Consider the following 72,089-nt stretch of genomic DNA (forward strand, 5'->3'; position numbering starts at 1 on the left):
CCTTTCGATCACCTCACGCTCGTCCATCAAAATGCTCCCTTCCTTATCCCTGCTCATCTTGGCTCGCGGCACGAAGCCGTTGCGGGATGCTTTGAGCTTCTGATAGAACTTGCGTATTTCTTGAGACCACCACAGCTGTTCGATCTCCTCACACTCGGTCTCTTCCATGAGGTGTTTTTTCTCCCGAAAGAGGCGGGTTGCCGTTTCAGTCTATAACGCTTCACGTTCTGCCGGGTCCCTTGCTGCAGCATGACCGCCCGCGCTGCGTTCTTCTCCTCCAGAATCTACCTACATTCCTCGTCGAACCAGTCGTTCCGTCGACTCCGTCGACTCCGTCGACTCCGTCCCACGTACCCGACGTTGCTCTCAGCTGCATTGTTGATGGCTGTCTTCACTGTTCTCCAGCAGTCCTCAAGAGGGGCTTTGTCCAGCTCATCCTCTCCCGGTAATGCAGCCTTAAGGTGCTGCGCGTATGCCGCTGCGACATCTGGTTGCTTGAGCCGCTCTTGGTCGTACCGGGGCGGCCGTCGGTACCGTACGTTGTTAACGACGAAGAGTTTTAGGCGCAGTTTAACCATCACCAGATAGTGGTCAGAGTCAATGTTAGCGCCACGATAGGTCCTGACGCCGATAATGTTGGAGAAGTGCCGTCCATCAATCAGAACGTGGTCGATTTGTGATTCTGTCTGCTGTGGTGATCTCCAGGTGTAAAAAAATAGTCGTAAGCCGTTTTCGTTCGTCAGCTGGTGGGCGCTGAACTTTCCAATCGTCGGTCTGAATTCCCCCTCCTGGCTAACCTGTGCGTTTAGATCTCCTATGATGATTTTGACGCCGTGGCTTGGGCAGCTGTCGTACTCGCGTTCGAGCTGTGCGTTAAAAGCGTCTTTATCATCATCAGTGCTTCCGGAGTGAGGGCTGTGCACGTTTATTATGCTGAAGTTGAAGAACCGGCGCCTTTGAGCCTCAACTTGCACATACTCTCATTATCGGCCACCACCCGATCACGCGCCTCTGCATATCACCCATCACTATAAAAGCTGTTCCCAGCTCATGTGTGTTGCCGCAGCTCTGGTAGATGGTATGGTTACCTCTAAACGTTCGCACCATGGATCCCTTCCAACACCCTTCCTGCAACGCTACGATGCCGAATCCACGGTCCTTCAGCACGTCGGCGAGTATACGTATGCTCCCGATGAACTTGAGAGATTTACAGTTACCCGTACCGAGTCACACTGGGGCAGATTGCTGTTTTTGATGATGATGATGCTGATTTGGTTCTACCATCTATTGTAGCAAGGCATCTGCCTATAGCACTGGAATAATCTGAAAAGCGATTTGATCAAGATTGTGCTGTTGTTCGTAAGCAGTCAGTCTCCTGTATGAAGGGCCAAAAACGGATGTGCGGACCCGCAAGCAGAGACACTTGCACGAAACCCGCGGCAGGGGAAAATAATCTCCTTCCAGAAGAAAGTTTTCACAAACAATTGTACAATCAAGCCCTCGATTGACAGAATACTCCCAATAGATGGGGTCGAAGAGCCCGCCCTCAATCCACGAAATGTTAACAACAGGGAAGAGGCAGTCCCAAGCTCCCTGTCCAAGTCGCTTCATTCGGGTGCCCTGGTGGTCCCTCCCAACCCAGTTATATATGATATAAAAAGATAAATAAATACAATATAAATTAGAACAATCTCACCAAGTTAGTTGGAACCCCATGCAGATTTGTAACATTTGATGAACTGGATGAACTCTCCGATGATCAATGATGGTTTCATTTTTCTTAAGGTTTCCAAGTTACACTATATGCTATACTGCACTCGCGGAACATTTCATTAATGATTGTGTTTACTTCACGCAAAATTTAATAAGATTGAGATTTCTTACGCGCCATACAATTTTTTTTTTTATTTTCATACAGAAAATGGTCTCAAAAATGTGTTACGTAAATAATGGACAGTCCCTTAATGGTTGGAAATGTAGATCTAAAACTGCAAAATATTAATGTTGCATTTATTTTCTTCCGGATATCCTGTGATGTAGTTACGACCCACGCGATTCAACAAGGCGTCACAATGTCACATATATGCTTATATGCAAATCGCACGATGAACGCCTCACGCCCCGCTTGACGCGCCGCGTTACTATGTCGTCGGCCTACAGCTTTAGGTTGCTCCACTTCTAACACCACATTTCGTCGTTGTCATGACAACATAATGCTTGATGCGCTAAGTTTCACGCACACACACACTTAGGGTTACCATATTTTCTCTTAGCGGAAAGAGTACATTTTTTTGAACTCTATAAAAGGGTACTAAGGAGTACATTACATCTTTTAACTAACGTATTTATCTGAATTTCCTTGTTTTGATTTCTTTTGTATTTATTTTTTAATCTCAAGTAGTTGCTCACATTAACTTTAAGGACATTGATTCTAAGTGAATAGGTTCGTTCAGTCATTTTTTCCGTTCGAATTTCGGCAATATTATAGCCTATCAATTATAATTGTATATATATATATATATATATATATATATATATATATATATATATATATATATATATATATATATATATATATATATATATATATATATATATATATATATATATATATATATATATATATATATATATATATATATATATATATATATATATATATATATATATATATATATATATATATATATATATATATATATATATATATATATATATATATATATATATATATATATATATATATATATATATATATATATATAAATATATATATGTATATATATAATTATAATTATATCTTTGGTTCCGTAATTCGGGGTGTAGTTGATCAATGGGGAGAAGTTGATCATTCACGTACCAACATGAAAAAAACTGGCAAGAAAGCTATAATTCGATTCTAATTTTCACAATTTTTTCGATGTCGCATTACCTGACGGCTTCTCTTGATGTTCCTGAAGTCGGTTTGACATTTAAGACAATTATACCATGGAAAAACCGATGTTTTAGAAAATGTTTGTAGAACTGTTCAAGAGTTCTTCACCAAACAATCGATTATTGTCAAGGCTATATAAAAACACCATTTAAAAAACCTGTTTCATACATTCCAGATATGTTCTGTGAATCCAGTATTAAATTTGCATTGTGGATAAACATTCATTTTCCGAGAAAAATATATATTTTTTGCGAGTGAGTTGCTAATTTCAAAGAAAATTGCATACCCTCAGCCGTTTATTCTGGTGTATTCTGTAATACATGCCTATTAAATTTAAAATTGACCGATATATCAACAAGTAGTATGATTTTTGATAAGTAATTCAGATTCAGTGACCCCAAATTAAGTTAATAGCATATCTCTTTATTTTAGGAAACCTATCACAATAATTGATCAACTTCACCCCGGAATCAAAAACTCTATTTTTTGATTTCTAAAAAATGTTTTTGTTATCACGATAACATTTCGTCAAAATTTCGTTTGTATAATTCGATAAACATTCAACCAGTACAGGTTTTAAAAACATTTGGATGATAATACATGCATCCTACTTGACGTTACAGAACAGAATCGTTCAAAAGTGATCAACTTCACCCCATTTGACGGTACTTAGCAAGAATGTTCTATATCAAATGTAGAACAATATTGGTTTGTACAGGAAACTAGAACGCTTTTTCAACCTTTTTTCAAACCTTGGATCTGAAAAGAATCTCGAGTATTGTCATTTAATTAAGTTTTTCTAGGGAATTGTTGAAGCAATATAAAAGACGCAAGCTTGATTATAGTTTATTTTTGCCTTTTAGGCACTATATTTTAAAGTTAAATCCTTCCATTCCCACAACTGTGTTCAACCATTGGACCATTGGAAAACGACGTTCTAATATAAGTGCCTGAGCAACAGTTCTTCCCAACAGTCCAACAGTAAATCAATAATCATTAATGAACCATGAACTAAAATCAATAGTTAGCTAAGTATTTAACAATAGTTTTACCGTTAGGTCACTTATATCTATATTTAGTGAGATATATGAGCTTATGAATACTTGCTGATCATTTATTGAGCTAATCGTATCAATTCGAATCAGCTATAATTTACGGAAAATCGTTGGATCCCTTTTTTCATGGGAAATATCTTATTTCTTCAAAATATTATTTGATTTGTTGGGCAATCGTCAGTAATAACTAGAAAAGAGTACAATTGAGCCCATTTAGCAAAAAGAATAGTACACAATTTGTTAAGGCAAAATAGAGTACATGTACTCTAAAAAGAGTACGTCTGGTAACCCTACACACACTTACTGATCCGAAGTACCCATTGCTTCCAGAAAATTCGATGCTCACTTCAACCACATGATTTTACATAAATTCTTGAATAAAACGACTATATTACGAAATATTTATGAAATGCTGTAAATGACAACTGACAGCAATTCATTCAACACCATTGAACCCTATTACAACAACATCATTCAAGCTTTAAATAAAGAAACCCCTCACTTCACTCCACCCACACGAAAACACCAATACATTGACTATGCCAGAATTTTTTTCACTTCACATCGGCCAAGCCATTACAAAATTGATTAAACACCTCGAAAATACCATAATTTTACAATTTTTCACTATACACTATGAAAATTCATTCTTATATCCAACGACACGCACTATCCGTTACTTTTTTACTCCTGATCCAATCAGACACAATAGGGGAACTGGGGGTAATATGCCCATAGGGGGCAAAACGCGCCACCCTCGATTTGGGCGAACGGTGTGGTTTAGAATACTTTTTTTCACCCTAGGTTATAGAAAATGGATAAAAATGCTTCTCCTAATATATTTTTATGTGTTTTACTCAAGAAAATCGTAAAAAACGTATAAAAACGTTTTTCGCTATTTTCGTTGCAATTTTGTGCGATCTTCAAAGTCAAATTCTAGGTCGATAAATAACCAAATTTCTGAAACTATCGCCGGGAGCCAACTTGTGCACTGTCATAGTTTGTATAACATGCAAAAAATATGTTGAATTTGTCCTTAAAAAGCTTATTGAAGGACCTAAACTTTAATCAACTCTGGGGGCAAAACGCCCACCCCTATTTCATAACACCAAAACAGCCGTTTGAATTCAAATTCTACCAAACGTAATGCCATATTGAAGTTACGCGTAATTTGGAACCTTACAAATGTACATTTTTCGCATCAGCATGTATACTATTATTGAACAATAACATCTGAACAAACGCCCGGATGTATGCAACCTATAAACAAGCATGATTGTGTGCGTTCGTTTACAGCATGGCTAACGCCGAACTGAAGCGGGGCGTTTTACCCCGCAAAACAATACATATGCAGTTAAGCAAGCATTTTTTAAAAAATGATTTATAAAACTCAGAAAAGCTAAAATGGATAGCTGTTTCTACTATTTGATAGAAAAAATGTTTGTTTATCCAACCATCATTAAAAAAAGAGCATAAAATAATGTTTTTACACATAAAATCGCTGTATTCCTTAACATGGGCAAACTACCCCCAGTCGCCCTACTGACAAAAACGTAGCTTGACTTAAGCATTGCCAAAAATGAAAATAAATCTATTAGCTGTCGAATGCCTCAAACAAAAAGGTATCAGAGGAGTCCGTAACGCTAGTAAAAAGCTAAGTGTTACCTCTTTAAAAGCGTTTTCAACAGAAATGAAGCCATCTCGTAATATCAAAGGGGCGAGCTTGATATAGCAGAAACTAGGAATCCCTTATATATGAGCTAAAGGATTCCTAAAAGAAACCGCGGTGAAGTCAATTGTGGAACCTGGGGCAGATTGCTGTTTTTGACGGCCAAAACCTCTAGTACTCTGGATATGCACCCTAGAGGTTTGGTGTCTTCGACTTGTACTACATTTTGACACATTCAGATTTGATCTAGATAACTAGAAACTGATCTAGATCAGTTTTATCTTTTGATAGGAGCGTCCTAGCAAAAAACATTCTTCTGCAAAGTTGTTCATTGAGGCGTTTTTGACATTTATTCGGAAGACACTTACTCTCACGGTGCTCCCCTGACCGTTATTATCAGAAAAAAATGTCCATCAAATCTGTGCTCACCAGTCGTTATCTATAGCTAAGGTGCATGTCTGGGCAAAATTTGAAAAAAAAATCTTAGGGCCTGTTTTGCAGTTACGCCCTTTTTATTGTATAAGTCTACTAATTCAAAGGAAATCTGAGATCTTTGAACGGATTTTCATCGGCCGTGATTACCAAAAGAAACATACTGTCAAAATTTGGTTCAAAGTAGGTTTGTTAAGTTATTTGTAACCTCTTGGTGGAGTTTTGAATGAGAAAATAGGCGAAATTTGAAGTTACGCCCTTTTTGAGGTGTAACCATTGAAAACACTAATTTCAAATAGATTAATTAGGCATTCTAATACCGATAAGCATTTTCAAATAATTTCAATGACATATTGCAACTACATGTCGCCAAAGTATTTCACAATTGATCAATTTTTCATAGGCTTAAGCGGTGTAAGGCATTACGGAGCAATTTTTGTGATATTATTATCAGTCAAAAAATATTGTTATAGCCCAACAAGCCACCCCTTTGGCTGTTCCGGCTAACATTATACTGCGCTAGAACTTGAACTTCAATCGCTTAGTAATGGACTATTGGGTAAACTATGGAACTCTAAACCACTGTCAATACTTTTGTGATCATTTGTAGCATACATTACTATATTTAGATTTTGCACGAATCTACAATATTTCCTTTGGGTTTTCCGGTCTTTTCGATTACACAAACCGATAAGAGCCCAGGATTAATATAATAGTGAAAGAAATGTATACATCAATTAACTCATTCTCAGGTTAACTCGCGAAGAGAAAGCATCAGTACTTTAAATACGCTTAAGAGAATTAAGAAACATGCGTTATTATTTGGTTTCATTGATTTCAAAATCATAACACTTGCAGAGCTTAATGTAACATATCTTCCTTATGTATAAAAACTCTCTTTAGAATATTCTAAACCTTAATCCCGAGTTTCATTTCCCGGAATTTATTTATCCCGAGTTTCATAACACTGAACGCACTGTTACGGTGAATGCTTTTGTCCCGAATATATTATTACCTTGAACGATATTATCCCGTGATAATGAAATTCGAAGTAATGATATTCTTGGAACTGGAACTCACGGTGATGGTCTTCAGGTATGCGGGCTAATGGATCTCAAAGTTAAGGGGTATGTTTAAAAAAAAATTAAATATGATAAACATATAGTTGTTCATGGATTCTACGTAAATTCCAGTTTTGGTTACCGGAAAATTGTAAATTGTTCTGTGGCCCTGTTGATTACCTGCCGGTCTACCTACCATAATATGGTTTGAATCCTATACAAACTATGTAAATTTTATTTTTTTTATTGCTAGCTGTGCTTGTGAAGTAATGACACACCAGCTGCTATGACCCTTTACTAACGAAAAAAAATCATATTTTGGGATCTACACAAAGTTTTTCAAACTGACAAAGAGAAACAGTAAATATTAAACTCTGTAAATGCTACGATTTTAAAAACAATTAAACAAAATAATAACGGATGTTCTAAACTTTGCATTACATTCTTCCATTTTGAATCACTGCTTTCTGCGTAGTTGATTTTATTCCATACACTGCTACCCATTACGAAAAACTTAACTCTTTAAGTACTTCTTGACGTAGGCTTCGAATTTGATGTACAACAGGTAGCAATCAGTAGCATTTAAAATAATCTGAATCGTGAGTACATTGGTTCACCAACCAATCCAGAATATTGTGCTACAAGAACTAATTTGGTTACATGATGAAATCAGCTCCGTAACGCCTTAAAGCACTTGAGCCTATGGAAAATCAGTTGATAGTGAAAGATTTTTGTGGCATGTGAGTGCAATATGTCATTGAAAACATTTGATGCTCAACAGTATTAGAATGCCTAATTATTCTTTTTATTCTTCTGGTAATCACGGCCAATGAAAATCCGTTCAAATATCTCAGATTTCCTTTAAATTAGCAGACTTATACAATAAAAAGGGCGTAACTGCAAAACGGGCCCTACGATTTTTTTTTCAAATTTTGCCCAGGCATGCAGCTTAGCTATAGAAATCGACTGGTGAGCACAGATTTGATGGAGATTTTATTCTGATAATAACGGTCAGGGGAGCACCGTGACTCACTGACGCGGATCACGATTTATGACAATTTAGTAAAAACAGTCAAAAAATCGATTTTAAAAATGGTCAACAATACTTCCACCAGTCAGTCATCTCTAAACTGGTATCGTATAATATGGCTTTTATTAAACACAATACTATTACTTTAATAAAAATCAAAGGATAGCTAGATAGGTAGATACACATATGGTAAAAATTATCTTGAATTCCGCTTAAATGTTTATTGAAACACCAGTTTAGAGATGTCTTCTTCAAAACACTTCGTCAACATGAAATATGTTACAGAAATACATTTAAAAAATATAAATTCATGAAAACTTTCTCGAAAATAAGCATTTTTAGACATATTTTCATCAAATTTTCAAACCATCACAACTAAAAAGCCCCACGTGGCTTCACTTTTCTATCTTCGCGACAAAGAAACTTATGTTCTTGACTAGTCGTATACAAAAAATTAGCTGTCACCATCTGCCGCTCCATGAGTTATCCTGGATTTTGTAAAACACTATTTTTAGACTGTTTTTACTGAAAATATAATTAACTCCGCAATTTTTGCTAGTAAGTAATGTAAATTTACTTTGCCTTAGTTACGCTTCTAAAACTTGATGACAAAATATTTTTAACAATTTTTTTGTATGAAAAAATGGTCAAAATCGATTTTTTGACTGTTTTTACTAAATTGTCATTAATCGTGATCCACGTCAGTAATAGAGTGTAAGTGTCTTGCGAAGAAATGTCAAAAATGCCTCAATGAACAACTTTGCAGAAGAATGTTTTTTGCTAGGATGCTCCTATCAAAAGATAAAACTGATCTAGATCAGTTTTCACTTATCTAGATCAAATCTGAATGTGTCAAAATATAGTACAAGTTATTCCGAAATACTTTGTCGAAGTTATTCCGAAATACTTTGTCCAAACTTCTAGGGTGCATATCCAGAGTACTAGAGGTTTTGGCCGCCGAAAATAGCGATCTGCCCCAGTGTGCGAGCTTCCAATCGCTAGTCCCTTTACGTCGCTGTGGTCTTCGCCGATTGTCCCGGTTCGTATTCTCTCGTTGATTATTCGTTGCTTGATTTTTTTTTACGGCTGGCTTGCAGAGCCTGACTCCAACCCTCTAGATTTCCGGAGGACCATTCCCTCTAAATGTTCGGAGGACCATAGTGCGCAGTTTAGCTTAGAGTTCTTCTCTGGCACTCTGACGATGATCAGCCGCTCTGACATGGGGAATGGACGCTCCTGGTTTGCTGGAGCAAAAGCTAAAGCAAACCCCTCCTTCCCTGTCAGCATACGACCAAAGTTCCCACTAGGGTTGGTTACCAGATCTTCCCTAAGGTTACTCGTACCCCGGCCAGTACCACGAAGAGGTAGGGATAGGAGTTACTGGGCAAGAGGCTAAGGACCACACAAAGGGGTCTATTTTATTCCTGCAGGTACGCGAGGTACCAATGGTACGCCATGCCCAGCCATTTACAGTATGGCCCATAAAAAAAATGCGAAAATTGTTCGAACGTGAATATAGCATCCACAGGCAGTTAGCCGTAGCGGTAAACGCGCAGCTAATCAGCAAGACCAAGCTGAGGGTCGTGGGTTCGAATCCCACCGGTCGAGGATCTTTTCGGGTTGGAAATTTTCTCGACTTCCCAGGGCATAGAGTATCTTCGTACCTGCCATACGATATACGCATGTAATAATGGTCATTGGCACAGCAAGCTCTCAGTTAATAACTGTGGAAGTGCTCTTAAGAACACTAAGCTGAGAAGCAGGCTCTGTTCCAGTGGGGACGTAATGCCAGAAAGAAGAAGGCATTATTTTCATTGTTTTGATAGTGAATGTAATTTCTGATTACACTGCGGAACACGGTTTTGTCTCAAGAACCAAAATACCGCTATTTACTAAATTAAGGGTTGCTGAGTCCATTGCCGTTTTCAGAAATATCATGGCACGTCTAGTTTTTGAGATATTGACGGTTGAAAATGCTAAATTTGACTGTTTCAGCCAACTTGCATGCAAGTTTTCCAACTTGTACGGCAATTTGTTTGCTCAATTTGTCGCAGAATTCAAACTTTATGTATAGAACAATAATTATCAACGAAGTTCATAATATTTTCGATGGTAACATGTTGTTTTTTGGTGGTTGACAAAAGTATTGTATTTTTCCATATAAGAGAAACGAAGAATTTTATATGAAGACTGCAAACATGTTGAAAAAAATTGATTTAACCCAAATCTTATCGTAAAATTTCAACTGATTTGTATCTAAATTGAAAGTTCAAGTCCTATTTAGCATGTTTGGTAGATTATATCACAAAAAAGTTTGATAAATCATACTTTAAATTTCATGTAAACATCAATAAAACCAGTGTTTTATACAACTTTGGCGACCTGTAGCTAAAAATTGTGACGTGCTGGAACATTTCTGAGAACGGCATCAGATTCAGCGACCCAAAATCTACTAGAAACACATAATTTGATTCTTGAGACACGCGAAAGTGGCATTTTTGTTACGCTGTGTTATTGTAGTATATTCTGACACAACTTCGCTATCCAGGACAATTTTTGTCATATTTTTATTACTGTCCTAAATAATGTAATAAAGCAAATAAGTTCAAAGGGTTTTTCCGCCCAAAGCTAGAAACAGCGTCTGATTGTCGTATACTCTGGTGATAAACTTTCCACCTTCAAAAATCACACTTTATTGTTGAAAATTTTAGTTTGTTTGGTATCAGAGGATGGAGGAGTTTTTAGAGAACGTGTTTTTCATGATTACAATAAAAATTTTTGCCAGTGTCATAGTTTTGAGCAGGGAGTGAAATTATCGGTCACGGCGATAATCATAAGCCTATCGCTCAAGCCGATTTTCCGTCCAGCCCTACAAGAGTGTGCTCTCACGAGATCTGCAGCATTGAATTTATATTATCGCCAGCAACGAGAAGTTGGCTTCCTTCTTTTTTACTCTTGTTTTGTCTTTTTGAATGTCCTTCGTTTGTTGTTGTTGTTTGTGAGAAGGGGACGGACCTGGTTTAGTGGTTAGAACACACGCCTCTCACGCCGAGGACCTGGGATCGAATCCCATCCCCAAGATAGTCACTAAAAAAAAAATCCCAGGGCTAAAAATCTCGTTAATAAAGATAGAAAAAAAAATGTTGTTTGTGAGGGACTTTAACCCGAAGGTCATTCGTCCCTAAATGTCCTTCGCTTCCGCATGTAGCTTACCATATACCAAACTTCTCTCCCCCTTCGTTCAGCTGGCGTGGCCAAGTGGTTATGGTACACGCGCGTTTTGGAAACGTTTTTGCTCATGGACATGGGTTCGAACCCCGTCGGTGGCAAACATTTTTGTTATTTCCCTTGTGATAATTATCGCGATAAGTTTAGAGCCGATAAAGTTGGATCAGTGCATATGATCGGATCGATCTTTGCTTTTCGTCAGTGCAATGATCAACAATTATAGCAGTTCACGAAATCTGTTTCTCACAGATAAAGGCGGCAACTAATTGTCGGGTTGCTTGAAAAATGCCTATTTTCGTCTCATTTCCTCGATAATTTCATTCACTGGTTTTGAGGGCATTTGCGTCTTATAGGTTTGATATGCCTTTATTTTTTGTCAAAGTTGAATAAAAAATAAATACGGAGGCCTATAACAGATTTTTATGATAAAATTTGTTCCTTCGGTTAGAGACAACTTAAATCAATACAGTAAGGACCCGATTTTGTCAGCCCCTCGATGAATTTTAGGCTGACAAAATGGGGAACCTGACAAAATCGGGTCATTTTATTTTGTTCCTGTTTTTCAAATTTTGACGTGTTACATGGACTTTTAAGAGGGCGATGGACATGGGCGTAAGACCTGTTCACTTTTTGGAAAAAGCTATCCGACTCTCTGTGCCACATCAAATTCTGAACTTATTTATCAAAACAAGTTATCTGCCCAAAAATGAGCCAATTTGGTAAAGTTTTAGAGGTGTATCAAATCGATTTTGTGGTTTTTTAGACTTCTTACCCGAAGTGCGTTCTTGAAGCCCAGAAATATCATTGAAAATGATTCGAAAATACCACTAGCCTTTTGCTAACGCAATAGTCTATCACTTTGCCAAAGACACTAGGGTGTTTTGACCGCTTCTTCATTATGCTTTTAACGTAATTAGTAAAAAAATCTCGAAAAAAACAATATATTTTTCCAGTTTGCCAAACAAATTTCGATAAAAATCTTATTAAATTTTGAATCCAATTCAACTATCTATTTGATCTGAGTGTTACGAACATATCGTTCATACATCATTTTCGTGTGAGAATTGAATTTCACTTAGAAATAATTGAAAGTGTATCACTCTATGCTCTAAAATCTCATAGGGTTGCCAACACAAATACACTCTATGAAAACCACAGTTACCCATGATTTAGACGTCATGTCTTTGAACCCTACTGTTCATCATTATCGGCTCAAAATAGAGTTGATGGTAAGGTTTGGGTCTAAGGCTAGTGGTATTTTCGAATCATTTTCAATGATATTTCTGGGCTTCAGGAACGCACTTCGGGGAAGAAGTCTAAAAAACCACAAAATCGATTTGATACACCTCTAAAACTTTACCCAATAAGCTCATTTTTGGAAAGATAACTTGTTTTGATAAATTAGTTCAGAATTCGATGTGGCAAGGGTACCTTAGAAAAAGTGAACAGGTCTAATGGGCGTAGCCAGTTTTTTATGAGGGGCTCCCCCTTCCTTATATTCGTTATATCAATTGTTAACATTTAATAATAGGCATTGCCATTGCCCCCTCTGGCTACGCCCATGCGTGCATGACATCATACATCATCATCAATTTTAATGTAAACGTGGTAAAACATGACGATAACAATTTTTTGACAAATTTGAAATAGGCTGACAAAATCGGGTCAAAAAGCTGACAAAATCGGGGGTAGACAAAATCGGGGGCAGACAAAATCGGGGGCTGACAAAATCGGGTCAGTACTGTAGTAGCTCATAGGTTTTGAGCAAAACGGAGCCGCTTATCATACTTATATGAAGGTTCAATCAAAGCTCTCAAAAATGAGCCGTTTTTTCGAAAATATGTTTAAGTCTCCAATTATCCAGGTATGAACCGATTCTATCATTTGATATGGGCGTATGCTGGAGACAAGGCCTGGGAAGAATCTCACGCCATCGTTGATGTTTTAGAAGCTTTCATCACACAGATATTGAACTTGACGTCCGCATTATAAAATTTGAATGTATGCTTCCAGTTCCTCTCTGGTAAGGTGAAAGTAACGGATAACAATCATGTCCAAAGCGAAAAACTGAGTATAAATAGATTAAACAATACAAGTAATGAATAATATTTATGTATCATTAACATTTGCTATGTAAAAACTACCATAGAACATTATATGACGATTTTCGCATTTTTTTATGGTCCATACTTGTAGTAACCGAAACCCAACTGAACCGACAAATAAACACACTATTGCAAACACCGTCCGTTTGCTACAAAAGTTGTCACCAAAACTGATCGAGTTGTTTTCAAAACTGGCTTCTTTCCCACAGTTCTTGTTTCGCCCGTTTCGCCTTATTCGCTTTTCATTTTCTTTCGCTCGTTGTTTGACATCTCTCGTACACGCTTAGCATAATACAAGTAAAATCGAAATCAATTTACTTTTTTTATATATTTCAATCTATAAAAACTCTTCTCCACACTTATGATAATAATGTAGTTAAACTTAATAAAATGGTTTCTTACATCACATACAAATCTTTTCTTTAACTAAAGTTTGGGGCTAATCAAATCACAATTCATTCTAAATTTTAATTCAATAAATGCAATCAAAATTCAAACAAAATAGACCATTTCCGTCAAATCTTACCCCTTATTTTTATATTTTTCTTCGAAAGGCGATTCTTTTTTATGATTATTAACGTTTTCAGATGTTTTTTATATGCACTCCTGATTTTCTTACAATTTTTTGAAAATTTGTATATTCACCAAATTTGAGGTGAGTTCCGCCGTGCGGCACTGTTGTTTCAACCCTATGGGTATACAAAGTGGAGATTTTTCTGCAACGATCAATAACATCCCTGCACTGAATGTTTGTAGAGATACTGAAATGTCAAATCCCAGCACACAACAAAACTGACTCGCTCGCTCATATCCGGAGTCCTTCGCGATTCGGGCGGAACTAATAAAACTTTTCTCTTATCCATAATTTAATTATTTACTGTTTAACAAGAAACTTGTCTAGCGATTTTGCGGTGGAATGATGACGTTTGATCACGAATTTAAAGAAAAGCATACATTTGTAGAACGGGGCCCAGATAGCCGTAGCGGTAAACGCGCAGCTATTCAGCAAGACCAAGCTGAGGGTCGTGGGTTCGAATCCCACCGGTCGAGGATTTTTTCGGGTAGGAAATTTTCTCGACTTCCTAGGGCATAGAGTATCTTCGTACCTGCCACACGATATACGCACAGACAAACAGACGTCACACTCTCATCGCTGTCCATCGACCAAAATTTTAACGATCGATTCGAATATCTGGTAGGTGGTCAATCAACCACCCGCAGCGCTCGCGTCGTTTTTGTTTGTGTTTAACGTTTACACACTATCGCCATCTGTTGGTCCATCGGCCAACTACAGTGTTTTTAGCATTGGGCGTACATGTTTTCGCGACTATGATTTTGATCGCAATTTGTTCTAGGTGTTACGTCTGTTTCTCTGTGATATACGCATGCAAAAAATTTGCACAGTTAGCTCTCAGTTAATAACTGTGGAAGTGCTCATAAGAACACTAAGCTGAGAAGCAGGCTCTATCCCAGTGGGGACGTAATGCCAGAAAGAAGAAGTAGAAATTTGTAGAACACGAAACTATACTGTTTACAAAGCAGCACTGTTCATTGATTACGTCAGTGTTTTTGTTTACGAAAGTTGACAGCTACACGGCTACACTGCAAACAAAAATTAAACCGTTTATATGGCGCAAAGTATTCAATAGGCGATGTTGAAAATTATATCGATGTAGTATTCAAAGGGGTTTTGAAAATAGGTTCATGAAATGTGAATTATATTGAAAAAGTAAAAGTTTGATTAAATTTTCTTCAGTTAGGACTAAAAATTGTACTTGAGAATTTCATTGATTATTTTCTCATTGTTATTGATTGGTCAGATAAGCCCTTATCGCGAATCTCCCTCGATATAAAGAAAATAGAAGCATTTTTTTTTGTTTATTAAATTATGGTCAACAGAATTATAAGGACTCCCTCGAAAATGGCCATAATTGTAACTTTATGGTCTTCTACCAATCCAGAATCCTACACGAGCACAACAAACATCCTCTTCATCTCCTTGCCGGAAGCTGCTGTAGTGCTCCACGATTGACTGTGCGTATAGTCCCCGGAAAGGATCCTGCTCTCTTCTGATCTTGCGACCGGCGACGAAGATTTCACTGCCCGGCAGAATATTGTTATTCCTCGGGAACCGTGCCGGGAAAACCGATTCAAACGACATGCCAATCGAGAAGCTCTTGAAACTTCGTAACTTCCAGAATTCCCGTTGGGATCAAACAGCTTTAAAAATTATATGCTACCACGCAGTGAAGTTTTCCGCTTGCCACAAAACCAGGAAAGAGCCGGAGAGCTACTTACCGGAATTATTCTAGGTTCTACAGCAGCTTCATGCGATGCGAAGGATACGAAAATCTTCATTGTGGTCATGGAGGATTTCGTCGTGATGGTTCTGGGGAGTCTTGAGAAAAATAAACGGGGAATATGTAGGCGCGAGCAATTAAACTTATGTCTCCGATGGTGGAACCTGTTTTGATAGAGGTTTTACTGGCAGCACCAGCACCAAAATGGTTTCGGGATAGACGTGGGGATTCCAGCTACATAACCTCGAAAGAAAAAATGTCAACATTTCCAGCAGTGAATTTCAAAGAGCAGGACAATCAATTGAGCGTGATAAAAGAGGGATAGAGAAGGAGAATCACAACAAAGTGGAGACCACAGAGGAACAGCTGATCAAAATTCACCACAACGTGGAGATAAAATCATAGGGAAAAAAGGGGTTCCCAAAAACATTGGAGAGAAATAAAATGTAGGGGACCGTGGGGTGAACTAGTGTGCCGCCAGTTTTTCATTGTTTTTCCATAGTTAGAGGCTTCAAAACATATGGGTTCCTTGGAAAAGTGTGTCCAGTAAATTAAAAGAAAGCTTATGAGCAAATAAAAAAAATCACGGAAATGGTCTATTCAATTATAATTGTATTCAAAACCAAATTCATACAATTCTAAACCATATCAAATCCAAATTTGATACAACCTAAATCAAAATCCAATCCAAATGAAATGCATTCTAAACCAAATTCAAATTCAATCCAAATCCTATCCAAATCCAATCTAAATCCAATCCAAATCCAATCCAATCATGTTGCTCGGAAAACTCTCTTTCCGGTAATAAGGATTAATTTTGGAAAACACTTTTTCCAAAATCCAGCTCGGAAAACTCTCTTTCTGGCCTTGGAGAACTCTCTCTTCATAATCCACTTATCACATTGCTTGGAAAACTCCCTTTCCGGCAATTGGGATTCATTACAGAAAACTCTCTTTCCAAAATCCGGCTCGGGAAACTCTCTTTCCGGCCTTAAAGAACTCTCTCTCCATAATCCACTTTTCACATTGCTCGGAAACCTATCTTTCCGGCAATAAGGATTGATTTTGGAAACCCTTATCATGACAAGACATGAAGAATGAGTCGTCGCTCAATATTTTTTGACGTTCACACATAATTTTCCCCAATCACAGCCTTCCTCGGGGATATCCGGTGGTCATAAAAGTGACCACTTTAACCTTCTAATACCCAACCCCGCCTTTAGACGGGGTACACTTTGGAATTTTGTGTATTTTTTCGTAGCTCGGAAATCAAAATAATTTTATTTTCGGCTTATACCTTAACTCATAACAAGCATATAAGAAAAGTTTTTTTATGACTTTTGAAACTTTTTTGTATTTTTAGGAATTGTTTGAAAAATTGCATTCTTATATAACCTACAAATGCCTAGACTTCATTTAACGTGTTATATAAAAAATCGTACCTTTTATATTTTTCTACGATTAACCTATCACAAAAGAAGAGCCTGGTGGTATTAAAAACATTTCAAACCTGTGTTTCCGTTAGTTACACGGAAAACAAAATACGCTCCGAAAAAAAATTAAAAATTTAATATTTTTAAAAATACCGTAACACTTTAAATTTTTATTATTGCCAAAAATCCATAACTAGAAAAGGCTTCAAGTAAAAATGAAAAAAGCTAGGGATGTTCAAAAATAAAAATTATAAAATCAAAAACCAAAATTTAAAAATTTGCAAATAAAAATAAATAAATGCCCAAAACGAGTTTAGAACGATTTTAGATAACGAAAAATAATACTTAAATCGAAAATAAAAATTTGGGTATTAGAGGGTTAATTAAATGCCCACTCTGAGTCTACAGTTACTTTATTCACAAGACATAAAGAAAGAGCCGTCGCATGATATGTCTTGGTGTAAAAACAGAATTGTCCCCAATGACAGGTTCCTCCGGGAAATTTCTGTGGTCACTGTAGTCAAATATCAATTTTAGGTCTACAATAGCCCTATTTAGCAAGAGACATGAAAAATGAACCGTCGCACGATATGTATTGGAGTTCAATTTCATTTGTCCCTAATTACAGGTTCCCTCAGGGACATTCGGTGGTCCCAAAAGTAGTCACTGAAGTCAACTATCCATTTTGAGTCTACAGTTGCCCTATTTACGCCAAGACATGAAGAATGAGCCGTCGCATGATATGTTTTGGTGTCGAAATCAAAATGTTCCCTATGCAAGGTTCCCCAGGGGCACTTGACGGTGCCATGAGTGGCCAAATCTGTACAAGACTCATTTTCAACTTATAATAGGGTATTTTATGATAAGCTAGGGAGAGAACAGTATTGCGCGACATATTTTGAGTGAATGAAATGTTTAATCCCAATACGGATGCATTACCGGCACCGATTCAGAGGAAATGGCCGTATCAAGGTTATTTCTGGACGGATCTCAATGCTTGGCGCACCAATCGCTTCACAATTTGATCTTCTATCTCCAAGTGCAGTAAAATTTTGTTTTTTAACCGAGATCGTTGCTAAAAATACGTCATAATTTTACTGCATAAGACATGCTTCCGGAAATCCGGATTATCACCGGTATCTGGTGGTCATACTTCATCGCCGTGGATGCACCATAAAATTAGATTAGTTGACCTGTCCATCACTTCCCTAAGAATTGAAATCGGTCAATTTTTGTCAAAGTTACAGCATTCCAAAGTTGGCCCAATTTTTGCCTGTCCCAGTTATTTTGACAAACCCCTGTAGTAGCCTGGATTACTTTGATCTATTCTACCCGCCAAGAGCACTTATGTTGCCTGCCGAGCAGTTGGTTAAGCATGCACAATGCAAACCCAGTTTATGATCATTGAAGTTTTGACATCCTCTATACTTAAACGATGTCAATAATGATATAAATCATCCTCCCAAAGGTTGAAGTGATTTGAAAGAAATTATACTGAGCACAAGCCAATTAAAGTTTGTATGAGATTTACTATGGGAAAAGCCAACACTTTGTTTTTAGTTATAACTCTTTGTCATAAGATTCTATGGGAAAGTACTCCAACTTTTCTCAAGTCAAATGTTACCAGCTACAACTTTGCCGAAGACCACATTTGGATTGTGTAGGGATAGTGAAAGGCAAGGAATAAAATAATTCAAATATAATAAGGATTTGCTCGATGTTGAAAAAAACATACTGATTCAGATCACAGTAGGCAGTTGTTTCCGAGTATGAAAAGCAGAAGTTAGTTTGTTGGTATGTTTTGGGGAAAATAAACGTGTTTCTGTGAAACGAGTGAAAATTGGTGTTTGAAATATAAAAAGTATTACCGAAACCGTGTGAAAAATAGGCCTGAGAAAAAGACAGTTCACTACATGGCGCAGCTGCTCTCAAAAACAAATAAAGTATCAAGAAAAGCGGGTGGCTAAATCGTTTATTGGCATAGTTTTCCTTAATTGGTGTGAATTATATCAACAAGTGTTCAGAATCGCCTCACCAGACATTTCATGCTGCTTCTTTCTCCGAACTGGAAGTGAGTTATGAGTTTGGACAGAAATAGTGCAACAATCTTTCATTTGCAAGTGCAGAAACGCGTGGATTTTTATGGAGTGCCAACGTCGGTAACGAAACGACAAAAAGGGGACCGTTGCATAGCAACCATGGATGCATAATAATTCGCAGTCTAAGGTAGGTGACGCACAGTGCGTTGAATGTATGGAGATGCGGGACAAAAATCAAAACTGGAAGATCAAGCCACATCAGCACCTCGGTATGTAAGGAAGAGTTGTTCTTGATTAAAGGATCTATAATTTGCATAAATGACATATGTTGTACACATAATCGCAAAACTGCATCAAGCATCAATTTGATTATTTTCCATGAGAAAAGTACCATTTTTTACCTATCTACTGAGAATGACGTAAGAAGTTTTATGCGAATATGTCAATATTTACTCGTAACAGCAAAATTGACTTTTACGCCGTAATGATTTATTTCAATATAATGATAATAACAAAAATAGACAAGGAATACAATAAATACATAAATTATGAATCAAAACTGGTTCAAACAGTGTTTATGCAAAGTAATGCATCCTTTTATATTGGATCAGTTATTGAAAATGTGAGTATAACATAAAGTTGAAAAAGTAGTAGTAAAAAAGAGGAAAAATGTATATATTCTTGGTTTTTAAGATACCAATTCCTCTGGTTACGAGTAAAATATGAGAGTAATAATAGTGAGTGTCAAAATAATATAGTAAAAAAAAACAATTATGCTCTTTATATATTTACTAGTTCGTGAATAAGAAATTTTGTGCACTTATGTGGCAAATGTGGTTTCAAAGAATGCACCTAAAAATGAAAACAGTAATCAAAGTAAAGTTAAAAATCATATTATCTGCAAAGCTAGTCACAAAAATAAAGCAGTCTCAGATTATAAACTAAAAAAACGGCTCTTGGCAGTATGGTAAAAACAAGAAATCTAAATAAGGACTGTTCATTTTATAAAGTGGACACTTTGGACATGCAATATCTTTTTAATTTATCAATGAAATCGAAATCCGTTTTCTGTACATCGTTCGACTAATATTGTACAATGCTGTGGTAATAAAAAAGTTACCAAAATAATATGATTTCACACTAATAAGGCACAACGTTTAGAACGGTCGATTTTTGGAGGTTATCAAAATCAAGGATTATTAAAAATCGGCAGGAAAATTCGACAATATATAATTTTTATTTTCAAAAAATGGTTGTACTTAGAAAGCATCATCAATTAGAAGCTTGCTAAAAAATATCAAGTTATTTTTGGAGAAGCAATTTTGCAGATATCATAAAATCATTTTTTATCAATTTTTTTTTAAAGAAAAATATCTTAAATTTAAATGGAACTGATATGAGTAGAATTTTAAGGTTTAAAGTACGTCTAGACGGAAGTAATAATATAGTATTTATAATAAAAATAACTTACGCCTTCATAGAGTTGCTGATTTAGTCCCCACGTCATATTTTAAGCACAATAGAAAAACAAATAATTTATTTTCAGAAGACCACTCAAAGCACAATGACAATCATCAAGATTGGGAACACTGCTTGAATTAAATCAAATTTATTTTGCATGTATTATTTTCAGAATGTGTTATTCTGAGACTACCTATCAAAATATTTTGAGAAAAACGCTTACAGTTTGCTCTAGATCGATAAACATGCGTATATAATTTTAAAAGTATGGGATTTTTCAATAAAACGACCATAAAGAGTAAATTTGGTACCCAAGAATGCGGTTAAAACTCAAGATTTTGCTTTTTTTTATACATATATAGTTTCTTTAGTAATCTAAACCAGTTTTGAACACGCTTATTACTTTACTTTTTTGCTGGTAGTAAAAAGATGGTGTATCAGCAAATTTGACCATAAGGAATAGATCACTAAAGTGACTCAGCGTCAGGAACTGATGGAATATTATTGATGTTTTTGAAAGCTCTACCTTAAGTTGAATAGTAAAGGATACCAACATACAATTTGTTCATTAAATTTAGGATTTTTTTCCATGCGAAAAATAATGCTTAAACTTGACGAACAGTTTTTCTTAGGAGTTTTTGCAAAAACTATTTAGTTCTTCAACCGAAAGCATTTTGTAAGTTTCTGTATTTTTATAACATTGTAGAATAATAGTTGAACGATACACAGAAAACCGTTTACGATTTCATCAATAAATAAAAAAGATATAGCATAAACAAGGTGTCCACTTTATAAAATGAACAGTCCTTAGTGAATTCTTTGAAAATTTGAAACTGTTTCAAAACTCCCCTGATAGGGTAACAAATAAAAATGAGCGAGTCCCCTGAGATGGTAGATTAGCAGATAGAGTAAGTCCAAGTAGTTAAAGTAGTTAACTAGAAATTTAGTTCCCGGATAGATCATCTAACGAGAAAAACGAGTCGTTTGAGAAGGTGAATACTCAAAGAACCAAGTCCTTTGAGAGGGTAACTAATGAAAACAGCTAGGGTAACACCTAAGAGAATAGTCTACAAGAAGTGAGCCCCTTGGGAGGGTAGGTAATTAAAAGCAAGTCCCCTGAGAGAGTATCCAATAAAAAGTGAGTCCCCTGAGAGCGTAGTCTACAAAAAGTGAGTCCATGAGAGGATAGTCTTCATACAGTGAGTCCCCTGAGAGGGTAGGTAATGAAAACGAGTCCCCTGAGAGGGTATCTAATAAAAAGTGAGTCCCCTGAGAGGGTAGTCTCCATAAAGTGTGTCCCCTGAGAGAGTAGGTAATAAAAAGCGAGTCCTCTGAGAGGGTAGGTAATTAAAAGAGAGTCCCCTGAGAGGGTAGTCTACAAAAAGTGAGTCCCCTGAGAGAGTAGGTAATTAAATGCGAGTCCCCTGAGAGGGTATCCAATAAAAACGAGTCCCCTGAGAGTGTATCTAATAAAAAGTGAGTCCCCTGAGAGGGTAAGTAATGAAAAACGAGTCCCCTGAGAGGGATTCCAATAAAAAATGAGTCCCCTGAGAGGGTAGTCTACAAAAAGTGAGTCCCCTGAGAGGGTAGGTAATTAAAAGTGAGTCCCCTGAGGGGGTAGGTAATTAAAGGCGAGTCACCTGAGAGGTTAGTCCACAAAAAGTGAGTCCCGTGAGAGAATAGGTAATAAAAAGCGAGTCCCCTGAGAGGGTATCTAATATAAAGTGAGTCCCCTGAGAGGGTAGTCTTCATAAAAAGAGTCCCCTGAGAGGGTAAGTAATAAAAACGAGTCCCCTGAGAGGGTATCCAATAAAAAGTGAGTTCCCTGAGAGGATAGTCTACAAAAAGTGAGTCCCCTGAGAGGGTAGGTAATTAAAGGCGAGTCCCCTGAGAGGGTAGGTAATAAAAACGAGTCCCCTGAGAGTGTATCTAATAAAAAGTGAGTCCCCTGAGAGTATATCTAATAAAAAGTGAGTCCCCTGAGAGGGTAGTCTTCATAAAAAGAGTCCCCTGAGAGGGTAAGTAATAAAAACGAGTCCCCTGAGAGGGTATCCATTAAAAAGCGAGTCCCCTGAGAGGGTAGTCTTCACACAGTGAGTCCCCTGAGAGGGTAGATAATAAAAACGAGTCCCCTGAGAGGGTATCCAATAAAAAGTGAGTTCCCTGAGAGGATAGTCTACAAGAAGTGAGTCCCCTGAGAGGGTAGGTAATTAAAAGTGAGTCCCCTGAAGGGGTAGGTAATTAAAGGCGAGTCACCTGAGAGGTTAGTCCACAAAAAGTGAGTCCCGTGAGAGAATAGGTAATAAAAAGCGAGTCCCCTGAGAGGGTATCTAATATAAAGTGAGTCCCCTGAGAGGGTAGTCTTCATAAAAAGAGTCCCCTGAGAGGGTAAGTAATAAAAAGTGAGTTCCCTGAGAGGATAGTCTACAAAAAGTGAGTCCCCTGAGAGGGTAGGTAATTAAAGGCGAGTCCCCTGAGAGGGTAGGTAATAAAAACGAGTCCCCTGAGAGTGTATCTAATAAAAAGTGAGTCCCCTGAGAGTATATCTAATAAAAAGTGAGTCCCCTGAGAGGGTAGTCTTCATAAAAAGAGTCCCCTGAGAGGGTAAGTAATAAAAACGAGTCCCCTGAGAGGGTATCCAATAAAAAGCGAGTCCCCTGAGAGGGTAGTCTTCACACAGTGAGTCCCCTGAGAGGGTAGATAATAAAAACGAGTCCCCTGAGAGAGTATCTAATAAAAAGTGAGTCCCCTGAGAAGGTAGTCTACAAAAATAATAATGGGTAATAAAAAAAAAGTGCATCCCATGAGAGGGTTGTCAATGAAAAGCAAGCCTCCTGAGAGGATAGCTAATAACAAAGCAAGTTCTCTGAGAGGGTAGCTAATGAAAAAGTGAGTCGCCTGAGAGGGTAGCTAACAGAAAGCGAATCAACTGAGAGGATAGTTAATCAAAATAGCAAGGATAACCACAAAGAGAACCGGAAAGGGTGGCTAACGAAAAGCGAGTTACATGAGAGGGCAACTAATAGAAAAAATATCGCCGGATACAGTAGCTGAACAAAACCAAACGAAATAATAAACAATAGAGTAGACATACAACAAATAAAGTGTATTGAGACATTTAAAAAAAATCAAATAATTTTTATCTTACGCTCTGATTAGAACATCTGGAAAAAGCTAACTGAAGTAGCACTTTGAGAACAAAGGTAGACAATAAAACAGAGAAATTTGTTAAACTGTTTGGTTCATTTGAAAAAAAAAACTATTTTGATTTTCGCTCACTTTGATATTCTAAGCATAGCTAACTCTCCGCAAAGGAACAATGAAGGATGAGATCATGTAAAGTGTATTTAGTCATTTGAAAATTGAAATATTTTTTCATAATCTGAGCTTGGAGAAGAAAATCCGAAGAACCTGAGAACAAAGGTAGACGTTAGAGTAGAGTTAGAACACGTGAAAAGTATAGCTGTTTCAAGTAATTTTGATCTCTTATGCTCACTTTCATGTCCTGATCTTACAAAACTCTTTCCAAAGATGTATTTCGTGAGTAGAGTTAGTGTATTATGCAATTTAAAAAACTACTAATTTTGATCTCTCACGCTATTTTTGAAGTTTTGAGCCTGAAAAACTATCCGAAGTAGCATTTTGAGAACAAATATAGAAGATGAAGTAGAGTTAGAGCATGGAAAGTGTATTTAGCCATTAAAAAATATATAAATATAATTTTGATCTCTGATATTCACTTCGATGTTCTGAGTCTGGAAAAATCCGAACTAGCATTTTGAAAACAAAAATCTACGCTGATGCAGAATTAGAACATTAGGCCATTAAAAGAAACTATCCGATGTAGCATTTTGAGAACAAAGATAAACGATGAAGTAGAGTTAGAACATGGAACGAATATTTAGCTATATAGAAATACAAATAATTTTTATCTTTTATGGTCTCTTGATGTTCAGAGCCTGAAAAACTCTGTTCGAAGATGCATTTTGAAGAAAATACATGACCAACATCAAAACATGTAAAGTGTTAACAATTAAAAAAAAAACAAATAATTTTGATCTCTGATGCTCTCTTTGATGTTCTGAGCCTGGAAAACTCTATCCGAAGTAGCATTTTGAGATCACAGGTATACAATGAAGTATAGTTATAACATGTATTGAGCAATTATAAAATAAAAGTATAAAAAAAATAGATCATTTTTCATGCCGATTTCGATGTTCTAAACCAGGAAAGCTCTATCCAATGTAGTATTTTGAGAACATTAGAAGTAGCATAAGCCTAGAGGTAGAACATGTTAAGTGTATTTTTTCATTCAAAAAGTCTAAAAAAATTTCAAATATAACTGCTTGTCCTACTCGTGTTCAAATTGGGTACCGCTTCTAGTACTGCGTTTGGTCCCTTGATACTGCAAAAGGTACCCATGTTTGACAGATCGCAGTACAGTTTCCATGGCATTCTAGATTTTGCTCTATTACCTTATATTCCATAAAATTTCGGCAATTATTAGGGACGTGGAGGTCTTCATTTTGTCTTTGATAGTATTCTAAGTCTACAAGTCTCATTACGAAATCACTAGATGTATAGAGCCTTGCAAAATCGTAAATTTTTAATTTATTCATAGAAAATATTAAAAGTTTAAGTTCTCTGACAAAATATTAGTGTTAATGTTTTCATATTATTTTGATATTGAGTCTGGAAAGCTCTAATCGAAGCAACACATTGAGGACAGAAATCATATAGAAAATGTAAGATGGTTGGTGTAATTCATCTTAGAATGATTTGGAATTCTCATGCTTATGCTGGTCTTGTGCGCCTAGAGTACTCAGTTCAAAGTGGCATTTTGGATCGTTTCCATTGAAGTTTCGATTTTATAGATCTTGAAATACTCCAATCAATGCATTTAAGAGAAAAGTTAAAGAACAAGCTTTAAACATAGAGACAGATGATGTAACACAAAGAATAGAAGTGTGCGGTGCTGCTGCTAAAAAATCAGAAGCTTACCCCACCTTAAATTTTGCTGGTAAACAACTCTAAGCCATTGGTAGCTTTGATTTATATATGTCCTGTGGCGAAGCCAATAATGCAGAGTTGGGAGATGTTGACCTAAACCAATTTAAATTCTAATCGCTTATGTTCACTTTAATATTCTTTCAAAAGCCGTATTACAAAGTAAAGAAATTTAAAACTTGAAAACTTTAAAAGATTTTGATATATTAATATTTAAAAATTAATACCATTTAGCATTAAAAAATCAATGATATATGTAGAAATAATATGTAAAAATTAATAAGAATAATCTGGAGTTAAATATACATTTATGTTCATAATTTCATTGCAATTTTATACAGTTCGATATCTGATATAGTCCTACAACAAAGAATGCTCATTAATATAAATTTGCAGTTATGATTAGCTTCTTAAAAGGAGCACTAAACTGAGGAAACATAGCGTAAAGTTTCAGTATGTCTATATAATAACCATTTTAGCAATTTCTTTTAGGCGCATAAAAACCAAATGAGGATTGAAAACGCTCTAATTTAATCTATAGGAAACGTTGCAACTTAATGGAGTGGTTCCTCTATTTGCCAAGGAGAAGACAAACTCATTGATGACATCTTCATCTATAAGCGTGGTGAAAATAAGTGAAAAGCGTCGCTCGATTAACTATTAAATGGGAAGCGGAAAAAAAAATATGCTTTTGTCTTTTCAGAACCCAATGGAAAATCTTTGAAAAATGTTGGTTGCACAACGATGAAGAAGCTTGAAATCGATGATTCAACTAAAAAGGAAGCAATCGAACAGGAAGAAATAAATTTTTACCATCTAACTAAACAGATTTCAATCACAGTATAGAGTAGAGGAAGAGGTAAATGTAGGGATAAGGCAAGGAATAAAATAATTCAAATTCAATAAAGATTTGCTCGATGTTGAAGAAAACATACTGATTCAGATCACAGTAGGCAGTTGTTTCCGAGTATGAAAAGCAGAAGTCAGTTTTTTTGGTATGTTTTGGGGAAAATAAACGTGTTTCTGTGAAACGAGTGAAAATTGGTGTTTGAAATATAAAAAGAATTACCGAAACCGTGTGTAAAATAGGCCTGAGTAAAAGACAGTTCACTACAGATTGAACCTTGTTAATTTGTTATCATTGATTTAAAAAAGTCTTAACCATGCTCAGATGAGCATTCAATTACTTTTTTTTTTTTTTCAGTAGAACATAGTAGCCTGGATTTCTTTGATCTATTACGCTCGCCAGAAGCAACATGGTTGCCTGCCGAGCAGTTGATTTTAAGCATGCTATATACAAACTCACTTTACAGTGCATCTGTCTAGTGTATACGGAATTAAAAGAAATGCCTTGATAACTCCGAAAATAGTGTTTAATGCGAGAAATGGAAACTCGACAATCAAACGATTTTAATTCATCGAGTTGTACGGGTGTGATGTAATTCACATAAACTTCCTTTATTCTAAGAAGTTTCATGATAGCTCAGAACGGCTATTGAATGCAACACTTCATGCATTTCTATTATTTGAGCTGTTTTGCGTACTTAATACTGGATCATTGATAAAGTTAAATTCTTGTGTTGAAGCAACTTTTATAGCTAACAGGATTCAAAAAAAAGGGCATGCCCGAAATGCACATGTTCCGAATCCCGTTCGTTGCATCCCGTCTGAGCAACGGAAACACCATAAATCCAAAACGCCGAAAACGATCAGCCTTAATTTTTGTGATCATTCAAAGAGTCAAGGATCCACAACAAAAGAAGCAGAAGAAAATGTGGCACAAAGCTGCTTATAGTAAAAAATTACTACAAACCCGAACGCGTGCCAAGATCGGGACGATCATCACATCAGCTGATGGACAAAAACAGGCTAAAAAACAACACAGAATAACAACCGATCGCCCGGAAAGGTGAAGATCGCGGCGATCAAAAAACAGCCTGGCAGACGATGAGGGAGAAACAAAAAAAAGTGAAAAGAACCTTAACCGGAGCAGGTGGTTTTCCCGGCGCATCATCGGCGGCGGCCCCAGAAGCTGCAGACTTCGAGGTTGAGAGCGCGTGCTCGCGGTCTGGCGATTTGTGGACGACACATGGGATTTTTTTTAATATTTTTGGTGGAGATCGAGGAAAATGAAATTAAGAATGAGAAGACGATCAAAGCAGTCGCTGATCGAAGCACACACAGAAATCAATGGTAACTGGATGCACCACGGCAACTTCGTCCACAAATTACGTAATGCATTAACGTTATGGCTCATGCAAAAATTGATTTTTTTTTTTTACAAAAATCGTTACTGAGGGATGAAGGGATCAAAAATGTTCAATTTAAACGTTACGTAATTAATGAACGCTGTCTGATAAGCTTTCGCTAACTCACCGTGTCCTTGTTCGCAATTTATCTCCATGGTTTCCAATTACATTGATGACCACATTTGCAGAAGAACAAGAATGTATCATCTTGAACAGCTGATCGAGTAATAGGGTTGGTCCTCTTACACAAATTCAACTGTTGTGCATCACTCTTCATCGAGTATCGTAGTCATCCCTATACTCACAAAGATCCTTCTTCACACAGGCATTGCAAAAGAAGAATGACCGTTTGAACGAGACGCATGGCCTACATGGATCCTTGAAGCTACAAGGCGCACGATCCCTTCTTCCCTTCTCGCATCGCGCCGACCAAACGCCGAGAGCTCATTTATAAGCGCAGCCGGCTGCTGTTGCTGTCGCCGATGGATCTGTTCCTGATCCGGACCCCTCTCTCGGTGGTTCCAGAGAACGAATTAATTCCAAATTAAAGATGAATAAATTTTGTTACAAAATATAATCATTAGCTATTATCGCGGGCAGTCAACCAGCGAACGAACGCTGGATCCAAGCGTTGAGACGAGAGAAGATGAATCGTAAAAGTGTGTATGCACACACACAAAAAAACTAATTTCGTAAATTTACAAATAATCGAAGAAAAAAGAAAAGAAAAATAAAGTAAGTTTTATAGTATTTGCACTTGAAAATGTGTCATTCTTGTAAAATTACGTCCAATGTTACGGAAAAGTTGTGTGATCCAAACAATATTGAGTTCAAAGTGACGTAAAATTATGTCATATGTGTCTTAAAATTACGTCTTTTACTTGTTTTACCCTGTCGCGCATCTATGGCGTAAATTCACATGACTTTTTCTCACTGTGCACCCTGCTGCTGGCCAGGGATAGCACCTGACGGACGGACGATGCGACGATTTTTCGAAGGGGAGCGCGATCAATTAGACAGTTTGTGTGCGGTTTCTCGATCAACCTGCTGCTGCCTCCTGCAGTCGTCGATCGTCATCATCATCATTTGTTCTCTTAGTTTTCAAATTCCTGCCGTCGGTTGACACGCTCATTTTTGTCGTTTTTCTGAGTGTCACAAAATTAATAAAACATGACATTCTTGCGTTTGGCGATCACTTTGGCTCTCGCGAAATGTTGTTTGAACATCTTTAATTTTATGCAGATTGGAAAATTGGTCGTTTTGGCGCGTGTAGAACTTTTCAGCGCCGAGGATAATTAACGTTCTCGATGGGTTCCAGCTGCAAACGTTTTCGTCGTTCCGGTATTCTCGATATTTGATGACTGCCTAACGAATCATTTTGCAACTTTTGCAACTTTCTGACTGGTTTTGGAAATGTTTTCCTATCCAAGGACTAATCCCAAGTTCGAGCTGTTTATGGCTCACTCCTCTGGATTCCTTGCGGGCCTTACTCTGTTCTGCTTTTGCTCTGACGCTCTTGCATTGTTTCTCTTGCCCTGCTGTTCATACACTGCTTCTCTCGCTCTGTTGCTCCTAATCTGCTGCTCTTGCTCAGCTGTTCTTGCTCTGCTGCTCTTGCTCTTCTGCATTGCTCAGCTGCTCTTGCTCTGCTGCTCTTGCTTTGCTGCTCCTGCTTTGCTGCTCTTGCACTGCTTCTCTTGCTCTGCTGCTTCTGATCTACTGCTCTTGCTCTGTTGCTCTTGCTCTGTTGTTTTTGTTCTGCTACTCCCGCTCTGTTGCTCTTGCTCTGCTGCTCTTGCTCAGCTGCTTTTGCTCTGCTGCCCTTGCTCTGTTGTTTTTGCTCTGTTGTTATCGCTCTGCTGTTCCTACACTGCTGCTCTTGTTCTGCTGCTCTTGCTCTGTTTCTCTTGCTCTGTTGCGCTTACTCTATTTCTCTCGCTGTGTTGCTCTTGCTCTGCTGCTTCGGTTGCTTCCAAGTCCTTCTCTTGCTAGCGAGCTCTTATTTTCATAACGAACTTGCCAATTGCTTTCGGATTCTCTCGAAGTTTTACACTATTCTCTTGGGTTCGAGCTTTCCTGTAGCTTCTCTAAACTTCAAGTTCTACTTGTACATGCAAGTACTGTAATCCGGGTGCAAAATGATCACTATTACACAAGGTTTTGTTATGTTATCCATTGGAATTCAAATATTATCAATTTAGACAAAATCAATAGTTTATTGATCGTTACCAGTTAATGTTATCGATTTGCTATGAAATTACTATAAACATTTCATAAAATTAGATTTAATATCATAAATTGCGAATAAAACATTGGACGAAATTGATTGATGAATTTAAAAAATCCCTGTCTACTAACTTTGCTCTTGCTCTGCTCTTGCTCTGCTCTTGCTCTGCTTTACAGCTGAGAAAAAAACTAGTCAATAGAGTTAAAATCACAGAAATACAATTTAAAAAAAATAATTCAATGCTTATTTTTTATCCTAAGAATTTCTTCTGTTAGAGTCCTATTCTTGTATCCTAGCACTTCTCCTCGTTATGAGAGCCTTTTAGCTCTTCACTTACTAATAAGTTCTCCTTTTGCTTTTCACTTGTTCTTTTAGTCAAGCTCTTCTGCTTCAAGTTGTCAAGGATGTTCATTTTCTCCCAGTTTTTGTGTTCTTCTTTTATTTTAGCTCGTCTCCTTCTTTCAAGCTTTACCTTTGCTTTTAACCTCTTCCGTGGCTTCACAACTCTTTTCTCGATTTTTTGCTCTTCTCTCACATTCGAAATCTTCACTCGCCTCTGAGCTCTACTCTCGCTTTTAAGCTCTTTTTTCGCCTTCAAGGCCCAAGTATAAATCAAGCATGTGCCAAAACTGAAAAAGCTGTTTTAACACAAAAACAAGCTTTTTTAGTTGACAAACAAAACAGCTGTTAGACTTTGACATTAGACTGGAGCTGTTGAGCATTTCTCTCATTTCCGGGAGCTGTTTTCTCGCTTCTGAGCTCTATTTTTTGCTTTCAAGATTTTCCCATGTTCACGAGCTCTACTCTTACTTTGAACCATTTTTTTTTTTTTGAGTAATTTTTGAACTTTGCTCTCGATTTTCAGTTTATCTCTTGGTCTTGAGTGTGAGCAATAGAATCCACTGCGTCGGAGAGTGGCCATAGAATTGATCACAGCAAGCTGGTTGGCATCTCTGGATGATCTCACTACTGTCACTTGCCTACAAGATGCATTCATGCTGCCTCACTTGCGAACAGACACTTGCCTGGGTAAGTTGTTTAAGTATTGCGTGGAAGGTGATTCCTTCTTGGTGATTATCCGAACTCCACATTGAGCAGTCTTTTCACTATCATATCTTTCCCCTCTCTCGATTTCTACCTGCTTTCTAGAGTTATTCTCTTATTTTTGAACTCGCCTCTCGCTTTCAAGCACTTTTCCTACTTTTGTGCTTTTCTCTTTCTTTTGTCATATTCTTTTTTTTCGTCCTCTTCTCTGTCTTTTGACCAATTATCTCACTTATTTCGTTTGAACTCTCGAAAATGTCGAAAACCGCTGCTGACACATTTTATTCCCACCTTTTGTTCTTTTTTTTCGTTGGGATTGACTTTGCCTGTGAGCTATTTCTTGTGTTCGGTGCTTTATTTTCCCTTTTGAAACCTTTTCCTGCTTTTGAGCTTTTCTGGCACTTTCCCGCTCTTCTTTTGCTTTCGATTACTTTTCTTGATTTCACGCGCTCTTTTTGCTTTTGCACTTCGAGCTCTTTTTTCTTTCGTTTGAAATAATATATTTTCTTTCGAGTTTTTCTTTCAGTTTTGAACATTGCTCTCACTTTTGAGCTATTCACTCTCTGTCCGGCATTATTCTTGGTGTTGAGCACTTTTGTAGCTTTCAAGCTTTTCTCTCGCTTCTGGGTTCTCATTCTCTCACATTCGAGCTCTTCTCTCGTTTGAAATATATTCTGTAACTTTAAGGTGCAAGAAAAAATGGCACAAAAGTCAGAACTGAAAAAGCAGTTTTCTCCTTTAATAACAACAATTTGATGAAAATAAAAACACACAGCCTTTTTATTTGGCAAATAAAAAAGCTGTGTGTTCTTATTTTCTTCAATTTGTTTATTTAGAAAGAGAAAACTGCTTTTTCAGTTTCGACTTTTGCACCATTTTTACTTGGGCAGTTTTTCTTTCTATTTTGCGAATATCGCTCACTTTTGAGCTGTTCACTCACTGTTTAGAATACACGCTAAACTTGTCACGCTCAGAAATGAGTGCCGAGTACACAAAATCAGCCTCTCTTCATGCAGCCCAGATTCTGTGCAAAGGGGGCTGTACACAGTTTTGTGCAAACGGTGGTAAACAAACCGAATGAGTGAAATGCGCACAGAGGAGGAACGCTTGGAATGCGGAATTTGCTTCCATTTTTGTTTTGCTTCTGGAAACATTAAAAAAACACATTCAAATTTTCAAGTTTTCAGAGATTTTTTCATTCGAATAGCCGAAGCGGAAGGAAATGGGGGAAAAACTTTCTAATTTGCGACCATCTTCCGGCTTATCGGTGGAAAAAATCTCTGAAAACTCCCCATCTTACCAACGGCCAACTGTTTGCTGCCGCGCTGGAGATGACTGACAGTTCCATTTCCATCGATCCGCGCACAGTCAGTGGCCAACACATCAGTTACACATAGCATGAGTGCGACTTACACAGAATTTTCACTCAGCCAGAGAGTCCTGCATTGTTTGCCTCATTCTGTGTAGTTTTAACACATGCGCTGCGTTGAGCAGGCTTAGCGTGGCTGTTTCTCTCGCCCTGTTGCTCCTAATCTGCTGCTCTTGCTCAGCTATTCTTGCACTGCTTCTCTTGCTCTGCTGCTCTTGCTAAGCTGCTCTTGTTCTGTTGCTCTCACTCTGCTGCTTTTGCTCAGCTGCGCTTGCTCTGTTGCTTTTGCTCTGCTGCTATCGCTCTGCTGCTCCTACTCTGCTGCTCTTGTTCTGCTGCTCTTGCTCTGTTTCTCTAGCTCTGTTGCCCTTGCTCTGCTGCTCGCTTTTGCTCTGCTGCTCGCTTTTGCTCTGCTCTATTGCTCTTGGTCCTGTTCTACTGCTCTTACTCTGTTTCTCTTGCTCTGCCGCTCCTGCTCTGTTTTTCTAGGTCTGCTGCTCTTGGTCTGCTGCTCTTGCACTGCTTCTCTTGCTCTACTCTGCTTTGCAGAGTCATGCACAAATTATGACACGCTAAACAAAAGGAGAGAATTTTGAAACAGGGGAACTTACGTATTGTCGGCAGCCTAAGCAGTTGAACTTTTAGGAAGGCAATTATATACAACAACAAACCACAACAATTAACAGGAGACACCTGAACTACACTTGAGCACACTTAATTTATTAATTATTATGCATAAAACACTATTTTGTTCTCTAAATCGTCTATTTTTCCTCACCAAAGTCACGAAGCACTTGTTCTTTTATCGGCAATGCAATCACTATTGACGGCAGCACAATTGTTCTCTTCGGCAATCCTAAAAAGTACAAAAACTAGGTTATGTATTGGTAACTTTTCGTATTTGTTGACAATGCCTGAAATTGAACATCACTCATTATGTTCTACTCGTTGAAAGGGCCAATGCAGAAAAATACAGACTACACTGAGAACAGCATTGCAGTTATAAATAGAATAGCTGAGAGTCATATTGAATACACAACGTCACTAAATTTGTGCAGACTAAGGCGCCGTCCACAAATTATGTAACGCTCTAGGGGGAGGGGGAGTAGGCTCAAACGTTGCGGCTCAAACACAAAATTTACTTTTTCATACAAGGACCGTTGCGGAGGGGTGATTGGCCGAACACGGTTCTCTTGATTTGTTCTTATTGCGTATCAATTATACATGCGGCGATCTGGACTAAAGAAATTCATACATTTTGCCTTACGAAAGATGGAACGATTGCAATACGAAAGCTTTATTTATCGTTTTAGCATTACCCCACATCAAGGCGTCGATAAACGGAATCTATGACTAAAGGTCGAAAGACAAAAGGTCGAAAGGACAAGAGGTCGGAAGGACAAAAGGTCGAAGAACAAAAAAGGGGAGACAAAAGCTCGAAAATCTTTTTTCAAAGAAGGAAAAATTTCCAACCAAGCAAATCATTTTCGTCCTTTTGTCCTTTCGGCCTTTTGTCCTTCGACCTTTTGTTCATAAACCCGATAGACGAGGGGAGTGCGCACGAGCCTATCGATCACAAAGTTCTTGGTTCCATTCCAGGTAACAGGCTTCAAATTTATCCCTCTCATTTACCATTATCACGTCTATCTTTTGATACTATCAAATGATACTATCACTATAGGTAAAAATGATGAATTGAAGATAGACTATATTATCTCTATCAATTGATAGACGGACGGAGAGACTATCAGCATTTTTTATCACTGTTGGATCAAGCATATCTTTATCATCTATCTTTGGGTAAAAATATACTACAGTAAGGACCCGATTTTGTCAGCCCCTCGATGAATTTTAGGCTGACAAAATAGGGAACCTGACAAAATCGGGTCATTTTATTTTGTTCCTTTTTTCAAATTTTGACGTGCTACATGGTTACATGGACTTTTAAGAGGGCGATGGACATGGGAGTAGTCAGTTTTTTTTATCAGGGGCTCCCCCTCCCTTATATTGGTAATATCGATTTTCAACACTTAATAAAAGGCATTGCCATTGCTCCCTCTGGCTACACCCATGCGTGCATGACATCAAACATCATCATCAATTTTAATGTAAACGTGGTAAAACATGCCGATAACACTTTTTTTTGACAAATTTAAAATAGGCTGACAAAATCGGGTCAAAAAGCTGACAAAGTCGGGGGTAGACAAAATCGGGGGCAGACGAAATCGGGGGCTGACAAAATCGGGTCAGTACTGTATTTGCAAAATTCTATAGCTATCCCTATCTATCCTATCATTGATACAAATACTGAAACCAAAATCTTGCGCATAATGTAAAAAGGCCAATAAAAATAAATCAAGGAACGGGCACGACGAGAGAATGACGGCAATCGATGTCCGACGTCATTTTGAAATCCAAGATGGCGGCCTTCGGTTTAGTAAAATCCTTGAAAATCCATGCAATATGGGTATTTTCGGAACGGGCACGATGAGGGGATGACGAAAATCGATGCTCGACGCCATTTTGAAATCCAAGATGGCGGCATCTGGTCAAGGAAAATTGTTGAAAACCCATGCAATATGGGTATTTTCGGAATGAGCGCGACGAGGGGATGACGAAAATCGATGCTCGACGCCATTTTGAAATCCAAGATGGCGGCCTCCGGTTTAGTAAAATCATTGAAAACCCATGCAATATGGGTATTTTCGAAACGGGCGCGATGAGGGGATGACGAAAATCGATGTCCGACGCCATTTTAAAATATAAAATGGCGGGCTATAAAAAATAAATATAAAATGGTAAATTCATTGAAAATTCATGCAATATGGGCCTTTTCTGTACGAGCACGATGAGGGGCTGACGAAAATTGATGTCCGACGCCATTTTGAAATCTAAGATGGCGGCCTCCGGTTAAGGAAAATCGTTGAAACCCATTCAATATGGGTATTTTTGGAATGGGCACGATGAGGGGATGACGGAAATCATGAATCATTCATAAATCATGTTTTTGTTCATGTTATATTGAGTTACGTTATAAAGAGGTTACGTTATATCGAGGTATGATTTTACTAATCCGGAGGCCGTTATCTTGGATTTCAAAATGGCGTCGAACATCGATTTTCATCATCTCCTCGTCGCGCCCGTCCCAAAAATACCCGTATTGCATGGGTTTTCAACAATTTCTTGACCAGATGCCGCCATCTTGGATTTCAAAATGGCGTCGAGCATCAATTTTCGTCATCCCCTCGTCGCGCCCGTTCCGAAAATGCCCATATTGCATGGGTTTTCAATGATTTTACTAATTCGGAGGCCGCCATCTTGGATTTTAAAATGACGTCGGATATCGATTTTCGTGCCCGTTCCGAAAATACCCATATTGCATGGGTTTTCAACAATTCTTACACTCCTGAAGCCGCCACATTGGATTGCTAAATATGGGATTCAGTTAATTTTATATACCCATCGTCCAACAATTTTTATTCTATTTTTATCAATTGATAAAGATAGAACCTCTATTATTGTTATTTGAGAGATGTTGTACTGATAGTATCATCATAAGATTTTTTTGGGAAAGGGATACTATCACTCTATCCTCTTGCTCTGATAGGAACCATTCTTTCATTGATACTATCAGGATGGACAAGAAGTGATAGTATCATTTGGCTGAACTGGTAGTATCAGTTGTCTATCAGATAGATGATAGTATCGTCTATCTGATAATTGTGATGCCTGCCCGTGAAATATATTTTTGCAATGAGGATACATATTTTTTTTTAGCCGAACACATCAAGTTAAATTGCGAAATTGTTTCAAAAGCAAATGATGACTTACGCATTTTTGGCCAAATCTCACCCCCAACGACGGTAGTTGCACATTTGTTTTCAATGTTACACGATTTTTTTTCTGGTTTATGAATATTGTTCGATCCATTCGGATCAACTTTGCCAGTAAAATTAATTTGCGTTCATATTATTCTCAGTGTATGAGAAAATCAGAATAGGCCCTTTGCAAATCAATTCACTTATGACTTGACACAAAAACATCATCCTCTGATTGCCTGAAGAACAACGGGAGTGTTGCCAAAATAGTTCAACTATTAAAAGACGTATCTTTTATATGTTTCTCAATATATTGAAGATTATGCCCTCCAGTCTACTAATAAGAAAGTATTAAAGGGCTCAATTGTTACCAATGCATGCTTTGTTGGCTAATTCCAATAAATTAATTAGTTGTGTTCTATTTTTTCGGTAAATTTAAATCGTGAATAATAAATACACCGCAATTGAATATGGTTTTCTGGCAACCTAGTCCAGCAATAAAAATTGATTGCCGAGGCAATCAAAGTGCATTAATTTCAATTTGTGATTTAAAGCATAAAACTTAAGTATTTTCGAGTGCTTTATATACAAATCAAAAGTTCAATAGTGCATAAGTGATCGGTGCGTAGCTTGTGGGAAAAAATTGGCATTGGAGCTGAGAATTGGACCTTTTAAAGTGGTGAGTTTTTGTAAGCTGTTCTTGTGTTGTTTTATTCGGCAGCTCACGAATGACGATAATTTCGTAAGCATTTATTTGATTTAATGATAAAACCCATGTTATATAATATTTTTGTGAAAGATGTGATTTACATGGAAGACTATAGTTCAAGGAATATGTTGAGTATATTGAAGTTAACTCTTGTTCCATAGATAAATTTAAACAAGGACGATAAGTTAGTGTTGCCGAAAATACCCTCAGGGTGCCGAAGCCATCATTTACCCTACTTGAAAAGCCTTTAGAAACAGAAAGCGGTTCCCCGTCAATTGGGAGATTTATGACAATGCATTGTCCCATCACAATGAGGGTTAAAAACCGACGAAATATAGAGAGACAGAATGTTGATAGGGTTTTGTTCTACTTCGTCGTAAGCGCTACTATTCGTCGTATCAAACTTTAAATGTTCCACTACGGCGGATATTCAAACTTACCTGCAACATAGATTCATTATCCAAGTGTAATTTTGTGAAAGCTGTTATGGTTTGTACACTTGTACACCAAAAATGCAATAAAACTACTGTATTTCGGTAAATAACTTCAGTTCAATTATCCATTTTGCACTTTTTCACCGAAATCGCATGGACGAACACGATTTGCGAGAAATGCTTAGCGATCGACTGAGCCACACCACTTTCCAACACAAGTTTCTTCCCGCCCCCGTGGGTGACTTACTTCACCGGGCACTTATTTTCACTATGGAAAACCTTCGTACTTCTTCCCTGAAGGATTTCATTCCAATCACATAAAGCCGTTTTGAGAAAGACTTGTTTGGCATCGGTTTGTATCAGCATCATTCACTGCAATACTGGGAAAATTGCAGTTCTCACTGATCAATGCTTAATACGATGGATACTAGCACATCACCCTACCAGTCTTTTTTCTGCTTTTGAGCACTTGTTTTGCATTAAACTATATTAGATTTTTTGAGCCTTCTCTTGCATTCAAGCTCTATTCTTGCTTCCGAAAACATCTCTTGGTTTTGAGCTGTTTTTCACTTCCATCTTTTTCGTCGCTTAAGGTCTTTTCTTGTCTCTCCTCTCACTTTTAACCTCTTCTTTCGGTTTTACCTCTTTTTTCACTTTTGAGCTCTTATCTCGCTTTTGTGCTGTTCTCTCGCTTGGAGCTCTTCTTCTGTTGTTTCATTTGTCGAACTTCACTTCTGCTGTTGAATGCTTCTCTTGGCTTCGAGCTTATCTCTTGCTTTCAATCTACAGTCGCCTCTCCACATCTCGATATCGAAGGGATCATCGAGATAGGGAGAGATCGTGACACGGTGCTCTCCTGACCGTTATTATCAGAAAAAAAATCTCCATCAAATCTGTGCTCACCAGTCGTTTCCTATAGCTATACTGCGTATGTGGGCAAAATTTAAAAAAAAAAAAATCGTAGGGCCCGTTATGAAGTTACGCCCTTTTTATTGTATAAGTCACAAAAAATCAAAGGAATTCTGGACTTTTTAAAGGGTTTCCATTGGTCGTTATTATCAGATGCATATACCATCAATATTTTATTCAAAGTGTATTTATTTGGTTAGTTGTAACTTATGAATAGAGTTTTTATTGAGAAGATCGACCATAAAAAACACTTAATTCAAATAGATTAATGAGCAATTCTTGCTGAAACCAGGCCGCCATCGGCACCCACCGTTAGAATTCCAATTTTATGTCACTGATCGTTAGTTTTCGATAAAGCTTAAGGGTGATTTCGGTTTTCTCAAATTGATGGAGCCCTCGTACGCCAGCTGACTTAACAGTTTGCGAAAAAGCTCATTTTTCGATAAATCTTGGGTATTTCTCCACATGATAGGGTGCCGGTGCCATTAGTGGACTACCTAAGCTTTAAAAAATCATAACAAAATAACGAAAAGCCTTAACAGAGATCTTTTGGCGTCAACAGAAAGATTTCAACATCTACTATGTGGGAAAAATATAAAAAGAGTGATAAAACTATTTTTTTAACATAAAATTGCTTGAGCCACTATTGGTACACGTGTTCCAGTAGTTGCGCTAGTGCTCCAGTAGTAGACGTTCGGGAATGATACAAGGAATTTTAAACAAAATGGTAAATTTTTACATGGGTTTTGCATTTTTCCCTTGAAACAGTAACTAATATCTTTCGAATGGAACATAAAGATCATCTCTGGGTCTTTTCTTCATTTTTATACATCCATTTTAAAAACTGCTTCCATCCGTTGATCCACTACTGGAACACGACGGCGACTATTGGTGCAAGGGAGCAAATTTTTTGCGTTAACTTAATTATTTATATGACTTGTTGATAGAATAAAAAGCTGAAATTTGGCAAATCGACTAAACTAGAGGCGATCTATCCGCCAAAATTAACACACGTCGTTTTTATCGAAAATGTACGATTTATTCCATAGTCCAATCTACTGGTACATTACAACCATTGGTACCGGCACCCTATGTATCATATTTCTCATGGAACACATAGCAAACTTAGTGACATCGTATAGCGAAAGGATGTAGCTTTCATCTGAAGTTAAAAAAAATTGGCGGCCATTTTGAATTTGGACGCCATCTTGAATTTTGTTAGATAAATCGTTTTTTCACCATTAGCGCACCGCTCGTTTTGAATTCTGAGATCACCATCAGAAAGCTGAGGAAAAATTGCGTAAGATAGGCTACAAAAACTAGGTGAGCAGTGATATTTACCCTATGAAATGAACGATTTTCTAAATCATGATCTACGATTTTGAGGCAGCGGAAGGGGTGGTAAAATGAACACCGTGCCATTTATCGAGAAAAAACAATTTCGATGAAGTTTTATCACGCACGGACGATTTAGAGCATAAATTAGAGTATTCAAGTTGATACGTAGGTCAATTGAAGTGAAAATATCAACGAAAACTAAGATTTTAGAAAACCACGTTAGGAAACGTAAGACGTAATTTTTAGCTTAGAAGACTTGAGGTTTTTCAATGAGGTGAATATCGTTATGATATTGCGCGTTGGGACAGTAGTAAGTCTTGTAGTAATATCTGTAGTTTTAACGTAAAACACTGCCAAAAGTGCATAAATTAAGAATGGAAATCTTCAGTTTTTGAGCAAAAATAATCCTTGATTTTCTGAGCCATAAAGTATTGTTTTTAGTACCGTCCAACATACATTCGAAAAATAGCGAAATTGAAAGAAGCAGGCTTTGTTCTAATGTGGACGTACAGTTAACTCTCCTTTACTCGATATTCCGTATCTCGATATCGAGTTAGAGAACCATAGTAAAAGTTGGTTTTCATGGCTAACTCGATGGTCCCTTCAATATCGAGTTATGGAGAGTTAACTGTATTGCCGAAACGCAGGTGTATAATTTTGAGGTTGGAAAATCCAGCGACCATCTTAGATTTCGACGCCATCTTGGTTTTTAGCAGTTGAATGATTTTTTCTCATCTCAGAGCTCATCATGTTGAATGGTTTTAGACCAAATAAATGAAAGAGATAATGCTGTTTTTCAACTCGAAGATACAGAAGATTCATTCAGGTAGCAAATCAGCGTTAATAAATCCTATTTGATAATTTGTTTTTAAGCTGAGATGCTGGCTCTGTTCCAGTAGGGACGTAACGTCAGGAAAAAGAAGAACAAGAAAAAAGTAAGTGTAACGGTAGAATTAATATTCAACTTGTTGAGTGCTAACAAGGTGAAAACTCATTCTTCTACTTAAAGCCAAGATGACGTCAAAATCTAATATGGCCGCCAGATTTAATCACTCAAAATAATACTACTATTCTTCATCTGACTCGAATACAAAATATAATGTTTGCATTGATTGCACTCGCCATATACGTCAAAATCGTAGAACCTGATTTAGAAAATCGTTCATTTCATAGGATAAATACCAGTGCTCATCTAGTTTTTGTAGCCTATCTTACGCAATTTTTCCTCAGCTCTTCGTTGGTGATATCAGCATTCAAAACAAACGATGCGCTAATGGTGAAAAAATGATTTATATAACAAAATTCAAGATGGCGTCCATATTCAAAATGGCCACCAATTTTTTTTTTTTTTTTTTGACTTCAGATGAAAGCTACATCCTTTCTCTATACGACGCCATTAAGTTTGCTATGTGTTCCATGGGAAATATGAGACACATCACGTTAAGAAATATTCAAGATTTATCAAAAAATAGGCTTTTTCGAAATCTGTTCAACCAGCTGGCATACGAGGGGTCCACTAATTTAAGAAAACCGAAAGAACCACTCTTAAATTCTATCGAAAACTAGCGATCAGTGACATAAAATTAGAATTCTTACGATGGGTGCCGATGGCGGCCTGATTTCAGCAAGAATTTCTCCTATCTACTAAAATTTGATCTTGCTCTTGCTCTTGCTCTTGCTCTTGCTCTTGCTCTTGCTCTTGCTCTTGCTCTTGCTCTTGCTCTTGCTCTTGCTCTTGCTCTTGCTCTTGCTCTTGCTCTTGCTCTTGCTCTTGCTCTTGCTCTTGCTCTTGCTCTTGCTCTTGCTCTTGCTCTTGCTCTTGCTCTTGCTCTTGCTCTTGCTCTTGCTCTTGCTCTTGCTCTTGCTCTTGCTCTTGCTTGCTCTTGCTCTTGCTCTTGCTCTTATCTTCTCTTGCTCTTGCTCTTGCTCTTGCTCTTGCTCTTGCTCTTGCTCTTGCTCTTGCTCTTGCTCTTGCTCTTGCTCTTACTCTTGCTCTTGCTCTTGCTCTTGCTCTTGCTCTTGCTCTTGCTCTTGCTCTTGCTCTTGCTCTTGCTCTTGCTCTTGCTCTTGCTCTTGCTCTTGCTCTTGCTCTTGCTCTTGCTCTTGCTCTTGCTCTTCTTACTCTTGCTCTTGCTCTTGCTCTTGATCTGCCCAAATATAGCGTGAAGCAGTCATGTTCTGATTTGAGCTCTTATCTCGCATTCATCTTTTCTCTCACTTTTAAAGCTTTAGCATTCCTATTGGTTTTGATCTCTTCTCTCGCTTTTGAGCTCTTCGGTTCGAGTTCCTCTCTCACTTTCTGCTTTCAAATCCTTCCCATGGCTTCGACCATAGTTGTAGCCAAGCTTGGATGCAAGATATGAACTGAAAGCTTGAAATTTTATCTCTTATCTTACTTCCAAGCATCTCTTTTTCAGCTGGCCGAAAGGTAAGGTTTTAGGAACTTTTTCTCCTTTCTTTGAAATTTTCCACTGTTGCATTTTGTTCCTGCCTTCTGCTTCTCTCGGTTTTTTATTGGTGTTCGCACTACCCAACATCGAACAACCATCACCCAACTGATGGTGTCGGTTTGGTAGCACGGAATGTTATCGATCTGATGATGACGAAAGTGAGATGGTGTTATGTGACCACTGTCAGCCATTTGTGGTACCATTTCGGATGTGCTGGTGTTCCGGCCGACGTGACGGACGTTTCGTGGTCTTGCGAAGAGTGTCTGCGCCTGTTGTCGGACAAAGAGGGACCACCCGGCCTAGAAGAGGAGTTGGAAAAACTCGAGCAAGAGATGGAGAAGGATAGGCAGGCCATCGAATTGGAGAAAATCCTTCTCAAGAAGAAGCTGGAGCATCAGAAGAAGCTTTTTCTGCTGCGTTAGCAGGTGAAAAAGGAGAAGCGCGATATGGAGTTGGCGTACGAGCAGGAGCAAATGGTACTGCAGGTGGCAGGAGAAGAAGCCCACCGAAAGAAGCGCGATGAGATGCTGAAGCAGATGCAAGCGAAGCTGGAGAATGTAAAGGTCGGAACAGCAAGAAAAGAGGTGGCAGAACGGGAAAGAGAAGCATTCGGAACTGAAAATGGAGAAAAACAGGAAGGCAGGAAGTTCAAGCAAGCGAAGTTGGGAATGGAAAGGCCGGATGAAGATGAGCCTGCGAAGCGAAAGTCGAGCAAATCAGACCGGAAAGTGGCCGAATCGATGAAAGCAGATCGTGAGGATTACCGTGGAGCCTACAGCAAGTGCTCCACACCGAAAGCGTCCGGCGTTGCACCGCCTGTACTGCAGGATTGTCGCTACCTGCTGTGAGCGACAAGCGAACTAAGTTCGGGCACCCAGAATTGCAGAAGAAGCAGTTCGTCGAAGAAAAGGCTCAAGGCTTGTATCCAGCCGAAGAATCGTCCGAGGAAGAATCGGATTCAGATGAAGAAAGCTCGTCGCAGGAGGAAGACTTCGGAATGCGGCCTGAAGTCGTAATGCGTGGACCATCGAAGGCCCAACTATCCGCTCGGCAGTTGCTGTCGAAGAAGCTTCCGAAATTCACGGGGTGGCTCGAAAAATGGCCGATGTTCATCAGTGCCTACGAGACGTCCACTCGCACTTCAAGGTCAAGCGCTGGATACGATGAGAAGGAGGTTGCTAGTTTTCAGTGCAGTGCAGCAAATTATCAAAATCTTGCGGATGCTGTACGGAAGGCCTGAGCAGCTGCTAAAAGTAGGTCTGCCGGTGACCAAATTCCATCGAGGAGTCCCGCAAATCTTGATAGGACTGAAGGACATCCATCTGTACGCGCCTTTTGAATTCAGGATTGGTATACCGAATGAACCAATCGCCGTCCGATCCAAAGTTGGTTGAACGATCTACGGGCCCATGTGTGTAAGCCGAGCCGAGTCTGGAATATCTTAAGCAGTTCTCAGAAATTCCTAGAGTATCCCAGTGGTGTCCAAATAGTTCCAAAGCGTTTCCATTGATTTTGAAGACAGTTTTGGAATTCCTAATCAATTTTTAGAGTTTCTCTGGAATCCCCAAAGTGAACAAAACAAATCCATCGTTTCAAAATGTTCCTCCAAGTTCTCAAAGGATTTCTAGACATTTCTAGACAAACTCTCAAGAACCTGGTAAACTCCGATTAACCTTTTAAACCACTTCAAACAGTCTTACAAACTTATTACATTCATAAACACCTATCGTGGGGTCTTCCTTAGCCGAGTGGTTAGAGTCCGCGGCTACAAAGCAAAGCCATGCAGAAGGTGTCTGGGTTCGATTCCCGGTTGGTCCCGGATCTTTTCGTAATGGCAATTTCCTTGACTTCTCTGGGCATAGAGTATCATCGTACCTGCCACACGATATATGAATGCGAAAATGGCAACTTTGGCAAAGAAAGCTCTCAGTTAATAACTGTGGAAGTGCTCATAAGAACACTAAGCTGAGAAGCAGGCTCTGTCCCAGTGAGGACGTTAATGGCAAGAAGAAAAAGAAGACCTTTCGTGGTTTTGAACAAAAGTTCCAGTGCATGAAAAACTCTCATATTTTTGAAGATCTAATTACCATCGGACATATACGCCGCCATATAGTTTTTAACGAGGTTGAAAATCGAAGTAGCCCATAAAAAATCAACCATTTTTGTTCGCTTGCCATTTTTTATACTAAAGGCCGGTTTGCTACTGACAAGAAAAGGAATCGCCTATCTCGATGCGTGGAAAATTTCTCCCAAGAAATGGTCAAGAAAATCACTTTTTTCTGATCGCAGTACGCAGTTGAGAAGAAATGTCACTTCAAAGGGGGCTCTCCGTAGTAAATTTCTTGACCCTTTCAGTCAAGGAATTTCTTTACTTTTCTTGAGCGAAACAGCATACTTAGCTTAAACCTCAAAATGCAATCATAATTATACTTTCTGCCTCATTTGCAATTGCAGGAATAAATGGTTCTCCTCTGCAATTGTTTTTGCTTGGAATTCCGATGACAACTCGTCTCCTTTGCACTGCAACCGAGCTTGTGTTCTGATATTTTTTCCGCTGAAATCAGCTCCCATTTCCAAGTGACAAAGACGAAGACGAAAACTAACGACGACGACGACGCCAACTAAGACGCGATGACGATTGATACCCTTGTTTGTCATTATTTTTTGCGCTCCATTCTCTTCGAATGTTTTACTGGAGCAGAGAATAACAGAGCACACAAAAAAAACGGCATAACATCAATCGCGGTGTGATTCGATGATTCGAGGTGCTGCAGGTGACAAAGACGGTTATTGCAACACCTCCAGAACTCCCCGCGCGCGCTGATCTACCATCCATCCGGGCGATACCGATTTTGCTTATCGTTTCATTTTCCTATAGGGTGCAAAATGAGCGCACTCTCGATGGCATATCGTCATCGTTCGTTCATACGTTGGCAGCGATGCCAGATTTACGGAAATTTCGGTAGATCTTTAAGGAATTGACTTTCGAGCTCTCCTATTGCTTTGCTCATATGAGCACTTTGAAGCTGTTCTCTTGCTTTTGAGCTCGTTTGTAACTGTAGACACTCCTCTTGCTTTCGACCTCTTGTATAGTTTTTGGGCTCTTATGTTGCTTTTATACTTTCTTCTTAGTTTCAAACCATTATTTTCAGTTTTTATATCTTCTATAGTTTTAGAGCTGATCTATTGCTTTCAAGCTCTTCTTTTGCTTCTAAGCCCTTTTCTTACTGGCGAACTCTTCACTTGCTTTCTGTTCTATCGTAACCCGATACGTAATTATTTTTTTTTGTGTTTGAGCTCTAAGGCAGCATCCTTTTATTACGTAACGCTAAAATTGAAAATTTTTGACACCCTCCTCCCCCTCCGTAACGCTTTTTGTATGGAAAATTTCAAATTTTTGTATGAGTCGTAACGCTTGAGCCTACTCCCCCCTCCCCCTAGAGCGTTACGTAATGTGTGGATGCCGCCTAATGTTGCTTTTATTCATAGCTTGAAAAGTTCTAAGATTCACACTACAGTTGTCAAGCAAAGCAAGCAACGAAGCTCACGTCTATCGTTGCAGTAGACAAAATGCCTTGAAAGTAGAAAAACACCCGTTGCTAAGAGTAACCTTAATTTACTGTGGAAAAATATTTTATTTCCCGCTAAATTTCCCGCATTTACAGCCGGTGATGAAACCACTTATTTAGAAAACTCACGCACCCAAAATAAGCTACTTGATGAGGTTCTCTTTTTTAACTACTATAGTGAGGAGTGCCACTTGAGTTTTGCGAAATTCATGCCTACTACCATTTTCAACCCTGCGTTTATTATTTTCTCTTGGTTTCAAGCAGTACTATTTACTTTTCGTATTCTCTCTTGTTTAGAAGCTGATCTTTTGCTCTCAAACTTTTTTTCTGCTTCCAATCTCTTCTTTTTTTTTGCTTTCAAGTTACCCCATAAAGCATTAGAGTTCGTAGTTATTGAACAACTTATCTCAACTTCGAATTCTTCTTTTACATCCCATGTAACAATTTTAGTTTAACTAATTACTTCCAGGGTCAAGGCACTGTTGCCCTCCTCGCATCCCCCAAATCCTCTTGTAGATAAGAACGTGACTAGTTGGCCCACTCTAAAACACGTAAACAAAACAAAATAAGTTTGAAAACACGTCTGTAATAATTCATTTCGTAGAGCTTGTTAATTATTTGAAGTGATTTATTTTGATAAGGTGTGACCCGTTTAGAATTGGAACATACACAAATTGGAATTATTTGGATAAAATTCAATAAAAATGAATTCTGTTCTAACTCAAATGTTGCATTTCTTGTAAGCTTCAAAGGGAAAATAATAGAAAAAATATTCATCCTTTTTAACATGACATTGTCGGACTTTTCCCGGAATACGGTTAAATAATTTGCGTACACTATTTTCATCCATATTTTAACAAGTTTATCCCATTTAGTTTACAGTTCGTCGATGTTTTGGTGATACTTTTAATCGCTCTTAGCTTCCGCTTCATAATAGCCCAAAATATCGTGATTGGGCTGAGTAGAGGTCAATTAAATTAAAATCCTTAAATTTCGTCAACATTTTATCAAACAACTTCATAATACGGAAATTTACCACATTTCTTCAATTTTTCTGAATGGATGGAATTCCATAATATCTACGGAAATCGGTTTTTGCTATGAAAATCAACAGCATTTAATTATTACGAAGTTTGATACGAGTTTGATTGTCCAAGAATAGTGAGAGTCGTAATTTATTATTTTGACAGTACATTCTATTCTCTGCTAAGTTTCTAAGTCGTGGAACGTATTGGTGATCGAATGTGGGGTTAGGATACGAAAGTTTAGCAAGTTGAAATTCTGATATACGATTCTTTGTGTTTCAAATTGTAAAAAAAAATTATTATCAGTAAAATGATTATGGTGTTTTTTTTTTCAAATAAAATCATAGCCATACAATTGAGATATACTAATCACTACTTTAAAAAAATGCCACCTACGCTTTCTAGCTTCACTTTGCTTGGGAAATTACGGGTAGGAAAGTGATGATTTCGAACTAACGTGTACAATCCAAGATTCACTCCACTTCTGAACTTATTACTTGCCTCCTAAATCCTATACAGGTTTCCTTCAGGAACAAAACATTCTTTAGAAATATCCCTTTCCATTGTTTATAAGGAAATGTATTCGAATATTCTTCCGCTTTTCCACCAGAAATGTATCTGTAATATTGCTACTGATTTCTCCAACAATTTTCCTACTTATTTTCTATGTTTTCTTCAGTAAATTACATTGAAAGTTATTGAGGTGTTTCTCTAGCATTCTTTTGAAAATCCTCTATTGTTTTGTTGTTGCTCATCAAACAAATGTTTCAGTGATCTCTACTATCAATTTCATAAAAGTACACCACAGATTGATCAAAATATTTCTCCAGAAACTACACCACAAATTGCTCCAGAAGCTCCTTCAGACATTTCTCTATGAACAACTACATAAATAACTTCAGAAATTTTTCAAAAACTACAATTTCTGCAAAAATACTTGCAGCATTTTTTTTTGATTTCTGCATCCGCAAAAGTGTTCTGTAAAATTAAAGGTAGATCACTTTATAAGTATCAATTGTTGTTTAGATTTCCTGTAGAGATTTTACAGACATTTTCTGGTACTCTACCGGAATTTTTTTCGGGATTTGCTCACCGATCCCATTTTTTGCAAGAAATTTGCTAATTCATTTAAAAAGGTCTCTGGACAACTTTTCAGATGTTTAACTAAGATTCACCAAATGATTTAGATTTGTCTTTAGTTTCATTTAAAACAATTACCTAATACTCATCCCACCAAAGTTTCAAGGAGTTCATGCACACATTCCTTCGAAGATTCCTGCAGGAATTTCTTATCGTTTTCCTCCGCACACTCGTTTATTCATGTTTTAATATAGATCTCCACAATTTTCTTTGATTATTAATCACGGATTTATCATTGAATTTGGCCAAGAATTCCTGCTTCAATTTTTTTTTTTCGAGCCTCCAAGAATTTATTTACCAATTTTCCCAATCTCTGTTTAAACATTTCATTGGATTTTTTTTATATCTGTGCTTCGTAGTTGTGTGCAAGAGGTGTCAGTCGTTTAAACAGATTGTGTCACGTAGTATTAGTTTAATTCTTGCCGTAGACAGAAGAAAATTTTCCAAAAACAACAATATTTTCTAGTAAGCTTCTCAAACAGAAGATGCCTACTAGCATATCCACCAGAGACAAAGAAGATACTCACCAGATGTTTGGACTCTTCTCTACAGAAGCTGGAAAGCTTCTCTCCATAAGCTGGAAAGCTTCCCTTCCAGAAACTGGAAAGCTTCTCTTCTGAAAAGCCTTATTTCCAGAAGTTGGAAAGCTTCCTTTCCAGAGGCAGGAAAACAGCTCTATCCCGTTAAGCTGACCCAGACCACCAGAAGTCAGTTTACGAACAAAGTAATTTATTTATATAAATTGCATCATACCCGCACTGATGGTTGATGAAATCGTTTGATCGATACCCGTAGTCGGGTAAATCCGATCACACAAGAGCAAAAATTAGTTCGCAATAAAACCGACACACTCGCATTGCATGTTATTTTTCATCGTACAAAATAAGCACGTATATCGCCTCCACTTTAGTGCGCATAAGGTTTTTTTTTGCGACATATTATACGTGAAACTGTGCACAATATTGACAATTCGAAGTTCGGCAGTCAAAACTTCGGCGAAGTTCGGCGTCGGCATTCTAATTTAGTGCTCCGCCGACACATAAGGTTTGCCTTTGTCGGCGTAGCACTTCATTAGAATGCCGACGCCGAACTTCGGTGACGTTTTGTTGGTGATATTTCATTTCTCTTATGAACTTCGGTCCAAAGTTTGTCTGAATGCACAATATAAGCATCAGATAACGCAAAAAGTGATTTTACTATACGTTCATTCTGGTTGTCTGGGGAATGTCGTTAAGCCGAATGCCATTAGGTCGGATGCCTTTAGGCCGAAAGGGTCAATAGGAAGAAAATGGCTAATAGTTCTAATAGATCGTAAGGCCGAATGAATTTTAGGCCTTATGGGTTGTCGGTTGTAAGGTCAGGATGATTTGCATTACCTAGAAGCCCATAATATCCATGTGGAAATATAACTAAAAAAAAAGCCTTTGTTTAAATGCAACAACAAACCAACGGATGAATGCGTTAGCCATTTGAAATAGTAATAAGTATTTTTCCCCTTAAATGGTCAAAGACAATCAGACGTAGCAGTCAAAATAGGGGACGGATCTGGTGTAGTGGTTAGAACACACGCCTCTCACGCCGAAGACCTGGGATCGAATCCCATCCCCGAAATAGTCACTAAAAATTTCAGTGACGTCTTCCTTCGGAAGGGAAGTAAAGCCGTTGGTCCCGAGATGAACTAGCCCAGGGCTAAAAATCTCGTTAATAAAGATATAAAAAAAAAAAAAGCAGTCAAAATAGCGGTCAATTCCAATATTAACCGACGGCTCACTCGTTGCGCTCGTATCGCCTTTGTTCAAGTTTGACGTTTGCACACTACCGCCACCTAGTCGGCGATTGGCCAAAAATAGTATTTTAAGCATTGGGCGTTAATGCTCGCGTGACTATGTTTAAATTGATCATTGTTCAAGTTGTTACGTCTGTTCAGTGTTGCATTTGAACGCGTTCAGTTTGCGTTCCAGTTCAAACTTTTGAAGGGGAGATCAAGTAGGCTTGCGCATTGAGCAGTTCAAAAATCTGAACCCTTTGCGAGCAGGAAATTGAACTGTTTTCATGTCAGATAAATAACATATTTCAATGCAAAGAAATTGCCAAGATGTTGAGAAACATTCAATCCATATATTTTGAGGGATATATATATTTATTATAATCTGAGATAAGTTGACATTTAGGCTTCATACGAAACAGACGTGTATTGTTTGCCAAGTGAAAACACCGCATATAGTTTCGCTAATCGGACTTTGTCCGAAAGGCTTATTCATAAAGTTTTCGTGTAAACGACTAGTTATCATCTTTAAGGATGGCCGGATTAGCTTAGCTTAGCTTAGCTTAGACTGACTACACATATCAATGGTTGCTATTCCGTGATTGACCGAAGTCAGTGAAAATGCACAAAGAATCAACTAGAAGTTCGGCTGGGATTGGCCATAATCTTCTTCAGTGTGCATAATGCAGTGCCTCTATTTATACAGGGTCAATAACGGCGCCGGCCACGTCCTTGCAGTCAGGTGGGATTGGGGGAAGGAATGTTAGTGTGAAACCTTTGCTATTTGGAGACCGTGTTTGCCTCTGCATCTCCACAAAGGTTACTGGGAAGGATGTTTGTTAATGGGGAGGATCGTTGGGTCAAAGGATTCACTTTGATAAGTGATCAGACCATGATAAATAGCTTTTTGTCAAATATAAATATGCTTTTATGAAAATATAATATTTTCATTTGATATGAACAATTTCTATGTAAAGGAAAATTATGCCGACACTTGAGGTGACGAACCATTCAAAGTTTGTTGAACAAATATCTAAATGTAACATTCCTACAGCTGTCAGGACGAAAGCATGTGTTATTATATTTTACTTATTTGAAAAGAAACAAAAACTCGATTGGCTGGAACATCATAGAACACTCTTATTCTTATGCCGACACTTACAGTGGCGAAGCATCCAAAGTTTGTTGAATAAAGTGAACCTTTCGCAAGTCTACACTTGTAGTGTCGAACCAATCAAAGTTTTTTTATAATTACAAAAATAAAGATAAAAAGAAAGGGGTGTTTTGAAAACAAAAAAAAATGTTAAACATAAATAATTCATGAATTAGAGTTTATGTCGACACTCACAGTGACGAAACATTCATAGTTTGCTGAAAAATCATATTTAAGTCCTACCGTTGTATCGATTAAATGTGCAGTCATCACGGTGCCCCGATAGACCGTTATTATGCAAAAAAAATGTCCATCAAATCTGAGCACAGGGCTCAATTTCTGAGGTCATTCTGCACCTCTGGGCCAATTTTTAAAAAAATCCCTAGGAGGAATCTCGAGAAATCTTGATTTGAAGTATTTGACTTAAAAATTCAATATAATCCTTAATAAAATTTTGCATTAGCACTGAAAAAAACCTACAAAAACGCTCAAAAAGTTAGCCAAACTGTTTTCAACTAGCATATAACTGTTACCATTGTTATGATTAGAAATATTTAAAACTGACTTAACATACCAGAGTGGCTTAAGTATGTTTTTACATGGCTTAATCCAGTTAGCTTAGTTAAATAGAATGAAATCTAAGCAATAAATTCTTATATACAATTGATATTACGTTCGATAAACGTGAAACATTCAATGCTGAATTTACAGCTAATTTACAGCTTATTTTTCGACTTTCACACTAAGTGACCAGCCCACCAAAGTCTGCCGTATTTATTTTGCTTAACAAAAATTGTTTCTACTATTTACTACTTACTACTCTTGATGTTTACGTCTAGTTTTCTGCCCTCACCATTCTGTGTAAAAATATCCTTTTCAATACTCCAGCCAAAACAGGATTATAACTACACGGGAAACATGATTGTCATCTGCAACAAGTGTTCGAAAATTAACAAAGTCTTTAACAACTTCAAACAAATCCTCAATGAGTATTTAATATTTTAGATCAGCATCACCAGGAATTCCACTCTATTTACCTGCAACAATCTTCGTTTTATTTGTTTCGGAATTCATCGACAATCTGTATATTGATTTCTAGATCACGATCGACTCAGTAACGAAATTCCAGCTGCTGCAGGTAATATCAAAGGCTTAAAAATAAAACATAAAGCTGATAGGCTGGCAAATACAATGAAGTGTAAGAATTGTAGACGAGGAGCCTATTTTTTTTTGGAAAATTACATGGAATAGAAGGAGATGAGTTTCAGAATTTACTGTTCAATATTGCGTTTTGTCGCATATACTCCTTGATTTTGCAGACGATGACTTTATTGAAATCGTCCGCAGTGCAGTAAAGCAGAGTTTCATTATTTTAAAGGTGGACAACAAGTCTTCGTCGCGTCTCTCGTGAACTAGGATAAGCTTGTCATATCATGTACTCTACCCAAACGTATATGGTTGCATATAGACAAAGAAGGAAGTTCAGATTTGTTGGTGCTGAAGCAGTGCTTGATGGAGATGTACAGTTGTGTTCAGAATAATAGTACTGTAAGCCGATTTCCATACAAAATGCTCAAATTTGGCATTCTGTTACTTTCTTTCCATAGGAGCAATCAGCATGAAATTTTGGCAGTAAACTACAAATATAGTCAATTTTATCATCACATAATTTGTTAATTTTCACACTACCGGTTAAAAAGTTAAGCACCAGGCGAAATCGTTCAAAATAATAGTAGTTTTCATTATTTATATACCGCCGTGCGGGGTGACATTGGGCCTAGGGGGTAACATTGACCGCCTCTTTCGATGCATCTCATGGTTAGTAGGAACGTCAAAAAACTAATCTATGACCATCTATCGGCTATTTATAAAGAATTCTTTAAGCTTGACACAATGTTTTCATTGTTCTGGCATTAGCTTGCTGTAAAAATATTGGCCCAAAGTCACCCTTATGGACCAATGTCACCCCGCCTTACGGTATCTGCTATATTTTGAGTTTTTGAATTTTTCTAAATTTAAAGCCGATTGCTCATAGGGAAACAAAGTAACAGCATGCCAAAATTGAGTATTTTGTATGAAAATCGGCTTTCACTACTATTATTCTGAACACACTTATGACATATGATAGTTATGATAACACACGTGTACTAGCTGTGAATATCTCCTTTTATGGATTATGTAACCAGCTTAGGGACCAACTTGCAAGGGTAAATAACATTTCTACACTGTTGCTTGATAAAGGCTTATCTGATTTCATAGATCAATTATTTCGTTAACAACTTCGGCAAAACACATCGCGACCCTTTATCGCAGAACACTGAAAAGTGTTTCGAAAACTAAATCAGTTTTCAATAAAAATGCAAACAGAACAAGCATGCCTAAATGAATCACCATTGTCAATTTGCCCTGTATAAAACGCTTATTATTGGCTCTAAAAGCACATTTATTTGAGAACAGGAGCGAAAACCAAAAAACCAAATGTGTGAATAAAATAGGCAAACTTCAGTGAGCTGGTCATTTAGTGAGAATGCCGGAAGAAAAAAATACATCATTCAGGAGGAGGTCAGTGGCCCCGTGAAAGACATTCGTGTATGTTCATGTGTATTGTACCACATCATTCCAGATTTGAAACAAATGATTGATACTAGCGTTAAATCGACTATACAAGTATGAAAACTATAGAAATCTATGAAAAAAAAATCTTAAGCCACTCTGGTAAGTCTAGTTAGTTGTTAATGTCTAATTATAACAACGGTAACAATTTTATACTAGTTGAGAACAGTTTGGCCAACTTTTTGAGCGTTTTTGTAGGTTTTTTCAGTACTAATGCAAAATTTTTATGAGGATTATATTGAAATTTTAGATCTAAAACTTCAAATCAAGATTTCTCGAGATTCCTCCTAGGGATTTTTTAAAAATTGGTCATACATATTTTATAGATTAGAAATAGTAACATGGAACGAGCTCACCAATTGATCCGTCATCCTTGACTGAGCAGCAACAATCCACATTCAGCTTAACTCGTTTGCTCGGCCATATAAAAGCATTCAGAGAAAATAGGCGCACGACCCGAGAGGGAAAACAACTGACGACTGCTCGGGCTTTCTTGACGCACTGCCAAGGAGCAATCGTCAAGGTCGAAGATCAAACAGAACTAACCGATCGCGGCACTTTTTCACTTTACTCGACCGACACGCGGCATGTTTGATCTTGCCCTCGTCACTCGCTCCCGCAGAAGCAAGCGTCAAGGTCGGAAGATCAAACAGAACTCTGCTCAGCAAAACGCACGAGAACGAAACACAAACTCCCGGCGTCCCGAAAACAAACTGTCTTGCTTGGGCTTTCCGAAGCACTCTATCATCTTTAAGGATGGCCGGATTCTGCAAAAACTCAATCGTAATTGACTTTAGCGTCATGCCAGTACGACCAAAGCTGAACGTTGTGCAAGAGTTCCTGTTCAAGCAGATGTCCCTAGACATGTCGCTAGTCAAAAACCTGCAGACAAGCATTACTAAGTCCCATGTCATCATCGAACTGGACTCCGCAGAAACAGCTGAGAACGTCGTTATGCTGCACAACATGAAGCATACACTTGAGCATGACAAACAACTCTACCATATCCCAGTGAACCCGACAGACAACGCCATTGAGGTCAAGGTGTATGACTTGCCTCCACATATGCCAAACAATCTCATCTCAGTGCAGTTCTCAGCTTACACAGCGTAACAAAAATGACATTTTTGCGTGTCTCAAGGACCAAATTATGTGTCTCTAGTAGATTTGGGGTTGCTGAATCTGATGCCATTCTCAGAAATGTTCCAGCACGTCACAATTTTTAGCTACAGGTCGCCAAAGTTGTATAAAACACTGTTTTTATTAATGTTTACATGAAATTTAAAGTACAATTTATCAAACTTTTTTGTAATCTTATCCACCAAACATGCAAAATAGAACTTGAACTTTCATTTCAGACATAATTTGATTGAAATTGCGCGATTAAATTTCGATTAAATCGATTTTTTCAACATGCTTGCAGTTTCCATACAAAATTCTTCGTTTCTTCTATATGGCAAAATACAACAATTCTCTAAACCATCAAAAAATAACTTTTCCGTATCGAAAGTATTACAAACTTCAATGATAAGTATTGTTATAGGGAAAGTGTACCAGTTATGGCCATAGTGGTTCCCTATTTGGCCATATGTGAAATTTTGATAACTTTCACATTTTAAATCTTTTCAAATGTTTTAACATCAAGATATATCTTAAATCTAACTACTACAACACACAAAAGTTTTTAAAATTTGTAGACATTAAAGTAATTAAGTATGGCGAAATAGGGAACCACTATGGCCATAACTGGTACACCTACCCTACACATAAAGTTTGAATTCTGTGGCAAATTAAGCCAATATATTCCCGACTAGAGGCTTGTAACAAAAATATAATAAAATTTTATCAGAATATGATATGAATATCATATTATGATATAATTTTGTTAGGCTCCGTTATCCATAGAACATAATGAAACAGAAATATAACATAATGTGTTTTATTTTCCTTTAAGATATTTTTTTGTTCATTTTTAACAACTTTATAACAAAATAAATAGATAGTTATTCATTTCAATAATAAACAATATTATCGTATATCGATCAGTATTATAATTTTGATACTTTGTATCAAACATTATAACTTGGTTTGATATGTTTTTGATAGAATTAAAACACATTTTGTTATGTTTATGTTACTATTCATACATTTTTTGTTATAATTTTAGATATTTTAACAACATCCTGCATCAAGTTTGTAACAACCTATGTTCGAAAAAAACTTATAACATAATAACATATGCTGATATAATTTTGTTATGTACCCTTAGTCGGGTTACCTTACAAGCTGGCAAACTTGCATGCAAGTTGGCTGAAATAGTCATTTTTTGCATTTTCAACAGTCGATATCTCAAAAACTAGACGTGCTATGATATTTTTGAAAACGGCAATGGATTCAGCAACCCATAATTAAGTGAATAGCGGTATTTTGGTGCTGGAGACAAAAACGTGTTCCGCAGTGTTATCGAAAGGTTCTCTCCGTGAAGAACGTTGTTTGGAAAGACTATTTCCCAGGCATCCCTAACGGAGTGCAAAAAATTCGTATGGAAATCCAAACGCCGATTCCTTCGTATGTCCCCGTGGCCGGAGAGCTATCATACGTCCTGTACAGTAACCATGTTAAGACCTGTAGGCATTGTACCCAGAAGGTCCATATCGGAAAGACACCAAAGTCTATTTCACCGTTGAAGCAACACTTTCCTTCCAAGGTAAAAACAAAAAGTATATGCCCTGTCGAAGTGTATTTGGATGCTACCGTCCTGAAAAGTACAACAATCTCCGTAGAAGCCGTACCGAGTTTTATCTGCCCTTGGGATTGCGATGACTGTTCATGCCGGCTGGAAGGTTTCCCATCGTTGGAGCATCGCCCTTTCCGTAAGGATATAAAACATAGTATATGTCCTGCCGTCGCGTTTTTGGATACTGCCGCACCTTTCAAGCAAATTTCAACATTCAAGGCCAAATCACAACAGTGGCTCTCTCTTCAGCAATATCCAGCGCACGAGTATCGGAGACACAACTACCACGATCTGGATGCTTGACGAACATCAGCAATAATCAAATTGTTGTTTACGGTAGGACACCAACAACACAGGTGAGCGATAACAGAGATAAACCGGCTGACAATAGACAACTTGTCATTAGAGTCAGTGTGTATAATCACTGCAAATGATTTAACAGCAAACGAATGGATTTATTGAGCTTCAATTTAGCAACCATAAACATTGCTAATATATACAGTTCAACTGAAATAGATGCTCTCAATTCCTTCCTACGGTTAAACGAAATTGATATAGTTTTTCTGCAGGAAGTCGAAAATACGTCTATACAACTGACAGATTACTCAATTGTTTTCAACATTGATAATAGAAATAGAGGTGTAGCAATCGCTCATAAGCCCAGTATTGAATACACAGCAGTTCAAAATTCTCTGGATGGTAGGCTAATAACAATAACACTGAAAAATGGGGTCACGCTGTGCAATATTTATGCCCCTACAGGAGCGCAAAATAGGGCATCACGAGAAGACTTTTTCAACTTCGCTTGTGCAAATTATCTCAGAAATTGTACAGGACCAATAATTTTTGGGGGTGATTTAATTCCGTTGTAAATCCCAGAGACGCGACTGGTGCTACCTCACGGAGTAATATGACCTCACGGCTAATGAGTTCCTTAGACCTGATCGATGTTTGGCGTGTTCTACATCGAAATGAGACCGATTATACTTTCGTGCGTGCTGGATCGTCCTCGAGGCTAGATAGGTTCCTAGTTTCTAGATCGTCCACTAGCTGGCTACGAACCATCAATCATTACGTGCTTCAGCGATCTTAAAGCAGTGTTAATGCGAATGGTTTTACCAATAACTGGTCCCATCATCGGGAGAGGCCTATGGCGACTCAACCCTCATGTTTTAGAGGATGAAGATACGCAAAACCGTTTTCAAGCTAGATGGAACTACTTAGTCCGACAAAAGCAAAATTATCGTTCTTATTCATCATGGTGGTTAGATTACGCAAAACCTAAAGTTGCATCCTTTTTTCGTTGGCGGACTTCTCTTCAGATTCAAGACTTCCGTAATACTATGAATCTCTTACACGGTGAACTAACTAGGGCTTATCAACTGTATGCCAATAATGCAACACAATTGACACGAATTAATAGGATCAAAAGCATTATGCTATTGAAGCAGCGTGAGTTATCAAGCAACTGGCGACAACTTGAGGAAACTTATCTGAAAGGAGAGCCAACTTCCTTATTTCATTTGTCGGAAAAGAACTACAAGCGTTCAAAAACCTTGATTACGGAATTGGATGTTGGAGGTGAGATGATCAACGACAGTGGTCAAATAGAGCAATGCGTTGTCACATATTTCGAAGATTTGTTCCAAGAAAATAGACAGCAACCGACAGGAAGTACCTTCCTACCCACTCTTCGCATACCCAATCAAAATGTAGCAAACGAAATACTAATGAAATTCATCGCTGCATTAAAAATAGTTCTGTTAGAAAATCACCAGGAGCTGATGGACTCCCAAAAGAGTTTTACTTGAAATGTTGGAACACGATAAGTCGTGAATTTACCTTGATCTTGAACGAAATGCTACATGGTCCTAATATAGATCCACGCATGATGAATGGAATTGTCGTTCTAGTTAAGAAAAAGGGAGTCTGCAAAACAATGAATGGCTATCGTCCAATTACACTGCTGAACTTCGACTACAAAATTCTAACTAGGATTTTGAAGCAGAGAATGGCTCCATTATTGGAATTTGTCTTATCCAAACATCAGAAATGCGCAAATGGGAAACGCAACATTTTTCAAGCAACTAGCAAAATTCTAGATACGCTTTCAGCTCTAAAACACTCCAAAAAGTCATCACTGTTAGTGTCCTTCGACCTTGATCATGCTTTTGACAGGGTGAAGCATAGTTTTCTTCTACAAACAATGCAGCGGATGAACTTCAATGCACAACTTGTAGTTCTTCTGAAAAGAATAATGGAAAACTCTTCATCGCGAATACTCATCAATGGAAAACTGTCAAGGGCGTTCCAAATACACCGGTCGGTGAGGCAAGGAGATCCGCTCAGCATGTTCCTCTTTGTTATATATATGCAACCATTGATCGACAAGATTGTAGAATCAGGGGACGCTGTTGAAGGATTGAACGTTTACGCGGACGACATCAGCATATTTGTTCCTAATATGCAGACATTACAACGTGTAGTGCAGGTAATCCGGGTTGAAAGTTTCAAACCACATCTGGCGCAATCCTAAATCTGCAGAAAACGGTTGCTCTGAAAATAGGGAATATTTCGTCAGGAGATCAGCTGCCTTGGCTAAACTTCTCTAATTTCGTAAACATCCTAGGCATTAGTTTCTGCTGCAGTGTCAAACAAACTATGGAGTCAACATGGATCAACGTAATCAAAAACATGAAATGGCGTTTGTGGATGAGCAGATCGCGCTCGTTGAATTTAATACAAAAGATAATCTTGATAAACACCTTTGTATCCTCCAAAATGTGGTACACAGCGTCAACGCTCCCATTACCAAAAAAGTTTGAACAACAAATCCTTAAGGAATACAGGAATTTCCTTTGGATTGGTGGCAAAAATCACATACGCCTTGAAACTCTTTTTCTGACGAAGAACCGTGGTGGCTTGAACCTGCATTGTCCGGGGTTGAAATCTGTGTCGTTATTAACGAACAGAATTCTTGAGAATTTGTACGATCTGCCGTTTTTACGTGGACTTTTAAATACGGACCAGATTCTTCAGATTCCAGCTGCTTACCCTCAAGTCAAAGTATTTGCTTTGGAAGTGGCAACACTGGCCAATAAAACTCTGGAGCACCATTGTTCTTCCAACATATATTCAGAACTACTTTTAGCGGAAACGTCGTTGGAAGGTGATTTCCAAATATATAGCAGATCATCGAATTCATTCACAATATCGCTCAGTTTGGAATACCGCAATCCATGGAAAGATTAATAATAACGAATTATTCTACAAACAAAGACGCCGAGACTCTCCTTTATGCGACCGTTGTCCAGGTGTCATAGATACCGTTGAGCATAAGCTTTTTTCGTGTCTTGTGTCAAAACCTGTTTGGATTTTTGTGAAATCAATAATTTCAAGAATGAAGCCAGCCCTTCAACGGAAGTCACCGAATTATTTTCTTTTTCCTGAGTTAAGAGGCATACCATCCAGAAAAGCACTCAAAATTAATCAGCTTTTTGCAAAATTTGTATACTTCATATGTTTTACTCCAGAAGAACAAATTAATGTTAGTAGTTTTAAGCTTGAATTGTAAATCTAAAAGTTTTATAAGTCAGTGCTCTAAATAAATTCAGACCAAGATATAAAAAAAAGATATAGTTGTTTCAAGGTTTTAACTTCATTGTGCATTTTGAAGTGAGTGCCGTTCATGAGCAGGTTCAGAATCATGCACAAGAGTTTAATGCTTACTAGGTGCCCGTGCAAAATTAGAACGCGTACGGTTCATTTTTAGCTTGCTTCAGTTAAAAATGCATCACTGCGTTTGTTTGTCTTTGGTGAAATGTCATTTCGGTCTAACGACCCTTTCCACCGGACGATTCTTTCGGCCTAACGACCTTTTCGGCCTAACGGCATTCAGCCTGATGACCTATTCCCTTGGAAATCTTCTCTCCAGAAGATAGAAAGCTTCTTTTCAGCAGTCAGAGGAATCTTTTCGGAAAACAAAAAAATACTTCACTGTTCCACATTCCTCCAAATGATAAAATAGCAAGGTTTCATAATGAAATTTCCTATGATGAGAAGTATAAGTACAGAAACATTTATTCATCAAATAAAACATGCTTCTACTGACAATTTCGCAAAAAAAAAATCTCAAATTGTTTTTAAGACTTCGCATACCCCAACCATTTCAACTTGCCCAGTATACTTAAATAGAGTTCTTCAGGAATTGTAGTTGACATTTTCTCAAGAAGCATTAACCCAAGATCGGTCGCATGCGTGTACTGAGTACACGCACCTCGAAAACAGCTCGCTCTTCATATACAACTCGAGCGAGGCGGTGCCGGCATTGGCTGAAAGCGCGACCGCTCTTGAGTTAATAAGTTCCTTGAATAATTCCAAAAAAATCCTGCGTCTTCGCTGTGAACGTTACCATAAAATTGCCAGAGATTTATCCAGCGATATCCGCGAAGACTCTTCTAGAAATTTATCTAAGAACAAGTAAGGACTGTCCATTTTATAAAGTGGACACTTTGTTTATGCTATATCTTTTTTATTTATTGATAAAATCGTAATCGGTTTTCTGTGTATCGTTGACCTATTATTCTAAAATGCTATGAAAATATAAAATCTTTGAAAATGCTTTTGGTTGAAGAGCTAAATAGTTTTTCCAAAAACTCTTAAAAAAAGCTGTCCGTCAAAGTTTAACATTATTTTTCGCAAAACAAAAATCCTTATTTTTATGAACAAATTGTTTGTATCCTTTACTATTCTACTAAAGGTAAAGCTTTAAAAATATCAATTATATTCCACCATTCTATGACATTAGGTAACTTTAGTGATTTACCCATTTATGGCCAAATTTGCTGATACACCATCCTTTCACTCCCAGCAAAAGAGAAAAGTAAAAAGCGTGTTCAAAACTAGTTTGGATTACTAAAGAAACTATATTAGTATAAACGAAAGCTAAATCGTGAGATTAAACCACAGTCTTAAGTATAAATTTTACTGTTTATGGTAGTTTTACTAAAAAGTCTCATACTTTTAAAATCATGTACGCCATAGTTTCCCAAACTGTGGGTCGCGACCCCCAGGGGGGTCGTGAGGTAGTCTCTGGTGGGTCGCGAAAAAAAATCATATTTTCTATCTATTTTCTTCGTTTTGAATGTTGTCACTTCATAAAAATCTTTATATTCATAGATTTTATTTAGGTCAGTGGACACATCTTAACTTTTTCTGTCAAAGTTGTCAGGTCGCAACAAATTTCCAATTATTAAAAGTATATTTGGAAACTTCAACAAAAAAATAAATATCGTAAAATTGCTGTTATACTGAAATGTCCAGCTTGGAAATTGTATACTGATAGCAGGCTAAAAACATTATCACGTTCTTAAAATAATTGTGATTTAATGGTAAAAGTTGTTTAGTTTTTTGGCAAAAAAATGGTTTTATATGATAATTAGTCCTTTAAAATTAAATATTCTTTAAATTTCTATTAACCTCTCGTTAAAAAGTAGTTTATTTCGACGGTAAAGTAAGAAAAGAATGAAAACTAACGACTTTCAAACATTTCATTTTTCTAAAACTCCAACTCAAACTAAAACTTTCAACTGATTTTGAGCATGTTTATCGCGCCTTGTCATTAATTATAGACAAAGTATCGAAAGACAATGAAAGTTACAATAAATAACTCATTTGTACAATAATTTCTCTCTGGTGGGTCGCGAAGAAGACGCATGATGGCTGGGTGGGTCGCGCATCTAAAAAGTTTGGGAACCTATGATGTACGCATATTTATCGATCTACAGCAAATTGCAAACAGTTTTCTCCGAATTTTTCAATTGGTAATCTCAGAATAACATATTATGAAAATAATATGTGGAAAACAAAATCGATTTTATTACAGCAGTGTTGCCAATTTTGATGGATGTCAATGTACTTTGATAGGTCTTCTAAGAATAAAGCAATTGTGTTTCTGTTGTGGTTTGAATGTGACGTGGGGACTTACTAAGTAACTCTATGAAGGCGTAAGTTATTTTTCATATTAATACTATATTAGGACTTCCGTCAGGACGTACTTTTACACAAAAAATTCTACTCGTATCAATTCCCATCAAATTTAAAAAAAATTCTTTAAAAATATACGGGAAAATTGATTTTATTATATCTGTAAAATTGTTGCTCCAAAAATAACTTGATTTTTTCCATCAGGCTTCTGATTGATGATGCTTTCGAAGAACAAGCCTTTTTTGAAAATAGAAAATATAAATTATCGAATTTTCCAGCCAATTTCTTACAATCATTGATTTTGATAACCAAAAAAAAATCGACCGATCTAATTCGTGTGAAATTTAATTATTTTGGAGAATTTTTATTATCACAACATTGTACAATACTAGTCGAACGATGTGCAAAAAACCGATTGAAATTTCATTGATTAATAAGAAAGATACAGCATGCACAAGGTGTACACTTTATAAAATGAATAGTCCTTAAGAGTTTCTCTTGTAATTTTCTTGAAAGACTCCAAGAAATTCATTAAAACTTTTCTAAGAGTATTACTTCAGAATTTTCTTCAGAACTTTCAATTCGCACAATGGATTCTTTAAGGAATTTCACCTGGAATTGTAGTAAGATGTTTTACTCGGATAGCTCTAGGAATTATTGCGAATTACTCTCACATTGATTTCTCCGATGATAACTCTAAGATTACACTAGCTTATTCTACCAATTACAGACATATCTGAAAAACATTCCTCGAAAATCTCATAGTAATTATGGTATGCTCGGAAAAATTCTAAAGGAAATCCCGAAGTAAGAAGTCTAGGTAAGAATCTTTAAAGAGATTCTTGCTGAAACTCCTCATAATAATCCATCAAAAATGTAAGACAAAACTACGAATTTAGTGTTGTGAAAATTTGGCACCACTGTTTGTGTGATGCCGGTGACCGGTGCAGAACTTTTGACTCATCAAAATCGAAATCGACTCGCCCAACGGTGGTGGCTCGGCTCTTGGTTCGAAGAACTGTGAACGAAGCACCCACCAGTGATCCTCGCGGTATCACGATCAGCATATCGCGATCAAATCGTCGAAAAACTTCATTCAATGTTCTGTTCTTATTCTGCTGCCACCGCAATTAATCGCGCTGCAAAGTGTGACGACAACATGTGATATCTGATGATAGGAGATTTTTCGACGGACAAAGCAATCTTCTGATGGGTGAATAAGACGCTTCAGTTCGATAATCGTAGCAGTCGTTGGATAAAATCAATATTCTGCTTCTCCGCAGCCAACTATGCCTTTCGTGGACGATAGAAGCTTCCTTCCATCTATTTCTAAGAAGGAGGTTTTCTTCTTCGTCTTCCCGCAATTCCCTTGTTGCGATGCGATAACCTGCCGATAACGAGTGATGATCGTTGTCGTGCAAGCTCTTGCTCTCTCCCTGAATCCCACGGCGGCAATGATGGTGATGATGTCTAAGTAAATACCCGAGCTGTTGATAAAACGCTTTCGACCCTTCACAGTCTCACACCCGCAGAATATGTGTGTCTCTATATCTTGCCCATCGTCATCATTCCCCCCCATCATCAATTCGGTTTGGAATCGGAGGCAGCTGGATGTGGAAGACACCTTCAAGAATATAAGCGCGGTTCGGTTTCTTCTTCGAACACTTCTGCGCCAGCATGCCTCTTTATCTTCTCGAATGCGGGGCACGACGAGGTAGGTAGGCTGCGAGAAGAAAATCGAACGCGCTCCGGAAAAGAACACACCTTCACTACTGGCTGCCCCTTGGTCGTTATATTTTTTAGCGTTCCATCAACTGCGTCCACCCCGCTCTCCTCCCCGCGCTAATGGGCAGACGGAGAACAGATGATGATAACGGCCTTCGAGCGATGTTTACACTTTCAACGAGAGCGAGAGCTTAAACGGTGCCCTCTTATCGGCTTTAGGAAAAACAGCTTTATTATTACACCGGTGGTGTGGTGACTGATTGATTTACTAGGAAGAGAAATGTCACCCCAATAGCACATTTCGACAGCTACGCAGTAGGCGAGAATCTGTTGTGATCTGCTGCAATCGAAGTAATCTCGCTGTGATGATGCAATTCATCAGCACAAAAATTAAACTTCAGGGCCACCTTCGATCTCTGATTCACCTCCCACGCTCAGTGTGTTTCATTTATAGGATTGGCATTAATGTTTTCTAGTAGACCGTATCTGGCTGAATGATTCAACTTAGACAAAAACCTTGTTCAGAAAGTTCGTCAATTCAGCGCAGTAGAAACGCGTCTTCTTTTCGAAGACATTTCATATTTAATCAAGAGCATTGAATAATGAGAAATTTAAGGATACATGGTTCAAGGACGATTGAACACTTCTCTCCAGAAGCTGGAAAGCGTCTCTGCCAGAAGCTGGAAAGCTTCTCTGCCAGAAGCTGGAAAGCTTCTCTGCCAGAAGCTGGAAAGCTTCTCTGCCAGAAGCTGGAAAGCTTCTCTGCCAGAAGCTGGAAAGCTTCTCTGCCAGAAGCTGGAAAGCTTCTCTGCCAGAAGCTGGAAAGCTTCACTCCCAGAAGCTGGAAAGCTTCTCTGCCAGAAGCTGGAAAGCTTCTCTGCCAGAAGCTGGAAAGCTTCTCTGCCAGAAGCTGGAAAGCTACTCTGCCAGAAGCTGGAAAGCTTCTCTGCCAGAAGCTGGAAAGCTTCCTTCCAGAAGCTGGAAAGCTTCCTTGCAGAAGCTGGAAAGCTTCCTTCCAGAAGCTGGAAAGCTTCTCTCCAGAAGCTGGAAATCTTCCTTCCAGAAGCTGGAAAGCTTCCTTCCAGAAGCTGGAAAGCTTCCTTCCAAAAGCTGGAAAGCTTCCTTCCAGAAGCTGGAAAGCTTCCTTGCAGAAGCTGGAAAGCTTCCTTCCAGAAGCTGGAAAGCTTCCTTCCAGAAGCTGGAAAGCTTCCTTCCAAAAGCTGGAAAGCTTCTCTCCAGAAGCTGGAAAGCTTCCTTCCAGAAGCTGGAAAGCTTCCTTCCAGAAGCTGGAAAGCTTCCTTCCAGAAGCTGGAAAGCTTCCTTGCAGAAGCTGGAAAGCTTCCTTCCAGAAGCTGGAAAGCTTCTCTCCAGAAGCTGGAAAGCTTCCTTCCAGAAGCTGGAAAGCTTCCTTCCAGAAGCTGGAAAGCTTCCTTCCAGAAGCTGGAAAGCTTCCTTGCAGAAGCTGGAAAGCTTCCTTCCAGAAGCTGGAAAGCTTCCTTGCAGAAGCTGGAAAGCTTCCTTCCAGAAGCTGGAAATCTTCCTTCCAGAAGCTGGAAAGCTTCCTTCCAGAAGCTGGAAAGCTTCCTTCCAAAAGCTGGAAAGCTTCTCTCCAGAAGCTGGAAAGCTTCCTTCCAGAAGCTGGAAAGCTTCCTTGCAGAAGCTGGAAAGCTTCCTTCCAGAAGCTGGAAAGCTTCCTTCCAGAAGCTGGAAAGCTTCCTTCCAGAAGCTGGAAAGCTTCTCTCCAGAAGCTGGAAAGCTTCCTTCCAGAAGCTGGAAAGCTTCCTTCCAGAAGCTGGAAAGCTTCCTTCCAGAAGCTGGAAAGCTTCCTTGCAGAAGCTGGAAAGCTTCCTTCCAGAAGCTGGAAAGCTTCCTTGCAGAAGCTGGAAAGCTTCCTTCCAGAAGCTGGAAAGCTTCTCTCCAGAAGCTGGAAATCTTCCTTCCAGAAGCTGGAAAGCTTCCTTCCAGAAGCTGGAAAGCTTCCTTCCAAAAGCTGGAAAGCTTCTCTCCAGAAGCTGGAAAGCTTCCTTCCAGAAGCTGGAAAGCTTCCTTCCAGAAGCTGGAAAGCTTCCTTCCAGAAGCTGGAAAGCTTCCTTCCAGAAGCTGGAAAGCTTCCTTCCAGAAGCTGGAAAGCTTCCTTCCAGAAGCTGGAAAGCTTCCTTCCAGAAGCTGGAAAGCTTCCTTGCAGAAGCTGGAAAGCTTCCTTCCAGAAGCTGGAAAGCTTCTCTCCAGAAGCTGGAAATCTTCCTTCCAGAAGCTGGAAAGCTTCCTTCCAGAAGCTGGAAAGCTTCCTTCCAAAAGCTGGAAAGCTTCTCTCCAGAAGCTGGAAAGCTTCCTTCCAGAAGCTGGAAAGCTTCCTTCCAGAAGCTGGAAAGCTTCCTTCCAGAAGCTGGAAAGCTTCCTTCCAGAAGCTGGAAAGCTTCCTTCCAGAAGCTGGAAAGCTTCCTTCCAGAAGCTGGAAAGCTTCCTTCCAGAAGCTGGAAAGCTTCCTTGCAGAAGCTGGAAAGCTTCCTTCCAGAAGCTGGAAAGCTTCTCTCCAGAAGCTGGAAATCTTCCTTCCAGAAGCTGGAAAGCTTCCTTCCAGAAGCTGGAAAGCTTCCTTCCAAAAGCTGGAAAGCTTCTCTCCAGAAGCTGGAAAGCTTCCTTCCAGAAGCTGGAAAGCTTCCTTCCAGAAGCTGGAAAGCTTCCTTGCAGAAGCTGGAAAGCTTCCTTCCAGAAGCTGGAAAGCTTCCTTCCAAAAGCTGGAAAGCTTCTCTCCAGAAGCTGGAAAGCTTCCTTCCAGAAGCTGGAAAGCTTCCTTCCAGAAGCTGGAAAGCTTCCTTCCAAAAGCTGGAAAGCTTCTCTCCAGAAGCTGGAAATCTTCCTTCCAGAAGCTGGAAAGCTTCCTTCCAGAAGCTGGAAAGCTTCCTTCCAAAAGCTGGAAAGCTTCCTTCCAGAAACTGGAAAGCTTCCTTCCAGAAGCTGGAAAGCTTCCTTGCAGAAGCTGGAAAGCTTCCTTCCAGAAGCTGGAAAGCTTCCTTCCAGAAGCTGGAAAGCTTCCTTCCAGAAGCTGGAAAGCTTCCTTCCAGAAGCTGGAAAGCTTCCTTCCAAAAGCTGGAAAGCTTCTCTCCAGAAGCTGGAAAGCTTCCTTCCAGAAGCTGGAAAGCTTCCTTCCAGAAGCTGGAAAGCTTCCTTGCAGAAGCTGGAAAGCTTCCTTCCAGAAGCTGGAAAGCTTCCTTCCAGAAGCTGGAAAGCTTCCTTGCAGAAGCTGGAAAGCTTCCTTCCAGAAGCTGGAAAGCTTCCTTCCAGAAGCTGGAAAGCTTCCTTCCAGAAGCTGGAAAGCTTCTCTCCAGAAGCTGGAAATCTTCCTTCCAGAAGCTGGAAAGCTTCCTTCCAGAAGCTGGAAAGCTTCCTTCCAAAAGCTGGAAAGCTTCTCTCCAGAAGCTGGAAAGCTTCCTTCCAGAAGCTGGAAAGCTTCCTTCCAGAAGCTGGAAAGCTTCCTTGCAGAAGCTGGAAAGCTTCCTTCCAGAAGCTGGAAAGCTTCCTTCCAAAAGCTGGAAAGCTTCTCTCCAGAAGCTGGAAATCTTCCTTCCAGAAGCTGGAAAGCTTCCTTCCAGAAGCTGGAAAGCTTCCTTCCAAAAGCTGGAAAGCTTCTCTCCAGAAGCTGGAAATCTTCCTTCCAGAAGCTGGAAAGCTTCCTTCCAGAAGCTGGAAAGCTTCCTTCCAAAAGCTGGAAAGCTTCCTTCCAGAAACTGGAAAGCTTCCTTCCAGAAGCTGGAAAGCTTCCTTGCAGAAGCTGGAAAGCTTCCTTCCAGAAGCTGGAAAGCTTCCTTCCAGAAGCTGGAAAGCTTCCTTCCAGAAGCTGGAAAGCTTCCTTCCAGAAGCTGGAAAGCTTCCTTCCAAAAGCTGGAAAGCTTCTCTCCAGAAGCTGGAAAGCTTCCTTCCAGAAGCTGGAAAGCTTCCTTCCAGAAGCTGGAAAGCTTCCTTGCAGAAGCTGGAAAGCTTCCTTCCAGAAGCTGGAAAGCTTCCTTCCAGAAGCTGGAAAGCTTCCTTGCAGAAGCTGGAAAGCTTCCTTCCAGAAGCTGGAAAGCTTCCTTCCAGAAGCTGGAAAGCTTCCTTCCAGAAGCTGGAAAGCTTCTCTCCAGAAGCTGGAAATCTTCCTTCCAGAAGCTGGAAAGCTTCCTTCCAGAAGCTGGAAAGCTTCCTTCCAAAAGCTGGAAAGCTTCTCTCCAGAAGCTGGAAAGCTTCCTTCCAGAAGCTGGAAAGCTTCCTTCCAGAAGCTGGAAAGCTTCCTTGCAGAAGCTGGAAAGCTTCCTTCCAGAAGCTGGAAAGCTTCCTTCCAAAAGCTGGAAAGCTTCTCTCCAGAAGCTGGAAATCTTCCTTCCAGAAGCTGGAAAGCTTCCTTCCAGAAGCTGGAAAGCTTCCTTCCAAAAGCTGGAAAGCTTCTCTCCAGAAGCTGGAAATCTTCCTTCCAGAAGCTGGAAAGCTTCCTTCCAGAAGCTGGAAAGCTTCCTTCCAAAAGCTGGAAAGCTTCCTTCCAGAAACTGGAAAGCTTCCTTCCAGAAGCTGGAAAGCTTCCTTGCAGAAGCTGGAAAGCTTCCTTCCAGAAGCTGGAAAGCTTCCTTCCAGAAGCTGGAAAGCTTCCTTCCAGAAGCTGGAAAGCTTCCTTCCAGAAGCTGGAAAGCTTCCTTCCAAAGCTGGAAAGCTTCTCTCAGAAGCTGGAAAGCTTCCTTCCAGAAGCTGGAAAGCTTCCAGGGAAGCTTCCAGAAGCTGGAAAGCTTCCTTCCAGAAGCTGGAAAGCTTCCTTCCAGAAGCTGGAAAGCTTCCTTCCAGAAGCTGGAAAGCTTCCTTCCAGAAGCTGGAAAGCTTCCTTCCAGAAGCTGGAAAGCTTCCTTCCAGAAGCTGGAAAGCTTCCTTCCAGAAGCTGGAAAGCTTCCTTCCAGAAGCTGGAAAGCTTCCTTCCAGAAGCTGGAAAGCTTCCTTCCAGAAGCTGGAAAGCTTCCTTCCAGAAGCTGGAAAGCTTCCTTCCAGAAGCTGGAAAGCTTCCTTCCAGAAGCTGGAAAGCTTCCTTCCAGAAGCTGGAAAGCTTCCTTCCAGAAGCTGGAAAGCTTCCTTCCAGAAGCTGGAAAGCTTCCTTCCAGAAGCTGGAAAGCTTCCTTCCAGAAGCTGGAAAGCTTCCTTCCAGAAGCTGGAAAGCTTCCTTCCAGAAGCTGGAAAGCTTCCTTCCAGAAGCTGGAAAGCTTCCTTCCAGAAGCTGGAAAGCTTCCTTCCAGAAGCTGGAAAGCTTCCTTCCAGAAGCTGGAAAGCTTCTTCCAGAAGCTGGAAAGCTTCCTTCCAGAAGCTGGAAAGCTTCCTTCCAGAAGCTGGAAAGCTTCCTTCCAGAAGCTGGAAAGCTTCCTTCCAGAAGCTGGAAAGCTTCCTTCCAAAAGCTGGAAAGCTTCTCTCCAGAAGCTGGAAATCTTCCTTCCAGAAGCTGGAAAGCTCCTTCCAGAAGCTGGAAAGCTTCCTTCCAAAAGCTGGAAAGCTTCCTTCCAGAAACTGGAAAGCTTCCTTCCAGAAGCTGGAAAGCTTCCTTGCAGAAGCTGGAAAGCTTCCTTCCAGAAGCTGGAAAGCTTCCTTCCGAAGCTGGAAAGCTTCCTTCCAGAAGGAAAGCTTCCTTCCAGAAGCTGGAAAGCTTCCTTCCAGAAGCTGGAAAGCTTCCTTCCAGAAGCTGGAAAGCTTCCTTCCAGAAGCTGGAAAGCTTCCTTCCAGAAGCTGGAAAGCTTCCTTCCAGAAGCTGGAAGCTTCCTTCCAGAAGCTGGAAAGCTTCCTTCCAGAAGCTGGAAAGCTTCCTTCCAGAAGCTGGAAAGCTTCCTTCCAGAAGCTGGAAAGCTTCCTTCCAGAAGCTGGAAAGCTTCCTTCCAGAAGCTGGAAGCTTCCTTCCAGAAGCTGGAAAGCTTCCTTCCAGAAAGCTGGAAAGCTTCCTTCCAGAAGCTGGAAAGCTTCCTTCCAGAAGCTGGAAGCTTCCTTCCAGAAGCTGGAAAGCTTCCTTTCCAGAAGCAGGAAAGCTTCCTTTCCAGAAGCTGGGATGCTTCTTTGCCAGAAGCTGTAAAGCTCCCTTTGCAGAGTCTTGGAAATCTTCCTTTAAAGGGCCTGGAAAGCTTTCTTTTCAGAGGCCTTCCATTCCTTTTAAGAGGCTGTTAAATTTCCTTTTCAGGGGCGGGAAAGCTCCCAGAAAAAGAAGCTTGAAAGTTCCCTCTCTAGAATAAGCTTGCAAGCTTCCTTTCCAAAGACTGGAATGCTTTCTCTCCAGAGGTTGGGAAGCTTCCTTTCCAGAAGCTGGAATACTCTTATTTTCCAAAAAAAAAACTGGTGGTTCTTGTCCATCCGAGCAACTTTGCCGAAGCATCCTTTGGATCTATTCGTAAACCACGTGAATTATTTGTAATTTTGTACAATCCTTTCGAAGCAGCCTAGGATGATGTTCTAATATCCATTGAAAGCTTTTAAGCTTTGTTGAGTGAGAATTTGCAATTTTCCCTGTATTACTGTGAATGATGCTGATACAAACCATGCCAATGCCAAACTATTCTTTCTCTAAACGGCTTTCGAAATGTGCAATAAGATTTTGATTGATCTTAGAAGTTTCTTGAAAATAACGCAATGCAACTATTACTTACCGTTGCCTCTATTCGTCGAATCGATTTTCATTTCGGTCTCAATCAATTTTGATTCGTCTCACAACTGGTCTAGGTGGTCAAAATACAACACTTCAACGTTATAATGAAATCTTTTACTGGAATATCTAGATCTACGGGCATCTTCATCCATTCCTTCAGCATGATGAAATATTTGGATTTCCTTTAAAATTCATTGGTACATTACGCACACAGTGGTGCGAACAAGGTTTTTTCTCAGTCCGGACGGATGAAAACTTTGTTTACGCTCTCAATTATATGCGGTCGTCGGAGGAATTTCTTAAAATTTCGTGAATTATATCAGTTTTTTCGGCGTGTAGTTGACATGGCATCCTTCAGTGAAGATGTACGGAGGTTTTCCATAATGTAAATAAGTGCCTGATGAAGTAAGTCACACAGGGAGGCGAGAAGAAACACGAATCGTAATGTGGCGGGGCTAAGTCGATTACTAATCAGATTTTGCTCGGTACGTCTTCGTCCATTCGATTTCGATAAAAAAAAGTGCAAAATGGATCATTGAACTGAAGTCATTTATCGAAATACAGTAGATTAATAGGACGAACCATAACAACTTTCACAAAATCACACTTGGAAAATCAATCTATGTTGCAGATTTGAATGTCCGCCGTAGCACGACGAATAATAGCGCTTACGACAAAGCTTTAAAAAAAATTCCTTCATCTGTTAATAATGTAGATAACATGAGATACGGAAGACATGGCCAAGGACAAAACACAAATCCATAAATGTATACTGATCTAAATGCTCCATTTGTACGACTTCACTGCATTCTGTATCGAAACACAGAGAACGGACGAACGTTATCGAGACGGGGCCTACTGTGTTAAAACGGTATGTGATGTGATAGCCATCGACGCAGTCATTTGATCGGAGAGCAGACGAAGGTGATGATCGTATTAATTAAAGAAGAGGTCAATCAAGAGAGGAAGCCGGTCTTGTTGAGCGGACCATCAAATTGGACCATCACCGTGCGAAGTGAGCTTCACTTCCTCCATCCTTTGCGGGGGCCCAGTCAGCAGTGTATGAATAATGTCCATGGATCGAAACGGATGACTACACAGCCTCTCTACGCCATAAGTTGTGGGCTTTGGGGGGTGGCAATCGAACGGTCAAGGAAAAGGACGAGGAGATCGGTTCTTCCTCTATCATCCATCGGATGGCTGTTCGCTTCGGAGGTCACATGTGGTTTCTGTCTGAGCGAGGTGCGTTAACTACTTTTGGAGGCTTCTCTCGTCGGTTTTCGATTCAGGTTGGATAATATCAAGCAAGCATCCAAGAAGGCATCGAGGATAAACGGAGAATGGATATACAGAAAAAGTCGCACAGCTGATGCTGGAATGAGAAACGGACACGAACGCCGACGAGACGACAGGAAGAAGGTCCAGACACGGAAAACGGATA

Source organism: Aedes aegypti, chromosome 1 (genome assembly GCF_002204515.2).
Source record: "Aedes aegypti strain LVP_AGWG chromosome 1, AaegL5.0 Primary Assembly, whole genome shotgun sequence".
In the NCBI taxonomy this organism is placed as follows: Eukaryota; Metazoa; Arthropoda; class Insecta; order Diptera; family Culicidae; genus Aedes; species Aedes aegypti.